Source organism: Ornithodoros turicata, chromosome 1 (genome assembly GCF_037126465.1).
Source record: "Ornithodoros turicata isolate Travis chromosome 1, ASM3712646v1, whole genome shotgun sequence".
NCBI classification, from domain to species: domain Eukaryota; kingdom Metazoa; phylum Arthropoda; class Arachnida; order Ixodida; family Argasidae; genus Ornithodoros; species Ornithodoros turicata.
The window spans coordinates 154,991,143-155,053,610 of record NC_088201.1 but is presented as its reverse complement, the minus strand read 5'-3'; the positions used below and the strand labels follow the sequence as shown (position 1 = coordinate 155,053,610).

The 62,468-nt window shown below is 46.7% G+C and overlaps 1 protein-coding gene and 14 non-coding genes across 15 annotated transcripts; 2 read left to right on the top strand and 13 right to left on the bottom strand.

Annotated features, from left to right (window-relative positions):
• Nucleotides 1-13,518: 13,518 nt before the first annotated feature.
• Nucleotides 13,519-13,591, bottom strand: Trnav-aac (transfer RNA valine (anticodon AAC)). The gene has a single exon. It is a non-coding gene; the product is annotated as a tRNA-Val (tRNA).
• Nucleotides 13,592-14,297: 706 nt separating this feature from the next.
• On the top strand, nt 14,298-14,370 carry Trnav-aac (transfer RNA valine (anticodon AAC)). Its single transcript has one exon. It is a non-coding gene; the product is annotated as a tRNA-Val (tRNA).
• A 5,519-nt stretch (nt 14,371-19,889) lies between these two features.
• Trnav-cac (transfer RNA valine (anticodon CAC)) lies at nt 19,890-19,962 on the bottom strand. Its single transcript has one exon. It is a non-coding gene; the product is annotated as a tRNA-Val (tRNA).
• A 226-nt stretch (nt 19,963-20,188) lies between these two features.
• Trnav-cac (transfer RNA valine (anticodon CAC)) lies at nt 20,189-20,281 on the bottom strand. Its single transcript has one exon. It is a non-coding gene; the product is annotated as a tRNA-Val (tRNA).
• Nucleotides 20,282-20,508: 227 nt separating this feature from the next.
• On the bottom strand, nt 20,509-20,581 carry Trnav-cac (transfer RNA valine (anticodon CAC)). Its single transcript has one exon. It is a non-coding gene; the product is annotated as a tRNA-Val (tRNA).
• Nucleotides 20,582-20,807: 226 nt separating this feature from the next.
• Trnav-cac (transfer RNA valine (anticodon CAC)) lies at nt 20,808-20,880 on the bottom strand. The gene has a single exon. It is a non-coding gene; the product is annotated as a tRNA-Val (tRNA).
• Nucleotides 20,881-21,108: 228 nt separating this feature from the next.
• On the bottom strand, nt 21,109-21,181 carry Trnav-cac (transfer RNA valine (anticodon CAC)). The gene has a single exon. It is a non-coding gene; the product is annotated as a tRNA-Val (tRNA).
• A 227-nt stretch (nt 21,182-21,408) lies between these two features.
• Trnav-cac (transfer RNA valine (anticodon CAC)) lies at nt 21,409-21,481 on the bottom strand. The gene has a single exon. It is a non-coding gene; the product is annotated as a tRNA-Val (tRNA).
• A 670-nt stretch (nt 21,482-22,151) lies between these two features.
• On the top strand, nt 22,152-22,924 carry LOC135387941 (uncharacterized). The gene is made up of 2 exons (XM_064617177.1): nt 22,152-22,212; nt 22,329-22,924. Exons 1-2 carry the CDS (start codon nt 22,152-22,154, stop codon nt 22,922-22,924), a joined length of 657 nt encoding a protein of 218 aa, XP_064473247.1.
• Nucleotides 22,925-25,516: 2,592 nt separating this feature from the next.
• On the bottom strand, nt 25,517-25,589 carry Trnav-cac (transfer RNA valine (anticodon CAC)). Its single transcript has one exon. It is a non-coding gene; the product is annotated as a tRNA-Val (tRNA).
• Nucleotides 25,590-25,817: 228 nt separating this feature from the next.
• On the bottom strand, nt 25,818-25,890 carry Trnav-cac (transfer RNA valine (anticodon CAC)). Its single transcript has one exon. It is a non-coding gene; the product is annotated as a tRNA-Val (tRNA).
• Nucleotides 25,891-26,117: 227 nt separating this feature from the next.
• Trnav-cac (transfer RNA valine (anticodon CAC)) lies at nt 26,118-26,190 on the bottom strand. The gene has a single exon. It is a non-coding gene; the product is annotated as a tRNA-Val (tRNA).
• A 530-nt stretch (nt 26,191-26,720) lies between these two features.
• On the bottom strand, nt 26,721-26,793 carry Trnav-cac (transfer RNA valine (anticodon CAC)). Its single transcript has one exon. It is a non-coding gene; the product is annotated as a tRNA-Val (tRNA).
• Nucleotides 26,794-36,973: 10,180 nt separating this feature from the next.
• On the bottom strand, nt 36,974-37,046 carry Trnav-cac (transfer RNA valine (anticodon CAC)). Its single transcript has one exon. It is a non-coding gene; the product is annotated as a tRNA-Val (tRNA).
• A 234-nt stretch (nt 37,047-37,280) lies between these two features.
• Trnam-cau (transfer RNA methionine (anticodon CAU)) lies at nt 37,281-37,353 on the bottom strand. The gene has a single exon. It is a non-coding gene; the product is annotated as a tRNA-Met (tRNA).
• Nucleotides 37,354-62,468: the final 25,115 nt, after the last annotated feature.

Sequence of the window (62,468 nt, the reverse complement as noted above, 5' to 3'; positions counted from 1 at the left end):
TGAGTCACTCCGAGGTCAACAACATCAGGAGTCATCCCAAACCTTGGCTTCCTACTTCCAACACGTGTCACCCTCTGCCTGAGGTATGTGTGTAGTCTCTCCCTGGGGCTACTCTGCGGGTCATGTGACATTGTCATAATAACGAGAAGATAATACCTTTGTTTGACCCTACTCATGACAAAAATATCAGTCATAGTCCGATAAGCGGATTGTCATACTAACGAGATGGATTTACATGGCGGCGGAATGGTTGCCAAGAAAAACGGTCATATAAGTAAGTATGTCATATTATCGGGGGTCATATTAACGAGGGTGCACTGTAATACATAAATAATTAAGAGTTACTCAGATGAAACTTACTAGGATGACTTTGCATAAAAGACCATAAGATAGTCTACATGAACTGGAGTACAATAAAAGTATGAAAGTGCAGCAGTACATTTCTTCCCCTTATAAAATTCTGCCCACAGTTAGCACGGCCACTCTGCACACAAGAGGGGATGGAAAGGTGTTCATTTTTCTTAATTAATCCTTAGGAAGTGATGAAAAACTAAATCCAAGGGTAAGAGGTACAATAGAACAAGTAGCTGCTGCATAAATGTAGCTCATGTACTCTAGTGCTGATTTATCTGTAATGCTGCGCCATAAGAACTCCAATCATTTATCTGTAAGTGTAATTCCCAGTACCTTCTAAAACCGCAGCTCGAACAGCTGTGCTTGCAAAATATTTACGCTAATAAGCTGTCATAAATTTTGTCCGTTTCAGGCACCACTTGCTATCTATTATTCACCTATTCAAAAGGACTCTGGGGCAGAAAGATATTGTCAGTTCTACACACGAAATTTAAGGGTAACTCAAGCACTCTGTATGGGCTTTCTGAAGAGCAAAACGCTAGGAAAGCGTACGAGACAAATACTCAACAGCAAGTAACAACATGCGGACTTCTGGTATCGCCACAGGACCCGTGGATGGCTTGTAGACCCGAAGGCATTGTATTGGACAATGACGCACAAGCCAAGCTCGTGGAAATCAAACGTCCAACACAGGATAGAGCGATGCCTGTGTCACAGGTTGTTAACCCAGTGCAAATTTTTGACAAGCAACGGTGAAAATGTTCAGCTGAAACCATAGATACTATGGACAAGTGTAACTGTGTATGGCAATCATTGATGTCCCATCATGTGATCTAGTTATTTATGCTAGCTTTGATAGGTCCTGCTTTGTTATTAGTGTGCCCTTCGATTCACACTTTGTCTGGAAAATGCTTTCTCGTCTAAAAACAATTTACTTCACACCTGGCCTTCCTGCACTGAGAAACTAAAATTTTTTAACTCTTGCAACTGCGTGGGGCAGGAGCTTACGAAACACCAGGACTGTGTGATGCAGTTCCTCAGTAAATGGAACCACAGATAAATGCATTAGATTTTCCTGGCCTCAGTGTACCTACATTGCTGCTCTTTGTATAACTCCCAGCATAGATATAGCACATATGTTTTTCTTTAACCTTTGTGCCAAATAATTGAAACAAGGAAATTGACAAAAAAAATTAAGAGCACTTATCGTAAATTTTAATAGTATCAATATATCCAGAATATGCACAGTTTTTGACAATCTTCAGTTTTACAGATGGGTAGAAATCCAGCGAACCGGTAGAGATGTAGGAAGGGAGTTGCCTCAGGACAGAAGCCGCCGATATTTCGAACAGAGACTGTTCTTCTTCTGGGCACCGTCCTCATCACGGTGCCCAGAAGAAGAACAGTCTCTGTTCGAAATATCGGCGGCTTCTGTCCTGAGGCAACTCCCTTCCTTCAGTTTTACAGGTATTGCACAGGATTGTGTACTTTGTCCAAACACATTGTCGTAATAAATACACGAAATTCAGAACATAAAAGGACTCTGGCTATCACAGGTGGTATGGCTCACAACGTGCACATTCGTACTATCACAGTAAAGTAAATGTCACTCGCTCAGAATCTGTTAACTAGTCAACTTCACCTTACATTCTGGAATATAAAAAGTAAAATAAATGCAGCAATATTGCAAAATGCAAAATGCATACAGAAAGATGAAACTGCTGTGGCTATCACAGATAATTAGGGCCTGAAGTTTTCAGGAAGTACGTTTTTCAATATTAGAGGGTTAAATACTGGGTGACAAGATATGTGCTCTGAATTCATACAAAATAGCCTGGAACTTTCTGCTCACACGATTCTCAGAGAAGTTGGGTTCAATTACTCATACGGCCATACAAAAAACTGGCACAAATGATGGTTTAGCTCTGTTTGCTGCTTTCACTTTCCATCAGGTTTGTACAACAGCCAGAGAACAGAGAACGGTATACTGTACTACAGAGAAAGGTATCACGAAAGGCAATTTTTCATCGGACTTAACCCTGCAGTGGTTACGCTAAATTCGGGGAAGATTCTGGTTTTATCCCGAAAACTTGAGGCCTTCCAGCTAATATGTGCATAATACATGTAGGAACTTGTTAAAGAACGTTTATATTAGTCACAGTTTGGAACACTAGTCGGCTTCACATAAGCTGTTACAATCACACTTTAATCACAGAAATAAAACAGAGTAAAAAATAAATAACACCACAGCTAAATCTCTATATCAAATGACTGACACATCAGGTTGGTCCTGTCCTTCTGTGATGAACAATTAGGGTTCTTCGTTTTCATGTTTTATGATTTTATAAATTCAGGGGGGGGGGGGTTAGGTGCTATTTACATGAGAACATGGGGAGAAATCGGGCACTACAATCTGGTTTTGATATGTCATCGGGGAATGTTTGGGTAAAACGAAACAAGCCGCTGCTGTGACACGGGGACGAGAAGCAAGAATAAGTATATTTCTGCTCAGAAGTGGGTCAGCGAATGACCGCGCTATTCAAACACTTGTCCAAGCTCCACAAAAGCTCGCATTTTCTCTCCTGCAAGAGGGGATCACAAAAGAAGGACAAATAGGTTGGACAAATAGCTCTCTTTGCTGATATTATGATTCGCTTTTCCGACGATTTACTTAGAACGACAAGATGAAAGACCACAAGGATTCTGGGCAGATATCGGGTTTTACCCAAATTATTGAAAACTTATTCATGGGGAACTATTGTGAAAATGAAAAATCGGGTTTAACCGAAAAACGACGAAGTCTAACATACTTAAGAATTAGAGGAACTTGTCATCACACAAGATGGGCTCAGAGAGGTTGGTTATGGCAGCTGCAATGATCATAATACCATCGGCTTCAGGTACCATGTTCCATGAAATTTTCTGGCTCAACACCCGAAACATTTTGATTCGCTGTATGGCTCTTTCGACATGAACACGGGCCTTGACAATTTCCTTCATTTGAAGCGCTTCCTCTCTTGTAAACTGTTTTTTTCTGACGCAGAAATGATGGCCTGATAACCTTTACAAAATGTGGTTCACAAATGGAGTCAATAAGAAATCCACGGTCAACCATAACATGATCATCTGGCGTCAGTTCTTTGATGAGACCACTCTGCTCAAAAATCACCCGATCTGAAGCACGACCTCCGTATCATTGACTGACGTAGCTTATAAGACCTCCAGGTGAAATGGCTGTCATATATTTTACTGTGTTTGCTTTTTTGTAATGAGAGTAGGTACAGATCCTGCACCTCAGGCACTTTGGTGAGGCCACTTCAATTTCGGTACAGTCCAGTACTACTCGCACTTAAGGAAACTGCTGGAAGCACTTTGGCACACACACACACACACGCATACATTGGATGGTGATAGGGCAAATTGCCAGGTACCTCCTCTTTTGCTGGTCACTCTATGCATGGCTTCAGGATTGCTGCAAGTGCACGTATAGTGCGCTTTACAGTGTTGCTGCAAGTTATTGGCAAGCACTGGTACAGTTTACACAATAAGGTCAAGGGCATGCAGTGCTTCATGTACACGAAAGTCATTATTATCCTGTCCTTTGCTCCAAACATGTGCCTCGTTGTTGTTGGAACTTTGCTTTCAAGGGTGTCTATCAATGTTTTGAGCAATTCTGGGTTGTCAATACCCCAGTTAGTGCTGTCAAGATATTTTTCTCACATGCAAAATCGCTAAAGTTTCGTAGAAGGTCTCCAGATTTGACTTGTACTTCTGCGTCCTTTTTGTGCACTTCACTTGCGCTGTACAGCTGAAGCAGAGCCTCAGCAACATCCTTTTCACGTTCTGTGACTTCGGCTTGAATTGGGTGCAGCACAGCTTCAGGTTCCGACATACTCGTACAGATGTCAAGGGGGCTTTCGTCCTTTTGGTTGAAGCTGTCATCACAAGAAATGGGTGGCTGCTAAAGAGAAAGAGATGGTAACTCTGTACTTGCAAAGCTCAACAACAATAGTACACATTTGCACATCAAGGAAGTCTGGATGTACAGTGTATCTGCATGTAAGGACACGTTCCTCGTGAGATAGTCTACCAGTTGGTAAAGATCATAATTGCATATTCATGGAAATTTGTAATGTGTTAAGCAACAGGTTATGTTCTGCAGATATTGAAGTGCATTGTGACTTTTCTAAAGCATTTCCTTTGTGGAGTAATTAGGAGTCCCCTGTAGGAATGCATGGTATACAGGAATTCTGATTATAGTGTAGTGCACAAAACACTAGGAAGATAAAAGTGGAGGATGGAGTAAATCTGTGACTAGAACACCGAAGACAGAAGTTAACAGGAGAAGTAAAATTTGCCGTTACAAGCCCCACATACCCACAAAGTCCTGTGTTGAGTAGGAGTGTCGGTTACAATTACTGGTGATGAACTTTGTTCAGTTACTGTGTATTAAAATGCCCCCATCAATTATTTTACCTCTGTCACACAAGATGTAGGTGATGATGAAATAATTCATGGTTGCACACCTTGGTTGATAGCCATGTTTCGGTCAAAAATACAAACTCAGGATCACATGAATGCACAAACAAACATCTCATCACTCTCGTAAACTCTGGCTTCCATCACTTGACATGGAAACATGGGAGCGCTGACTTAATTACCCGGTATTTGCAAAGTTGAAATAGATACATGGTCAGTTTCATTTCATAAGTTGTCCTTTATGCCTCTTTTACAATGCATGCTCAAGAATTGCGCGAACGACAATAAATTTAACTCACGCGTGCCGTTTCCTGGTGCCTTCGTTGTCTTCGCTCTCCTGGGAGAGCTTTCGTTTTCTGTTTTCTTTTTCGGTGTTGAATGTGGACGAATGCGGTAGATTCTGCGACGGGACAGCTTGGGGCTTGAGACGGCGTTTCTTGCATGGAGCGTCTGTCAGCACAGAAGCAAGTTGAAGGATGTGCGGTACATAACGAACTTCTTTCGGTAACTTAACGCAGAACGGTAACTGTATCTTACATAGAGAATGTAGTCGTACCTCGTGATGTGCTTTGAGCAAACACACATCGCGTTATCCACCGGTTTTCCGATCTTGAGAAGCCGAACCCATCCCGCGCGTTTGTTTACCGTAAGACCGGGCTTGGGGTATGCATCGGGAAAGGCCGTGGAAATATAAAAAGGGCTGTTTGCAAAATCGCTCGTTTTGTTACCGACGAAGTTCACGACGCACTACACTCTTAGAAATAGGGCTTCTATAGTGCCTTTGGGGTTTCTATGTAGAGACACGCGAAAGCGCGGGTAATGACGTCGCATCACGTGGTTTCTCTCGTAGAAGCCACAGAAGTGGCGTCTGTTTTATGCTTCACAGTTTCCTCCTTTCCGGATCGTTTCCCCCTCCCCGCGTGCTCCTACTTCCCCTTTCCCCCGGCGCAGTCGAAGGCAGGCTTGGAGTCAAGATAATTTGTTTCAAACGGAATTGAAGACTTTATTTTGGCAAAGTTGTGAAATTGTGGCAGTGATACAGTGAATACTGACAAGACGTGCAAACAATGCAAAATACCCTGTTCACAGAGAAGTGACACAGAGAAAATAAAAAATGAATAAGAAGTACTACACATAGTCAAAATATCATTGATTGCATGAAACGGCGCGGCTTGACGCCGCTGCTGCGAAACTATTTGCAAGCTTAAAACTCGCAACTCGAGTTCCGCTGGGATGCAGACCTGTTTGTTGCTTAGGGCATATGATCACCGCATTACAGTGGCTCTCCATCTCTTTGTGGGGGCTGTTGATATGGCAGTTGTCACCCGTTGTGCAGCGTTTCCTCCATGCTTCCCATCCTGGCATCGAATCGGAATTCTGCTTCAAGGCATAACTGTGACAAAGCAAACGACGACAAAGAAGCATTACAAAGTGGATAGGAACAACATTAAGTGTAATAAAGGTCACTATCGACAAGAGTGAAAGGGTATAAACTATAGCTTAGACCCAAACGATGATAGGTGAGGCGGCGAGGAGAGAAAAATGGTACATTGGTACCAACACGCCAGTCAGGCCAAGCTCTCACATTACAAACGAATAACTACAATCAACTCATGTCGCATGCAATGCGAATAACGCTGCCACTTGTATTACAATGCACATGGTCGACAGGTGAGTGGACGCATGATCCGGGTAACATTTGTGCCGTCTATCGGCAAATATCTGTCAGTCTTCGGTATGAACCGCACGCACATTTCCTGCGGGCGGCACGTTGAACACCGGTGAAATCTTCGTTGGTGACGTCCATACCCACTGCGGCCAGCTGAGACAGAGAATGGTTAGTCAAACTACGGTCGAAACAAGCCCCGAAAGACAAAAGCATCTTGCGCCATACACGAGCGTTAGCGCTCGTGAAGACCACGTTTAGAGGCAATTCTAACAGAGTTACGAACCGGTTACAGCTTTTAACACATTAGCGTCTCTCGAATAACTTCTCTCCTCAAGCATCACCACATAACTTTCGTTGACGTTCTGTCACGACCGCCATGACACTTCCATTCGCACTTGCACCTTCTAAATGCTGGTTAGAGGCGTGAGGAAGTAACAGGTAGTCACTACAATAGTACTGCTGCTAGCATAGTTATCGCAATGAAATTTATTAAACGGAGGTGGCTTACCTGGCAAAGAATCGCAGAAATGCATAGCAAAGCGAGGAAACGCAGGCGTCACGGCATCGAAGACGAGGTGTGAGCAGTGCCGCGCAAACAGCATGTCTGGCTTCGTCGCATAGATCACGTGACTCCTCGACGCCAGTCAGGTGATCACTTCGAGCGCATAGAGACCACGACCGCGATACAACAAAAATTTAGACAACACGAAATCACGACGTCCGATCCGTGGGCGCATGATAAAAGTGTGTGGCGGCCACCTACCGTAGAAGAAGACGACTACGACTACCGCAACAGCGGGTACGCGCTACGTGCAGAATAAACAGTTGATCTCTGGGCTTCCTACTGAGTGGCTGTCTGCTAGTTAGCTCCAACAGTTGGTGACCCGAACATTCGAACACCTCGGACTATTTCGGCCTTCTTACCACCCTGAATTCTCCATCTTCTGCAAATAGTTTCATAGAAGCAACGCCATTCCCACTCAATGTCACTCCCAGGAGGAAGCTGCCTTCTCCACCCGGCAACAGAGGTCACTCACCGCACGGCACACCACCACCATGCGCCAATTCCACCTTCGACAGCCATCGTCGTCAGCTCCACATCATCAGCTCAGCTTGGAAGGTTCGCACGCACGACACCTCATTACCACTGCATTGCCATCACCTGCCGGCCGTGACACCAGAGCCTCGTGCTCGCCGAGCGGTCGCGCTTGTAACGGCAGCCGACGTCGCCCTACTTCCAGCTGACGTCTCGGCAGCTCACCAGCGCGGCGAACAACGCCACCCACGCGCAGCCAACACGGCTTCCAATTTCACTTCACGGCCCCGCATACCCCGCAAACCCCGCAAACCCCGCAAACGTCGCAAACCTGCTGGCGCACATCGCCAAGGGCCTCTCATGCCACTCATCGAGCGACTTTTCACGACTCCTTCAGCCCCGCACCTGCCTTCCTGGACCACATCATGCTGTGTCATCACCACCTTTCTGCGACACCACCTTTCGGAGCCTCCCACACGATTGCTGCTTTGCAGCCTTCCGCCAGAGGTGTGCGTTTGTCCTCACTAGCCTCGCCCTCACCTCAGTTTTCTGGGAGAAAAATTTTCCTCACCTCACCTCACCTCAAATTTTTTTGGAAAATTTTCCTCACCTCACCTCACCTCAAATATGTTTTTCGAAATTTTCCTCACCGCACCTCACCTAAAAAATGTTTTGAAAAATTTTCCTCACCTCACCTCAAAAATTTGTTTCGAAATTTTCCTCACCTCACCCCAGCTAAATTTTTTTTTGAAATTTCCCTCACATCACCTCATCTCAATTTTTTAAAGCTATTTGTGTATTCGATGTGAAGATTGTGTATTCAATGCGCGTTGGCTTTGGGTGACTGCCAATGTAAATGCATACAGGGTGTCCCAGAAAATGTGTCATTTAATTATAATAAAAAAACTACAGCACCTAGAGTCATGCGGTCAACGGTATTTGTTCTTACTGGGTTTTTGCCACCTCCTCATGTGAATGTCGTGTAACGTAACTTTAATTATGTAAATTTTTGCGAGCATAAGTCGGAAATTTGCCTAGTAGAGGTCACTTTTTTACCCCACCAATGTGAAGAGCGTGTCTAATTTACTCAAATTAATGATAATTGACAGGGATATTCAGGAGCTATCCCATAGGAAAAAATTGCCGAACATCATGCTCTACGGAGGTCGCACAGAATAGCGCACGATGAATTTTTCAGCGCAATCTGTGTCAGTCCGACGAAAGGAGGTTGGAAACCCAGCCCACCCCGGCATCGCAGAAAGCGATAACGCAGGCATGGCTTATCACGTTCGACTTTCGCTGGGATAATGCTTTCCCTCTCCCAATTTTAGGAACTGTTACTTTTTCTACTATCACTCTGTGGGCTGGCTTTGGAACCTCCTTTCGTCGGACTGCGAGCGACTGCGCTCAGAAAGACATCGCGCGTTATGGTCCGGTGCTCCTAAAAGCATGATATTCGGCTATTTTTTCCGATGGGATAGCTCGTGAATAGCACTGTCAATTATCATGAATTTGAGTGAATTCGGCACGCTCTTCATATTGGTGGGGTAAAAAAGTGACCTTCCCTTGGTAAATTTCGGAGCTCAGTTCGCAAATATTTGCATAATTAAACTTGGGGTACATGACATTAACTTTACAAGGTGGCAAAAACCTAATAAGAACGAATGCCGTTGACCGCATGATTCTAGGTGGCGTAGTTTTTTTATTATAATTCAATGACACGTTTTCTGGGACACCCTGTATCTCTCAAGCGTGAGTGCATGCAGGGTGCGGCGCGAAACGTGTCATTTCACCATTATAAGAAAACGGCTTAACGGAAAAATATGGGGTAAACAAATTTCTTCTGGACATTTAGTTTGTCACCAAATACAAATAGTTTCATCATTTTGCCATTGAAATACATTTTCGAAATTGAACTCATGAAATTGCTTAGTCAATGTAACGTTTTTTTTTTTCTTCTTGTTGGAGGATTTGGCCTAGTCAATCATAGAAAACGCTTCGTGGAACGATTGTTATACCCGTAAAAGTTGCGCGGAAAATGAGGTTCAATTGCGGGTATGCGAATAACGCGCAAAGTCCTGCGTCAGATCAGCGGCGAGAGAGGAGGGCAGTCCCCGCCCAGATGAGACACAGAAGGTGCGGAATGAAGGAAAGATATCCCGTGTACGCGCGGGAAAAGTTTTCATAAAGTGCGCGTTCAGAAATTTTTCCTCGCCCCACCTCAACAAATTTTCCCATGGTTTTCCTCACCTCACCTCAAAAAATGTTAAAAGGATTTTTCTCACCTCACCTCAAAAACATTTTTGAGAATTTTCCTCATCTAACCTCACCTCAAATTTTTTTTGAAGATTTTCCTCACCTCACCTCAATTTTTTTTGAAAATTTTTCTCACCTCATCTCAAACATCACCAGAAAAATTGGCCCTCACCTTACCTCGCCTCAAATATCGTGAGGTGATGGTGAGGAAACCCTCACCCTCGCACGCCTTCGTGAGGGTGCCCACCTCTGCCTTCCGCACAACCGCCCTGCACAGCTCCTGCTACTGCTGCAACCTGCTCTTTTGCCCGCATTACCACAGCTGCCGCTGTGTCTGTGCGGGGGAGTATCTGTGGCGGCCACCTACCGGAGAAGAAGACGACGACGACTACCGCAACAGCGGGCACGCGCTACCTGCAGAATAAACAGTTGATCTCTGGGCTTCCTCCTGTGTGGCTGTCTGCTAGTTAGCTCCCACAAGTGTCTTCTACACGGCGTGCGCTCCAAAAAAAGCGAGACAATTTTTTATGGTATTTTCTTTTCTCCCGGGTCACGTGGGCATCTGTCGTCTAAAACTTCGGCCTTGACCGTGAGCCTAGAAGAGACGAGAGCTCTTGACGGCACGATAGAAGACCTATTTCAAAGAGTGTACAGACAACAGTTCTCTTCGTGAGTACCCACTTTTCACTGGGCTGCAACAAGCGTTTAAAGATTTGTACATCGTGGAGTAAAATGTGCCGCACATTGGAAATTTCTAGGCGTAGATGAACTTCGTCAATTCAGTGAACTGTTGTGATCCGACGTTCTCTCCTAACCTCCCCGTCCGACTTTCCGAGAAACAGGTTACCCGAGGCGTGGATATCATCGCGTTGTTTATTTGTTGTGCAGCAATAGTTACCTCTCGACGACCATCGATTAGGATTTTCGTTTTCCATGGCACAGCATGCGAAGAATTCGACAAACAAAGAATATGATAGCTAACGAGCCAGCGAAACAGAGGAGAGCTATCGCCAACGCGAATGCGGATATACGCGCGCTCCATCCACAGCGTGGCGCTCGCGTCACTCCAAAGCTGTAGCGCAGCTCGCCTATAACACTGAGCACATCACGATACTTGGAAGCTGCGAAATTCAGAAACTTGAGGGTCTCGTACGTTAGCTCCTCATTTACGTGGAGTGTTGCACGCAAATCACTCCAGAAAAGCACCGCATATTCCTGCAGTCACAGAACACATGACGAATGTTCTCTGCTTGACCACACACTTAGCACTTGTCATCCAGGGGAACAAAAAAACCTTTGCCCTTCAGCCATTGCTTCTTTGGGAGTACTTCAAAGTGGAAACGTACAAAGAAGTCCTTTGTTCCTGTTGGCACTGGCAGTTTGCGGATCCTTTGGAGCACGTCCTTCCGTTGGATCCCGAGGTACATCTGACGATAGAGTGGCGGTGGGAAGATGCAGGCGACGGTGTCCCAATAGAGAGTCTTGCTCTTTACGGTTGCAAGATATTCCGAGGAAATACTGTCAAGGAAGAACTTAATGCTCTGTGCAATTTCTTGGTAGAATTTCAGAGCAGAGGAGTTCTCTACGCCAGGTTGAGCCGTTACGATCCACTGCAAGAGGTGCCAGGTTCCGAACGTTTGCAGTGCTGCCCTTGTTCTGGCGCCCGTTGCTCCCGAAAATAAATGAAACGCTACACCTTGATCTTGATTTCAAGATTCGCTACGTTCAGACCACCAGCGTGCAGGGACCAAAAAAAGGCTGGATCTGCGCAAACGCTCAAATGGAGACTGTCACAAAAACGTAGCGCAGAGTCTGTGGTAGCGTTGCACAGTGGTGGCATCAATGGGAATCGATTGGGCGGTATACAACAACGCTGGGTACAGCACCGCGTTGCAAACGACAATTCGGTGCAAAATCAATATCTCCCTGCCCTTATGAGGCTGAAGTAGTTGAAGTTTTCCTTGAAGCATATTTCGTTGCCATATATCTGCGTCTACTGTTTCGGATCCAAGTTGGCTCCCAAATATTTACCGAGTTTCGTCGGGCATTCAATACCCTTGTTTTTCCATTCTCCCAACCAGCATCCTTTCGACTTCTTCGTGTTTATCTCAGCTCCTGATGCTTCGCAGAAGGTTTGAAAGGTCGCGATAGCTATCCCCACCTGTCTTTCGCAACTACAGATAACACCCCAATTGTTGGCGAAAGCTAAAATATTTATCTCTTCTCGACCGAGCTTTAGCCCGTTCATGTTGTCATCCATATCGATTAAGGCTAGTTTAGAGTCCGGCGGAGCGGGGCGAAACGACGCCCAGCGCAGGGCCGCGCATCGCGAACCGTCGCCGGTGAGTTCATAATTCGACGACACTCGGCGAAGCGCGGCGCGGCGTCAACGCACGACACGGTGGCCAGCGAGCTGTGCACGGCGTGGGCTCCGGTGGACTCGCATTTCCCAACATGGCGTCGCTCATTGAGCTTTTGATCGAAATTGGAAAGGAACATTATGCCATTATAATAAACGAGGGATGGACTATAGAGACAAGCAAAAGAAGAAGAGCAACTAGAAAGACGTGCTACTTTCTTATTTAATGCAGTGTTCACGTTTGGGGGTACCAAACGAATTACAGTAATACAAACGTAACAGCGCCAACGATGGGAAAAAGGATTGTCTTCAGTCGGATTCCAGCACGCGGGTACAGATATGACTGTTTTCCCACTACGAAATGTGGAAATCTCCGCTGCTGTTTTCCTTGCGCTGTGCCGAATCACGTCAGACTATGATAGCGGCAGGATGAGAAAGCGTGGCGTAGCGAACGCTGGCTGTCGGCGCGCAGCGCCGGCGTCCATGGGCGGAAACTGCGTCGGACTCTAAACCAGCCTTTGGTCGACACAGCGGCGCCGCCAAAAGAGAGAACAGTGTTGGGGACATTGGGCAACCCTGTCGGACAGATCTTGGAATGCCGTATCTCGGACCCAAAAACCAATTTACGACCAGCTGCGACGAGATATCCCTGTTGTAGGTCTAAATCCAGTTTTCTAAGTATTTTCCAACGTTGACCCTCGTTAACAGTTTCAGCAAAAACTTATGACATACCCGGTCGAACGCCTGTCGTACGCTCACTTGGAAGACAGCCAGTGGGCGGTGCGCTGCTCTGGCCATTTCACATGCAGTACGCATAATATGAAAATTGGTCGAGATAGAACTTGCTTTGATGCCGTAGCGTTGATGCTCCCCGATCACATCACACAACAGGCTGTCCAGACGCCTTGTGTTCACTTTAGCTAGTATCTTCTACTTCGAACAAAGCAAGGTGATAGGGCGAAGATCTGACACAGCTGGAAATTATTCTCATACTGTTCTTTATATATATATATATATGTATACCGTGTGGCTTTTCCTTATGGACGGCGGCATCAGCTCTCTTTTTTGGATGTTGGCGAAGACAAGTTGCAGGACGGGGCACAGCTCGTATTGAAAAGATAACCACTACACCACGGAAACAAGCGCACGCTTCCAACCGGTTCTCATCTGTGCGACTCCTTTACCTTCTCTATCTCCGCAGTGGAAATAAAACTACAGCAGTGGCGACGTCACATTACTCGCCTTGTTCTGTTCCCGTTCTCGTGCTACAGCAGAAACACTTATGTGTGTAAGTTTGGCTATAATATGACTTTATCGTGCTAAAAGGAAAAAAATAAAATAAACATGACCAGTGTGTCAAAAACATGTTTCCGCTCGGGATCGAACCGAGGACCTTGTGCGTGTTAGGCACATGTGATAACCACTACACCACGGAAACGAGAGCACCCTTACTACCGGTTCTTACTCTTGTGACACTGTGATTTTCTCTATCGGAGTAACATAAAAGTATTGGGCAAGTCTGTGTCTTTCTGCGTGTCATTCTGCACATTAAAAATAACATGCAAGCAAGTAGTCAGCCTATAAAGATTCGGAGGTGTTTTGTGAGGAGAAAAGTGGTAAATGTCTCGTCCTGCATGGAGGACAGTGGTGTCATTTTCTGTGAGAAAATACAAGATGTTCCCTGTGGTCCGTGAGTGCACCGCACGGTCAACAGAGTGTATTGATTATTTCTTTCTGCCCAGTGTATGCTTTTAGCAGAATAAACAATGTTTATTTGAACAGTATATGTGCTTCTCTACGCATTATTTTTGGTCATGCATTCTGAGGTCCCAGCTGCTAAGTGGTCGGATCCGGGACAACTTAACAGAGGGGGCCCCTGGATCAATTCCACTTGTTCTACTTTCAACTGGTCCCATTCACTAAATGGTCCCACATTAAACGTGGGACCTGTCGAATCAACCACATTGAAATGTTCTCAGTCCAGATTTTTGCCGGGCACACACAAGTGTTTCTTCTAGAGCACTAGGACGAGGAGAGAACAGGGAGAGCAGTGTGACGGCGCACTGCCCCACTTTTATTTCTTATGTGTATGTAGAGAGTGTAACGGAATTGCATCGGCAAGAACCGGTTGGACGTTCGTGCTCGTTTCCGTGGTGTAGTGGTTATCACATGTGCCTAACACGCACAAGGTCCTCGGTTCGATCCCGAGCGGAAACATGTTTTTGGAACTCTGGTTATGTTTATTCTTTTTTATCCTTTTAACAAGATAAAGTGCTCTTTTTACAGTCAAGAACACACTAAAGTGTTTCTTCTATAGCACGAGGACGGGAACAGAACCAGGAGAGTAGCGTGACGTCGTGCACTGTGCTAGTCTTATTTATTGTATGGACTACGCACTGTATAGAGGGTGTGTCACGAAAAATGAGCCAAAGTTTTAAAAAATAATGGTTCATCGCACCCCAAAAAGGACGGAGTGCATAGTGTTACCAGTGATCTGAGGATACACACATTATTTTTTGTTTTCAATAATTAAGTGAAATTCATAAGTCAGTTTTCGAATGATGATGATTACACCCAAAATGTCAATGAGGAAGTTGTAGCAGACGATACAACAACACGAAACCCGTTGATTGCCAACTATGTACCTCTAATGGATCGTATTCTGCTCGGTTCCAAAGACTATTTCAATATATTTATTTCAATATATTTATTAGTCAACTCTATTATAAAATACGTACATATTTACATACAGGTGGAGAACCCAGTAGGAAACAAAATCCCTGTTAAAGGGTTCTCCATAGTGATTAACAAATACACCAAAGACAGTTCACCAAGCATTAACATACATTAATTCGGCATTACACTTCTAGAAGGCTTCTGAAAACTGGTTAGAAGACACTAACAGTAGCAGTAAGACAGCTAAATGTACCCAAAAAAGAGATCCGTATAACAATCATTACATAGGTAAAGAGGATAGTAAGAAGTTTTTAGTTTGGAGTTTAAACGCTCTGGGGCTAGCAATCCTCCATATTTCAGGTGGTAAATGATTCCACTCGCATACACTGCGGAAAATAAATGAGTGCTTACCGTAATTAGTTTTTGTTAATGGTAAATTGAGCAGACCCTCCGCTCCAGCCCTGCTTTGACGTTTTGCCTTCAAATGGTTATAACTAATCGTATCTGATTCTAAACAACCGATAATATATGACCGTGCGATGAGTAGGACGTTATGGGAAATTACTTGTTGAATACTTAATTAGTCATCACAGGAGAAATATGGTGAGCTAAATATAATTTTTACAGCACGATTCTGCAACACCTGCAGTGCCCGTAAGTGAGAGTTATAAGTAAGGCCCCAGACTGGGGCACAGTAAGCGATATGGGAATGGACAAAAGAAAAATATAAGCTTAGGAGCACTGAACGAGGAAAGCATTGTCGTGCCCTGACAAGTGCACTAATGTCATAAGAAATTTTGTTAGAGATATGTCTAATATGCGACTGAAAGCGGAGGTGCTTATCGAGCACAACACCAAGAAATTTTGCTTCATTACTAAAACTAAGTAGCGTACTGGTGATAGATAGTCGGGACGGGAGAGTTACGCGACGCTGCGGGAAATGAAATAGCATACAAACAGTTTTATCAGAGTTTAACTTCAAATGATTGCTGCCACACCATTGTTCTAAACTATCTAAATCAAGCTGTAGTCTATCCATCGGTTCTTCTGTATTCTGGCCTGTGATAAGTAAGGTAGTGTCATCAGCGTACAAGAACACATCGGAATGTACGATATGATTAGGAAGGTCATTTCTGTATGTTAAGAAAAGGAGAGGCCCTAAAATAGATCCTGAGGAACACCGACGTTGAGTGTCGTAGCAGGCGATAGTGCGCCATCATATCTGACAGCTTGTGCGCGGTCAGCAAGATAACTACGTAGAAGGTCATGGGCGGGTCCACATATTCTATAGCTGGTAAGTTTCGACAAAAGGGTTCTGTGATTCACGCAATCGAAAGCTTTGGAAAAGTCAACAAATACAGATAAAGCAACACCGCCAGAGTCAATTCATTGCTTGACACGTTCGACGAAATTTATGAGAGCAGTCACAGTCGACAAACGGAACCCGAATTGTTTAGCGTATAGAATGTCGAAAGATTGAAGATAACTCATTAAGCGGTCATGAATTAGTCTTTCAAGAACTTTACTAACAGCAGGTAGGACCGCAGGCCTGTAGTTTTTAATATAACAGGCATTCCCCTTTTTATAGATAGGCACAACAATTGCCCCTTTCAGTGCCGCGGGGAATCTGCCCTGTTGAAAAGCTAGATTAACAATATGTGCCAGAACAGGGGAGATTAAAGTTTTGACAAGTTTAAGGTTCCACACAGATATGTTATCACAGCCAGCAGATGTATTGCGCAGCGAAGATATGGTACGCAAAACTTCAGAGCAACAAGTAGGGCGCAAATAAAAAGATTGGGATGAACGCTGCAAGACTGAAGCGGACGGCGCACTCTGTGTTCTGCAAGCAACTATCGAAAAATAATTGTTGAAAGCAGTTGCGATATAAGTCGAGCCGCAATATGTTATGCCATCATGAGTAATCGTGTTGGAAACTACATGACGACCAGATCTATTAAGAAACCTATTAATGATCTTCCACTTATCATTACTGTTGGAACATTTCACAATCATGGAGCAATAGTACCTTCTTTTTGTATAGTTGATGATCCTAGACAAGCACTTTGAGTACATCAGGTATCTGTTCCGTAAAGCCACGTTAAAAGGGCTTCTTTTTACCTTCTTCCCAAGATTATGTTTTTTCTTTACCGATTTTAAAACTTCAGTGGTCATCCAGGGACAGACGCAACTAACATACCTGTTTCTAGTAACTGAGGTAGTCGAACTACAGTCGACCCCCGTTTATCCGGACGGTGCCGTTCCCGGCGAGATCGTCCGGATACCGGGGCATCCGGATAAATGAAACGACCGAATAGAAACGTCCTACAGAGCAAGGTTTAATTAAAACACAGAAATCTCGTCAATGACAGCTGTTACATAGTAGTGTAGGCACTCGATTCCTGCAAACTTTTGCTAATTGCATAGAGTTGAGCCACGCTGTTGCGCTGCTCGAAGAATGTCAGTGCGGACGCAAAGTGTCAATGTAGGAGTCTTTTTTCTCACTGGCGTCATCGGCATCGTTTTGCTGCACATCATCGGAGGCAATAGCAGCAATCACACCGTCATCAGTCATAGCTGCACACGCGTCATCATCCTTATCAACGTCAACGTAGTGAGAAACTACAGCATCATCTACGGCAGTCACAATGAGCCTCTGCATCAGGGATCGCAGCAGGCCCTCGGGTCGGAGTTTTCCCCTCTAGAACCGGACATTTGCTCGAGATATTTCAAAATGACTCGACTGGTCAACGTGACCCAATGCACACAAATAGAAAAGGGGGTCATCGTGCACGGTTGTCTCCCCTACGGAGGAATGTAGGTTCCAGACGTGTGAGGGAATAACCCCAACACAGAGAAAAGGGTGACGAAGCGGGGTCAGCGTCTCCTCTTACTCACGGTTGTCCGGATAACTGAAGCTGGATTACAAGAATTTTCGACTTTCGTTCCCTGGAATTCTTGTCCGAGTCCGGAAGCTGAAGTCCGGATAAACGAGAACAAAATACATGGAGGAAAATCCGTTCCCGTGCCTTTTGTCCGAATACCGCGGGATCCGGATAAATGAAGTCCGGATAAACGGGGGTCGACTGTATTTCTAATACCATCAGTAATATGTGCAGTAAATCTATCATAAGCATCATCAACACAAACTGCATCGTAAACATTACTCCAGTCAACTCTACTTATATAATTCACATAGATCTGTGCGTTAAAGCGCATAGACTGGACATTTTTCGCCTGACTGTATAAACGTGTATCTAATACAACAGATACAGCAAAGTGATCTGTGATAGCAGTCTGTATCACATTGGCGTGGGAGAGTGTACAGTGCTTCATCCATACATGATCAATCAGGGTAGAAGTACTACCTGTTACTCTAGTAGGTGTGTCAATAGGACAGACGTAGCCATAACTTATCAAACAATTCGAAAACGACGAAGAAGCTGTACAGTTTCTGTCCAAGTTTCGGGTTTGGAAAGAATCGACGCGGGATCTGCCGCAGACGTGCAAGGAGCCCAGGATCACAGCGCCCTCGAACGTCATGTTACCGAAGGAACTAGTCACAGTTTTCATTGACAGTTTGGTTTGACATTGACTCCTCGCGCGTCTGGGAGAGGTCCTGCGTAGGCTTTTTGCAAACCCGAAAGCTAGTCTGCCATACCCTTTGCTGTGGGATGAACCTTTTTTTTTTTCTAAGCTTTCGTGAAACACCCTGTATGTATGGGGTGTTTTCACATGACGTGAAACGAACGCGTTTGGCCGCCATGGCCGTGGTCACTTTTTCGGCGTAGTTGCCGAGATTGTCTAGCATTTGCTCGAAAACCAAGCCTTGAATGGTGAAATCCGGTCGCGTCCGTACCCTTCTCTAATCCCGAAGACACTTCGTCATTGTTGTTAGCAGATTTTCTTTTATGAAAACTATGGTTGTCGTCTTGGAAAAAATTGTCATCTTTCAATGCCGCCTGCACGAAAAGTGACCAACAGTGGGAGGAACTTTCGAGCTTGCCGCATCACGGCCACGTCACAATATGACGTAGGTGAAAACTTCCTATACTTCAAATGAACATGAGTGCAGTGCGCTTGGGTGTAGAATGGCATGTTATTATTTCTCTTCTGAGGCTCAACAGTAAAGTTCTTGGTTTTGACTTGCTGTGCTTCTTCCAGGAAAACACTGCTACAAACTGCGTGCAAATAACGAATGAACAACCTGGTAGTACCTGTCGAAAAACAGCGACACAGGAACCCATGCTCCCAGATATGTACCCTACATTTGTCCAATGGGATGTCCCAGAGTCTAGTTCAGGTGGTAACATTGAACATCCTATATCCGTACGAAGTTTGTCACTAGGAGGTTTCTAGACAGCCTGAAGGCGCCACAGTATTTGGGATCGTTGGTCCATGCGACATCCTATGGTTGTATTTGGCTGACTCAGGGGGATCTTGCGCGTGTTAGAAACATGTGATAACCAGTACACAATGGAAAGGAACACACATTGCAACTGATTCTCACCGGAGCGACTCCGTCACTTTCTCTAAAGCACGTCTCCACAGGCACTGAAAACTAGGACAGTACAAGACGTCACACTATTCTCCTTGTTCTGTTCCCGCGCTCATTTCATTGAAGAAACGTTTGTGTGTGTGCTTCACCACAGGAATGAACTTTATCATGTTAAACGGATAAAAAAAAACCAGCACAACCAGAGGTTCAAAAACATGAACATAGCTGGAGGAGGCAAGCTAGCTGGTGTTTCCGCTCGGGATCGAATCGATTACCTTGTGCGTGTGAAGCACACGTGATAACCACTGATTTTGTTTTATACAGGTTTAAAATATTCATTATGACGCGATAACCACTGCACCACGGAAATGAATACACTATAATGGTCTTCGTTAAGGAAGACACCTCCGACGCTTCAGAAGAAACGCTTTCTGGAATGGGAAGAGAGAAAAATGCAGCCTTGCAAAGAAATTTAGATGATGTCTTTGTTTGTGGAAGTCGCATGTTATGTTCAGAAAGGCTTGGAGCCAGTAAATGGGTGTCGTCGGAAGGGGGCAAAATGTGTTTCCGCTCGGGACCGAACCGAGGACCTTGTGCGTGTGAAGCACACGTGATAACCACTACACCACGGAAACGGATACGCTACCCACCTCTTCTGCAAGGAACAGACTTCGGCACTTCAGAAGAAACGCTTTCTGGAAGGGGAATACGGCGAGGGGAGGTAGGTTGGCTTAAAAGAAAAAAAAATGCAGGTTTGCAAACGGAGAACTTTAGATAGAGGTCTTTGTTTGTGGAAGGCGCATGTTACGTTCAGAAAAGCTTGGAGCCAGTAAATGGGTGTCGTCGGAAGGGGGCAAAATGTGTTTCCGCTCGGGATCGAACCGAGGACCTTGTGCGTGTGAAGCACACGTGATAACCACTACACTTTTTTTTTTACCACTACACCACGGAAACGGACACGCTACCCAGCTCTTCTGCAAGGAACAGACCTTCTGCACTTCAGAAGAAACGCTTTCTGGAAGGGGAATACGGCGAGGGGAGGTAGGTTGGTTTAAAAGAAAAAAAAATACAGGTTTGCAAACGGAGAAATTTAGATAGAGTTGTTTGTTTGTGGAAGGCGCATGTTACGTTCAGAAAGGCTTGGAGCCATTAAATGGGTGTCGTCGGAAGGGGGCAAAATGTGTTTCTGCTCGGGATCGAACCGAGGACCTTGTGCGTGTGAAGCACACGTGATAACCACTACACCACGGAAACGGATATGCCACCCACCTCTTCTGCAAGGAACAGACCTTCGGCACTTCAGAAGAAACGCTTTCTGGAAGGGGAATACGGCGAGGGGAGGTAGGTTGGCTTAAAAGAAAAAAAATGCAGGTTTGCAAACGGATAAATTTAGATAGAGGTCTTTGTTTGTGGAAGGCGCATGTTACGTTCAGAAAGGCTTGGAGCCAGTAAATGGGTGTCGTCGGAAGGGGGCGAAATGTGTTTCCGCTCGGGATCGAACCGAGGACCTTGTGCGTGTGAAGCACACGTGATAACCACTACACCACGGAAACGGATACGCTACCAAGCTCTTCTGCAAGGAACAGACCTTCGGCACTTCAGAAGAAACGCTTTCTGGAAGGGGAATACGGCGAGGGGAGGTAGGTTGGCTTAAAAGAAAAAAAAAATGCAGGTTTGCAAACGGAGAAATTTAGATAGAGGTCTTTGTTTGTGGAAGGCGCATGTTACGTTCAGAAAGGCTTGGAGCCAGTAAATGGGTGTCGTCGGAAGGGGGCAAAATGTGTTTCCGCTCGGGATCGAACCGAGGACCTTGTGCGTGTGAAGCACACGTGATAACCACTACACCACGGAAACGGATATGCTACCAAGCTCTTCTGCAAGGAACAGACCTTCGGCACTTCAGAAGAAACGCTTTCTGGAAGGGGAATACGGCGAGGGGAGGTAGGTTGGCTTAAAAGAAAAAAAAATGCAGGTTTGCAAACGGAGAAATTTAGATAGAGGTCTTTGTTTGTGGAAGGCGCATGCTACGTTCAGAAAGGCTTGGAGCCAGTAAATGGGTGTCGTCGGACGGGGGCAAAATGTGTTTCCGCTCGGGATCGAACCGAGGACCTTGTGCGTGTGAAGCACACGTGATAACCACTACACCACGGAAACGGATACGCAACCCTGCTCTTCTGCAAGGAACAGACCTTCGCCACTTCAGAAGAAACCCTTTCTCGAAGGGTAATACGGCAAAGGAAGGTGGGAGGTAGGTTGGCTTAAAAGAAAGAAAAAAAATGCAGGTTTGCAAACGGAGAAATTTACATGGAGGCCTTTGTTTGTGGAAGGCGCATGTTACGTTCAGAAAGGCTTGGAGCCAGTAAGGGTGGGTTCACACGAGGGACGCATCCCCGGGATAAGTCCGCGGAGGGTGGTGACGTCACGAGGACGAAAGAGTCCCCGTCCCCGCCGAGCATTCACACGGGACGATGGATGGGCGGGGACAAGTCCGTCTGCAGCCGCGCTTTTATTGCTGTGCGTGAGCGTACAAAGTTGTGATTTCTTGCTCTGTGCTGAAATGGATAATCAACGGAAAAGGCGTCTTTGCGCTTTGGCAGCAGCTTTAGCTGTAGCTGATGATGATGAGTTTTTACAGCGGAAAAAACGCGCATTTTGGACAAAAAGCTGGGTGGCAAGAAAAAATCGCAGCGCTAGTTCACTGTTGTACAAGGAGCTTGTGGTAGAGGACCCCAACGAGTACCGACGGATGATGCGGCTAAGTCAGGAGCAATTTGAAGATATCCTATCTAGAGTAAAACATCGCCTCGAGCGACAGAAAACGAATATGCGGAGGCCGATTCCATCAGCTGATCGCCTAACGATAACGCTGCGATACCTTGCGACGGGTAAGTACCTATCGATTTGTATACGCTTCAGTACTCTCCCATGAGCTTTATAACTTCTATGCCTAAAACTTTATTATAACCCCCAAGCAATAAACTTAATCCTTTTTTGCTTGCAGGGGAAAGCCAGCACTCGCTTAGCCGCCAGTTCCGTGTGGGACATAGCACAGTGAATGGCATTCTTTTTGACACTTGTCAGGCAATTTATGATGAAATGCAGAAAGAATTTCTGCAAATTCCACGAACGGAGGAGGAGTGGCTGTGTGTAATAGACAGATTCAACACTATTTGGCAATTTCCGGGCTGCATAGGAGCCCTTGACGGAAAGCATGTGGCGATAACGAAGCCAGCGAAATCTGGTTCCTTGTACTTCAACTATAAGAAATTCTTCAGCATCGTTCTTTTTGCACTTGCTGATGCACAGTACAAGTTTCTGTACATCGACGTTGGTGCAGAGGGTTCGTCAAGTGACGGAGGTATATGGATGACGACGCCACTGGCATCTGCCATTAGACAAGAAAAAGCACACCTTCCGGCAGGTGTGCCACTTCCAGGACAGCGTGAGCTACATATGCCTGCTGTCATCATAGCTGATGACGCCTTCCCTTTGGGTGAACACCTTATGAAACCCTACGGAGGGTCAAACCTGAGCGATGATAAATGCATCTTCAACTACAGGTATACCATCCCAGTGCAGATGGCTGAATTTGTGTGATACTTCCACATGTTCAGTGACATTGTTTTCATTTGTGCACGCGGTGCTTTTGTGTATGGTGTTTACTATTTCATAATCATCTCTAGGTTGTCCAGGGCTCGGAGGGTAGTTGAGAGCGCTTTTGGAATCTTATCCAATCGCTTTAGGTTCCTCCATAAAACGTTACAAGCAGAGCCAGATCGAGCAAAGGCATACGTCAAAGCAGCGTGTGTGCTTCACAACTATCTGTGTAATGCACAAAGTCAAGTCTCGGCATCTGCATCAAGTGAAGCAGAGACACACCTTCCTGACCTGCTCCCCAGCAGAAGCCGTCCTTCGGCCAGAGCTACCTATTACCGTGATCAACTTTGCCGGTATTTCTGTGGAACGGGTGCCATCCCCCACCAGGATGAAAGTGCCTTCATTAACGTATAGATAGAGAAGGCATGTGCGTAAAAACGAGAATAAAAAGCCTGCTTAAAATGAAACTGTACAAATAAAATTATTGAGACATGTCAGACAAGTGTTACAAGAACTGGTACACACAATTTTATTCAATAAATTCTGAGATGATATTCAATATTGCAATTTGACATTTCAGCCTACGGGCATTATCCATGCTACGCAAGTAATCATCGATGACTTTGCCAAAGCTTGTGCAGCTGTCTTCTTGCACCGGCTGCATCATTGACTCGGCTATTTTATGTAACGCTGCCGTTCTCTAAGCAAAAGAGTCGTCAGTCCTCTTTCTCTTTCGGACTTGTCGCACATTTGGAGTACTTGGTGCTTGCATAGATGAAGATGCTCCTCCCTCAGCTGAAGATGATGAACCCTCTGGCAGGGCACAAGAGCTTTCTCCTTCATTAGTTGAGGGGCTGCTTTCAGTTGCATGATTCTCCGTAGCTGGGGCTAAGATAGCATCATCCTGGTTTGTGAAAAGTATATTATTATTATTAAGGACATGGGGGGGGGGGGTGATGTCAAGAAATTTGATAGGCAGACAGTTCCGTAAAACCGCAAACAATGATGAAGAAGCATAAACAGCTTTTAAGATCTGTAAAGCGTTATAATTTCGTAAGGCTGATTATTTTTGTTCACAGCAAGTTGTCGTACAAATTTTAGAATGCCAGCTAAAATTTCAAAGAGCTGCAGTTTCCAAAATTCTTCTGTGTATTCCAATGTGACTCAGTTTTGTTGCTCGAGCACTGCATCCATTTGAACGACGGGCTCGGACCTTCCTACATAACAATATGAAGATACCACTACGAATTACCTGTGTTAGTACATCCTCAAACGTGTCACTGATGTCTCTCGGTGTTGTGCTGCAGCCTGCCGTGAGGAATGACATGGCGCTGAAAAATTTCCATGTTCCCACGTAGTGTTCAGTAGCTTCTTCAGCGCCTTGTCCACTTTTTGTTACTGTTTTTGTCGCCTTCTCTTTCCTGTACGTTCTCCTCTTATGCATGAAGAGCTTTTTCAGGTCATCTGTAGTGAAGGAAGAGAGTTCGAAATATGGCAGTCGCGTGCCTAATCATGTTCACGTCGCCATCGTTTGCGTGCCAAGCTCTTACGTTTAAGTGAATTTAATACACATTTCTCGAAGTGTGACTACGCGGAAAGCAACTTTAGATCCGCATAAGATATAGTACACAATTGCACAGGCTCTGGGATGTTGAACTTCACATCATGCAACAAGCTGTGCTTTTCTCGACAACAAGGCTCAGATGATCAATTCAAATTGCTCGTACTGCATTTCATGGTCAATATTTGAGACTAAAGTCTTATTTACTTACCAACAGAGAAGGGTCCAAGACTGGGGTATCTCACTTTCATCTCGTCCGTGATTCGCTCCCATAGCTTCTTCTTCATTTGCACGTTGTGATACATTTCATCCGCAATGTTCCACAATGCAGGAAATTCCTCCACCAACGAAATAAAAAATAAAACGCTGTCATCACTATACAGCACAGATTTCGCGGCCGATTCCGCCATAACGTAGGAGCAAGTCTTCAGTTTTGAGGAAATTCCACTCTGTTGAACTGGAACGTGTTCTGTGCTGTCGCGACTTGTGCTTTCTCTCGAGAGGAGGAAAATGACAAACGCCAGCTCTTTGGTTTGAACAGACACTGCAATTTATTTACAGAACAAAGCCAGAAATGTATGTAGAAAACGTTGACTGACGTGCAGTAAAATCCCATTCCCACGCAGTGCCCGCGTGTGTATAATATTTCTGCAGCTCCACTTGTCCCCCCAGCCGAACCATCGTTTTCCCCGTTTTTTCTTGCTTCCTAATTGCCCCTACACACCAAGTTCCCGTTTTTTATAACGTGATTCTTCGTATCACCTCTGCTCCAGTGGTTACAGCAGGGCGAAAGAAGACGAAACAAATAAAAAAACGCTGGTCCGTCCTCAAGTCCCCCGCCGACACGGGGACCGTTTGTGGGTCGGAGGCGAATGGTCCACGGTGGGATTTCGGTCTCCCGCGGACCGGAGAAGGCGCACATTTTGATGACGTAGGCTGTGACGTTTACACCGTCCGCGGACTTCTCCCGGGGATGCGTCCCTCGTGTGAACCCACCCTTTAAATGGGTGTCGTCGGAAGGGGGCAAAATGTGTTTCCGCTCGGGATCGAACCGAGGACCTTGTGCGTGTGAAGCACACGTGATAACCACTACACCACGGAAACGGACACGCTACCCAGCTCTTCTGCAAGGAACAGACCTTCGGCACTTCAGAAGAAACGCTTTCTGGAAGGGGAATACGGCGAGGGGAGGTAGGTTGACTTAAAAGAAAAAAAAAATGCACGTTTGCAAACGGAGAAATTTAGATAGAGGTCTTTGTTTGTGGAAGGCGCATGTTACGTTCAGAAAGGCTTGGAGCCAGTAAATGGGTGTCGTCGGAAGGGGGCAAAATGTGTTTCTGCTCGAGATCGAACCGAGGACCTTGTGCGTGTGAAGCACACGTGATAACCACTACACCACGGAAACGGATACGCTACCCAGCTCTTCTGCAAGGAACAGACCTTCGGCGCTTCAGAAGAAACGCTTTCTGGAAGGGGAATACGGCGAGGGGAGGTAGGTTGGCTTACAAGAAAAAAAAATGCAGGTTTGCAAACGGAGAAATTTAGATGGAGGTCTTTGTTTGTGGAAGGCGCATGTTACGTTCAGAAAGGCTTGGAGCCAGTAAATGGGTGTCGTCGGAAGGGGGCAAAATGTGTTTCCGCTCGGGATCGAACCGAGGACCTTGTGCGTGTGAAGCACACGTGATAACCACTACACCACGAAAACGGATACGCTACGCAGCTCTTCTGCAAGGAACAGACCTTCGGCACTTCAGAAGAAACGCTTTCTGGAAGGGGAATACGGCAAGGGAAGGTGGGAGCTAGGTTGGCTTAAAAAAAAAATGCAGATTTGCAAACGGAGAAATTTAGATGGAGGTCTTTGTTTGTGGAAGGCGCATGTTACGTTCAGAAAGGCTTGGATCCAGTAAATGGGTGTCGTCGGAAGGGGGCAAAACGTGTTTCCGCTCGGGATCGAACCGAGGACCTTCTGCGTGTGAAGCACACGTGATAACCACTACTCCACCGAAACGCATGCGCTAGCCTGCTCTTCTGCAAGGAACAGACCTTCGGCACTTGAGAAGAAACGCTTTCTGGAAGGGGAATACGGCGAGGGGAGGTAGGTTGGCTTAAAAGAAAAATAAATGCAGGTTTGCAAACGGAGAAATTTACATAGAGGTCTTTGTTTGTGGAAGGCGCATGCTACGTTCAGAATGGCTTGGAGCCAGTAAATGGGTGTCGTCGGAAGGGGGCAAAATGTGTTTCTGCTCGGGATCGAACGGAGGACCTTGTGCGTGTGAAGCACATGTGATAACCACTACACCACGGAAACGGATACGCTAGCCAGCTCTTCTGCAAGGAACAGACCTTCGGCACTTCAGAAGAAACGCTTTCTGGAAGGGGAATACGGCAAGGGAAGGTGGGAGGTAGGTTGGCTTAAAAGAAAAAAAAATGCAGGTTTGCAAACGGAGAAATTTAGATGGAGGTCTTTGTTTGTGGAAGGCGCATGTTACGTTCAGAAAGGCTTGGAGCCAGTAAATGGGTGTCGTCGGAAGGGGGCAAAATGTGTTTCCGCTCGGGATCGAACCGAGGACCTTGTGCGTGTGAAGGACACGTGATAACCACTACTTTTTTTTCCTTTTTTTTAATTATTATTATCATTATTATTATTTCACATAAAAAACACTGTACACTTAAAAACCTTCCCTGAATGTCAGCCCCCTACCGCCTGGCTGCTGCTTTGCGGCCGTACACTTGTCTGCAAAGATTAGCCTCCCCTTTCTCCACTTTGTTTTTTACAATCTTCCAGCAGCCTTCCAGTTCGTCCTCTTGCAGCACGCTCAATGTCCACAGCAGCTTTTCTTTAAACTGTTTCCACGGAGGCACTAGCATTTCTCGGCACTTGATCTCGTCCATTCTGAAACTCCACAGCGCGTATAGTCCCAGCACTATCAAGCTTGCCACTGCGTCGCTTTCTGAAGCCTCACCAACGTCCAGAAATTTTATAGTAAGCCACTGCAGCGCATAGGTCGGCATTTTTCGAAATATTCATTCAACATCACATCATGTCCGGCCTAGCCCACAGCCCATAACATCACATCACCATCACAGCCCATCACATCATAACCCATCATTCGACATCACCATCACAGCCCATCACATCATAACCCATCACTCAACATCAACATCACAGCTCATCACATCATTACCCATCATTCAACATCAACATCACAGCTCATCACATCATTACCCATCATTCAACATCAACATCACAACTCATCACATCATTACCCATAATTCAACATCAACATCACAACTCATCACATCATTACCCATCATTCAACATCAACATCACAACTCATCACATCATTACCCATCATTCAACATCACAGCCCATCACATCATAGCCCATCGTTCAACATCAGAGCCCATCACATCATTACCCATCATTCGACATCACAGCCCATCACATCATTACTTATCACTTGACATCATAGCCCATCATATCATAGGTCAGAATTCAACTTCAGAACTCGTTCTGAGTTCAAGTTCGTTGTGTATGATGGACTTTGAATCTGAACTGCAGGGACCGGTTATGAGACTGAGGGCCTTGTATACTGCGCATGCTTGCGCTTCGGCGACGACTTGGCTTCGGGGCTTCGGTGACCGTGCGTCCCGGCTCCTGGGCAGATGTCACCTTTTGGGTGGCGTCCGTTTACAGTGACGTTCGTAAATTAAACAGGTGTTGTGTTTGTGCTGTCGCAATGGTGGGCGGGGCTTGGCGGGGCGCCCGCCCACTTCCCGGAGCGAGCCTTGACGGGACGGGGTGGCGATAGGGTTGTACTGAAAGCGTGAATGCAAATACCAGGTGCGTAGGGTGAGGATTGGCGAGAGTGGCGTGGCACCTGGTATGCCGCTGTCCTCCTAGTTTGCGGGTTGTTGCACAACGCGCCGATCGACTGCTGATATTGTTACATTAGAAAAGGCATGGCAGGTCTTGGCCTTGGCATCCGGTGGCTTTATGGTATCAAGTTTATTGGCGCTGCACGGCTGTTCATAAAGCTGGCATATTTCCGTCTTCTGCTACGTATGTGGAAGGCGGGCGGTTGTGTGGAGAGAGGCGGGAGGGGTGATGAAACTGCTCGTCGGTGTTCGGTAGTCGGTTACGCTGCATCGGGGAATGACCGGGATCCCATGATGGGAAGGAGGCATGTGCCAATAGAGGGTGCAGGGGAGTATCGTGACTTCGCCCCTGTTTTTCTGCGTGCGTTGAGATTTCCTTTTTTTCCCCCAGTCGAGAGGTTTCGTCGTGCTGCTGTTTCAACTGGGGGTGCATTGCAAATATCTAGCAGTAAAACGGCGGATTTTCAGGCAAATGCATCTTTGTTTTCTCGCTTTCTCTCTCTCGATATAGTGTCGTATATCTACGATAGAAGCACGTTTGGTCATGGTTCGGGGCCGATTAGTGGATTCTATAGTGCGTATAAATGAATGTTTCGTAGATTACGGCATATACGGAAAATACTCGCACAGCGTGTATTTTGGGATATTGCCATCTGCTCCAATTGCCTTCGTGTGTGCGCGCGCGCGTGTGTGTGTGTGTGCGTGCGTGTGCGTATGTCTTGATGTATTTCTAGATGCACTGGTGTAAGCAGCATGGCCTGAGTCTGGTGGGTCGTACTCTGCTTCTTCGCTTTCTGTATACAGTTAGGAAAATTTCCGCGTTCGCATTTCAATCTGCACTGCCGGCCTCAGTTGCTCTGTTGGTAACGTGTTCACTTGCTGAGCTCACGATCGTGGGTTCAATCCTGGCCGAGAATGGTAGCAATGTGGGAGAGATAAACATTGCTTCAGCACCGGTGTGTTGAAGATTGCTTTGGCACGTCTAAAGTAACCCGGGTGGTCGAAATTATCAGTAGCCCTACCATGCTGTACGTGCAGCATCTCTTCACACAAATGGGCTAACTTACGATGCGAGTAAATTTACTCCCAATTATATTATTATGCAATATGCACTGTGGTACGGTGCAAAAAGCAGACGATGTCTGTGGTGCATGCCTTCTTTGTTGTATACCTTCACACCAAAAACGACGAAAACCAATACTTACATTAACAATTTTTAATGCATATTTTGAGGTGCATAGTTGCATGCATACTTCTGCGGAGTTTTCAGTGCATATTTATGAGCACTCCTTTTTTGATTATCGATGGGTCGCTGTTCATGTATCACTGAATCTCCCAGCTGAATGTGTGAACAGGGTGGCATCCTTTTGCAACAGGTAATGGAATAGGCCTTGTCTTGTGGATTTTCGCTGCGCTGTGTGCACTGGCGAACTACCTCAAGGACACACGTGCTGAAATAACCTTCTAAATCATTCATTGCTTTCACACGTCAAGCGTCCTGGAACAACTGGTCGCACCAGTGCACATACGTGCGCATGTTTTTACTTTCTACTTTAGACATAAGTCGTAATGATTATTTTCAGATATCATAATAAGAACCTCTGAGCACCCGCACAGTCCGCAACGTTCGCCTCCAGAAAAAGAGGTGGTAGGCGATAGCACGCTTGCCTCCCCTGGCACTTTCCCCCTCCCCCTGGAAAAAAATAATGGGAACGCCCATGGGCAGCCGTGATTGCTGAAACGGCCGACACTCCGCTTCCCATCCACGCAGCACTGCACTGGGTTCTGCATTCAACCGCTCACAGTCGGCTTCAACCGGCGCGAACCCTCTTTGGCGGCATGTTTCGTGCATCCGCTAGTTCGGCGGTACGCGGGCCTGCTTTCCCTCTGAGCTCTGCTACCAAAGGGCTTTCTCGGCTTGAAGCACGGTTGGTTTGGTTTGATATCGTCTATACGACGTGGGCCGAACAACGTGAATATCGTGTGAGCCACGCTCTATGCTAAACCTGGAAGAAACGCGCGCACCCATGCGCAGTTCCTTTGGGATCGTCGTAGTGATCTGTGATCCTATTCCAGAACCGGAGTGTATCAAAAACTCGACGGCGCTCGAAAGGTCAGGCCAGACAACGGTTTCGGCAGTTCGAAGTGTCTATATACCGATTTCATTGCCACGAAGTGCATAAATGTCCAGGCGTGAGAGCACACTGTACGTGAGGCCGAATCGTTCCACAGGTATTTTCTTTTATGTCAGTCGTCTCTCTTGCAGTGACTTCATTGACGTGTCGAATTCAGTCACCGACCATACCTGCAGACCATCACAGTCGTCACTTTGCTTCCTATTCTGTACTAATCCTGTTAGGCTGTTCCTGACAGAAAACTATTTTGACCATCGTACTCAGAAACAAAACACAAGTTCGGATAACGAAATCAAAAACGAAACGAAAAACAAAATTGTGTGCAATGAAACATTGGGGCTGCGTCCCGAAGCTGTTTAGCATAATATACGGGGTTGTCGGCTGTACGTGTGCCGAGTACGCGCCAAAATTGTGCAACCCAGTTTCATGTCACATTCCCCTGGACAATTTTTCATTGATGCTTGCATTCTGCCTTTGCAAAAAATTGCGAAAAAATCATAAGACGGAAGTGTGGTATGCTCTGGTCGCCCAAAACGATGTCGGACAATTGATGCTGTCATTTTGTTCACGTGACAGTGATTTTCCCAGAGTTCATACTGCACAATACCCGTCCCATTTTTCCATGTGCCCGCTCATTCGCCCAGACACCAGGAATGTTTCATTGTCAGCAGTAATAAAAAGAAAAGGAAGGAGTGTCAAGAGACTGGTTTTCATAACCGATTTATAAGCCCGAACGCGCCGCTTCTTTATGCTCTGGAACCAACCTCCACAACACACCTGCTCTGAATCGTTGCAAACCAAACAACGCGAGAACGCCAAGGTCAACCCTCATTTTCTGTCCCTTACGGATGACATCCAAGTGCAGCACCACAAAGTCCCCAACTCTAAATACAACGCTGAACGGCAAGCCCTTCCCCTCCCACATATGACACATCAGATATAACAGCCCGCCGCTCTTAATGCTGGAGCCATCCCCACAACACCACACCTGCTCTGAGGCGACGCAAAACTAAGAGCGCGAGCGCGCCAAGGTCAGCCCACCTTCCCTGCTCTTTGTTATTCATCCAAGTGCAGCTCCGCCCAAACGACCGAGACCCCGACTCCAAAGCCTGAACATAACGGTGAACTGCAAACTCCCCCTCCCTCCCACCCACCAGCAGCAAGGTCACACATACAACTGAAACCTTCCCGCCACTTCCGTTAAGCTAAGATTGTCACAGGACACGAGAACAGGTACGCTGAAAATGGGGTACCATATTCATGTCTAGTCATGCATACTTGCAATGCTTGCTTCGATGGGCAGTTGTATGCACCCATCCAAGCGCCCACGACTGATGTCAACCCTACACCCTAAACCGCAGATTTCAACTTGAAAAACCCATCGCAGGGTCTTCAATATCTCATCTTCGCACATAAGTCAACATCAAACTCAGCATCAAATCATTGCCAGTCACTCAACATTACTGTCACCATCACATCATTGCTCATAATTCAACATAAAATTCAAATTCACATCACATCATTACCCATCATTCAACATCAAACTCAACATCACATCACATCATTGCCCATCATTCAACATCAAACTCAACATCACATCACATCATTGCCCATCATTCAACATCAAAGTCAACATCACATCACATCATTGAATCATTCAACATCAAACTCAACATCAAAACACATCATTGCCCATCATTCAACATCAAACTCAACATCACATAACATCATTGCCAATCATTCAACTTCACTCAACATCACATAACATCATTGCCCATCACTCAACATCACATCATTCTGAGTGATGTGATGGTGAATGATGTCGGTGATGGACATCATGAGTGAATTCGCCGACCTATGCTGCAGCGTGACGTCCTTCTCGATCAGTTCTCTAAAACCACACCAGAATTGCAGAGCTCTTCTGCACAGCAGAAACACGTGAGGGAGCGTTTCCTCTTCTCCCGGACAAGCCGCGCAACATATCGACCAAGGTACGACAAATCCCTTCCGTCTGAGCCATGATTTTACAGGAAGCACTTGCCAATGAAGGCTGAAGAAGAAGTCCTTCTCTCCCGTGGGGACCTTGAGTTTCCTTACTCTTTCAAGGACACCCTCGTTGTTATTGGGGGGCCTGCACATTCTATAAAGCGGTGTAAGTAGACTTGCTGCGATCGTACACCAGTAGAGCTTCTTCTTCCCCACAGCCGTCAGGTAATCCCACGAGAACCGTTGTTCAAAAAAAGTTACTGCTTCTGCTATCTCCCTGTAGAATGCCAACGCGGGCGTTCGGCGTCTTGCGCCTACTGATGATGCCGTCCACCTCGCAATGTAAGCGCAACCTAGCACTTGAAGCGCCGCCCTTAGGAAAGGATCTTTCTGATCCCGGAAGTACAAGAAGCGTTGCACTTTTAGTTTGATGCTCAGGTTCACCAATCCTAAACCACCTTTTTTAAGCTAAAGAAGAGATTTGTCCGCCGCATCTTCTCCATCGTCGATTTCCAGATGAAGGTCGCGCACATTCTGTGGAACTTGTTGCACGTATCTACGTCGGTTCTGGAACACTGTGCAACGTAGAGCACTGCGGGGTATAGCACCGAGTTGCAGATATAGGCTCTGTTGGTGAAAGACAAATATCTTCCTTGCCAGCCTGTGAGGTTTCCACGGACTGACGTCAGTTTCCTTGCCCATGTCATTCCTCTGTCCGCATTGAAGGTAACGCCCAGATACTTTCCAAGTGTTCTTGTCCAGGAAATTCGCATGAATTTTTCAGGTGCGTACGTCCATCCGCCCAGCCAGGTCCCCAACGACTTCGCCAAATTCAAGCAGGCTCCCGATACTTTGCTGTAGTCTTGTATTGACCTGATCGCTTCGCAGACTTGTAGTTTAGATGTGCATATAACGGCGATGTCGTCTGCATAAGCCAGCAAGTTAACGTGTTCGGCCCCCATCTGTATCCCCTTGATGTACTGGTTTCCTGCAATCCTCCTGCACAAAGGTTCCAGATAGAGAGCGAAAAGCACTGGAGATAAAGGGCAGCCTTGGCGGACCGAAGAGAGGATGGGTATTCCCTTGCCAACACTGCCATTCACCCGGAGCCGAGTAGATACTTGATTGTAGCAAATGGTGACCCATCTGATAAGGAATCCCCCAATTTGGCATTTTCGCAGCACCGCGAACAGAAAAGAATGACTGACACGGTCGAACGCTTGGCTCAAATCAGTTTGAAGTACTGCAAAAGGCTGAGATGATAAGTCCGCTGCTTCACACACAGTGCGCATGATGTGCAAATTTCTTGCAATTGACCTCCCGTGCAGGCCGTATGGTTGATGAGTTCCTATAACTTCCCGTAGTCCGTTTTCTTCTCTTGCGGAGAGAATTTTCGCTAAGATTTTGTAGTCAGTACACAGAAGACTGATAGGCCGGTAGTCAGAGAGAGATGGAGTGTCATTACATGATGTCTTTTTTGGTATTAAGACTGTGATGGATTGTCTCATGCTTGGCGGAAGCAGGCCTCTTCTGGCCACGTCTTCGAAAACTTTCTTCAGAATACCGCACAACAGATCGCTGAACATTTTATAGAAACTGGCCGCTATACCATCAATACCAGGAGATTTATTCCTTCCAAGCTTTTTTATAGCTCTGCTTATTTCATCTTCTGATATTTCTGTGTTGATAATCTCCTGACATTGTCCGCTCACCGTGGGTAATCCTTCCAGCCATGACCCATATCCGCCTTGTAGGCTTGGCTTCTCTCTGAAGAGGCTGGTGTACTTCTCTTGAAAAGCATCTATGATATCTTCCTCCTTGGTCAAGGTACGGCGCTCATTTTTTATCGCATTGATGGTGTTCCTGTCTGCCCTTTCCCGCTCCTTGAATCGGAACACCTTGTAGGGCGTCTCCTCCCTTGCTAGCGTTTGCACTCTGCTTCGAATCAGCGCTCCACGGTGTTCTTCTTCGTACAGCTTTTGAAGTTCATTTTTAACTGCCTTGATGTCTTCTTTAAAACAGCCTGGATGACTACATTCTGCTTCTGCCAATATTAACAGTGTTCCCATGAGCCGTTTCTTTTCCCGTTTTTTTTCGAATGCTCTGATCTGCGAATACTCGATGGCTGTTCTTTTCACCTTCTGTTTGAATCCTTCCCATGTGACAGCATTTACGTCTTCGTACGTGCTATATTCTTCTATCAGTCTCCTCATTTTTTCCCGGAAGCCATCTTCCTCCAGGATACTTTCATTCATTTTCCATATACTGTGTCGTTCGTTTACTTTGTTGGTTGGCCGTTTCTTCATAGCAACTGACACCGAGACTAGAGCGTGATCCGAGAAGAATTGAGGCTTCACCTCATAGTTACTAACATACGGCATTAGTGTTCCGGATACATACATCCTGTCCAACCTAGCGTGGGAAGTCCCTTGGAAGTGAGTGCACTTCATGCTCTCTGCCGACTTTCCATCCCATACGTCCAGTAGGTCACTATCCTGTATTAATTTCAGGAGATCCTTCCTACTTGTGTCGGCCTTCACTTGCTTGTACGAGCAGTCTTCTTTCCTCAGTACGCAGTTAAAATCACCACACATCAGGACCTCCCATGTAACGTTCACAAACTGCTTGAGCGACGCGAAGAAGTCTTTTCTGTCCGTTGTTTCATTGGGAGCATACACACATACGATTCTGATCATTCTCTGGCCATGCAGGATATCCACTACACACCGCCGTCCACTTTCGTCAAGCACACTATCAATCACAGCCAATCCTGCGTCTTTCCTCACCAGAATCAAAGTGCCCGCACTCCCACCTATTGTTGTTGAAGAGTAGCACCAAAATTTCTCCCTGAAGAAATTCACGAGTTCTTTTTCTTGTTCTATCGTAGCAATCTTTGTTTCTTGAATGCAGGCAATATCAACCCTCTCGGCAGATAACATATCGCTGGTCCAACGCTTCCGTTTTCTTGATGACAAACTCACTACATTTAATGTTCCAACCTTTATTGTCTTCGTACTTGCCATCTTGCGACTAGTTGATAAAGCTGACGTAGCCCCTGACTAAAAGAAACCGGGATCGTCCTACTGTGATGACCCAACTTCCTCCAAGGGCAACTGTACTTCAAGGGTACGTCCCTGACATGCTTTCTTTTTTATGTTCTCCAAAATGTCTTCCTGGTACGGTTCCGCTGATTCGATGTTTTTTCCAGTGTCCTCCCCTTTCCTTTTCCCGTGCGCCTCATGTACAAGGGACCAGTCCTTCACAGTCTCTTTGCATCCTGGCGGCGTTGTTCTATTGTCTCCCGGGCCTCCTTCCATTATATTTCCTTTCCCTGCGACCAAATTAACTTCAGCTGCTTGTTGTTCCTTTTCCTCTCCTTGCTGCATGGCATGTTCTGTGTCCTGAATATCCATTACGATTCTTTCATTATGTTTTTCCGGCCATCCTCTTGTCATTGAAGCATAAGTCCGAACGCAGTCCTCCTGTACATGTCCAAATCCCTTACAGCTGCGGCAGTAGTCCGTCCTGCATTGGCTTCGTATGTGTCCCACCTGCTTACATCGCAAACATAATGGAGGCTTCCCTGGGACCGACATCAGCACTGTCACGCCCATTATTTTGAGCTGGTACGGAATGCTTTCAGTGGAAACGCCGTCCTTAAGCTGTACGGTGACGGAACGTGTAGTTGTTTCCACTCCTTCCAGTCCAGGTAGCCGCCATTTCTCTCTAACAATGTCAGTGGTTTTTCCGTACGTGGACAGTGCCCGACGTACTGCTTCGTCCGAGATATTCATTGGTATCCAATGTAGCTTTAGCGTAACCTCGCTTGAGTTGGGGTCGATGATAATACACCTTCTTCCCTTCACTTTCAACTCCCCAAATTGCCTTAGTTTCTCTTTTTCCGCCTCCGAATGAAAGGTGACGATCCACACGTGGTTGAAAAGATACGAGCCAAAACTTGCTATCTCCTTCATGTTCACAGCTTCTCCCAAAGGGGCCACAAAATCCTGCCCTTTGTACGGCCTGGCCGACGGGTCTCCATGAAGAAACACAGTGTTCTTCGAAATTTCACCTTTTGGTAACGTTGGCATGATTATTCTATACGATTCCTGTACCATGTTGTTAGCCTCATTCCTCAACGACGGCGATTCATCCCTGCTAGGGTTAGCCGTTACAGCCGCTCCAACGGAGCTCATGATGCACACGACCGGTTAGCACAAGCGCCGGAAGTACACGTGATAATCACTACACCACGGAAACGGATACGCCACCCGGCTCTTCCGCAAGGAACAGACCTTCGGCACTTCAGAAGAAACGCTTTCTGGAAGGGGAATACGGCGAGGGGAGGTAGGTTGGCTTAAAAGAAAAAAAAAATGCAGGTTTGCAAACGGAGAAATTTAGATAGAGGTCTTTGTTTGTGGAAGGCGCATGTTACGTTCAGAAAGGCTTGGAGCCAGTAAATGGGTGTCATCGGAAGGAGGCAAAATGTGTTTCCGCTCGGGATCGAACCGAGGACCTTGTGCGTGTGAAGCACACGTGATAACCACTACACCACGGAAACGGATACGCTATCCTGTTCTTCTGCGAGGAACAGCCCTTGGGCACTTCAGAAGAAACGCTTTCTGGAAGGAGAATACGGCGAGGGGAGATGGGAGGTAGGTTGGCTTAAAAGGAAAAAAAATGCAGGTTTGCAAACGGAGAAATTTAGATGGAGGTCTTTGTTTGTGGAAGGCGCATGCTACGTTCAGAAAGGCTTGGAGCCAGCAAATGGGTGTCATCGGAAGGGGGCAAAATGTGTTTTCGCTCGGGATCGAACCGAGGACCTTGTGCGTATGAAGCACACGTGATAACCAATACACCACGAAAACGGGTACACTGTCCATCTCTTCTGCAAGGAACAGACCTTCGGCACTTCAGAAGAAACGCTTTCTGGAAGGGGAATACGGCGAGGGGAGGTGGGAGGTAGGTTGGCTTAAAAGAAAAAAAATATGCAGGTTTGCAAACGGAGAAATTTAGATGGAGGTCTTTGTTTGTGGAAGGCGCATGTTACGTTCAGAAAGGCTTGGAGCCAGTAAAGGGGTGTCATCGGAAGGGGGCAAGATGTGTGTCCGTTCGGGATCGAAACGAGGACCTTGTGCGTGTGAAGCACACGTGATAACTGCTTTTTTTGTTTTCAAAACTTATATGACATTTATTAATGCTATTTACAACAGCCATGCATGCCGGCCAGCGGGTTGGGCGCCGAGTTGCTCTCATTTGCAGTCTCGAAAACTCTCACATGAGTCTCGTGTCGTCCAGTCTGTTTCTTTTTTTGTGTGTTCTCTCTCAAGGAAATGATATCAGCAGTGAATTTACACCATCTCGCTTTTACCTTCATTCTCTGTTTAGAGCAAAGTGTTTAGGATAAAAGGATTATGCAAATGAGCTGATGTAAACTTTGCGCAGGCTGCGTATCCGTGAGTATGGGGTGAAGTCAAGGAGACGAAGCCACAACCGGAACGTCCTGTGTTGTAGTAGCACGTTTTTGTCCGTCCCCCTGTTTTCACCCTTAACTCGGGGATACGCTGCCTACATAAAGCAAAACGTAATTCTGGTCAGTATCATGTCCCCTGTCTTGTGTGTGTCGACCACACAGCATGAACACTACATTTTTCTGTTCGATTATACCAGTGACGGAACCAGGCCCTCACTTTAGGGGGGGGGGGCGGTTCTTTTTCCAAGGACGTAGTGGGGAATCTAGGGTTCCGCGTTTTCGATGCTTCTTTTGGGCGGATTCGGCGTATGTTTTTCGATGTTTATTGATTTTCGCGAAATCGGAGTTTTTCGGTGTTTTCCCTTGCGCGTACATGGTTTACCCGACAGTTATCGGCGCATTGCGATTACAATGTAATTTCAGTGCTGTGCGCGTCTAACGGAGCCTTAACAACAACCAATGCGAATTACCAGTTTTACCTGTCCCACCTTTACGACGTACCAGTGCAAGAAAGGAGCGGAAGGCGTTTGCTCACCTTGTTCATTACGAGGATGCTTCAGATTCACGTGGCGCCGCGATTGCACGTGCTCCGATATGCGCGCCACACCTCTTCCACAGCCCACATTAACTGTCACGCGACAATACTTGCATAGACAACATCTTCCTTGCCTGAGAGTTCAAAATCTTGATGGTCGCAAACGTAATCCGAGGCCCTCTTCCTTTTTCTTCCCATATCGGGTGGCGCGGAAAGACAGGACCGCCGTACGTTGAAAGTGGAGGTGTATGTACTGTCGTAACCTCTCCACTAAACAACTAAAGGCCGAGATTCTACTTGACGTCACGTCCCTAAAAGGCAGGGATGGGCACTATTTAAATACATTGTAATTAAACTATTATTTAAAATATAAATACATGTATTTTTATTTTGCATTTAAATACAGACTCGAAAAATATATTTGTAATTATATTTAAATACCAATTTTTGGGTATTTATTCTCGTGAATACTTTATAAATACTTTTAAATACCGAATATACTGACTCATGTCTTAAAGTTGCTGTGCATTTGACCTTTCGGGAAGAAGGGCGAGTTTGGGGCGCAGTGTTTGTGCTAGCATGCATGCGACAAACCATTTTAGACGGCGAGTTTTTCGCTGTTGTCGCGGATAATGGTCGCGGCTGATTACCTTGTTGTACGAAGCATCTTCGTCATATTTAATAGAGGCCTTTCTTAATCGGCACCTGTGGAGATGATGTTCTCCTTTGCGAATCTGATTGTACAGCAGAACAGAAGACGCCTAAATGATGCAGCCTTCGAGAAACCTCTTACATTATAGTTGCCATGATAATCTAATAAATAAATGCTATTGCACTTTGCTGATTTGTAGTTATGATCATTGTTATTTCTGTTATTCCAGATGACATCCTCCTGCAGTATTTATGGTAGTAGTTACGGTATTTAAATACTGTGTTTCTACATCATATTTTGCATATATATTTGCATATATATTCAAATACTCGTAGTGAAAAGTACTTATGAAGAGTATTTAAATACCCATTTCAACAAAGTATTTTGTATTTATATTTAAATACTCAAACAATGTATTTATACCCATCCTTACTAAAAGGTTCACAAGCGCGGTGGGGCACCTACAATGGCAGAAGAATCAGATTCCGACCAGTGCACCCGATCCGGGACAAAATGATTGACCCTGGAACACTCAATGTGGTCACAGAGACCCATCTCACAGAGGTGTGGTCCCCGTTTGCACGAGGAGATGATTTTTTAAAGGTGTGCGGAACAGAGCCTTTTGTATGCTCTGTAGGTCACCAGCCGTCATCATTCTTTCGCAGGAGTGTATTTTATTCAGTGCAGAATACGCCGCAGCGAAAAAAAGAGGGGTCATTTCAGTGGTACCTTAATGTCTTAGCGGGGTCCTTACGAAGCAAGCCAAATTCGTGTTCTCCAGTGCGTAAGCAGTATTGTAAGTATTGCACTGCTGACAGGTGCCCGTCGTTCCACTCTTGGGTAATAAAGGCTCCCCTAGCTACCCGCTAACGGGTAATTGACATTCTTTCCATATTTATCCTTGCCCGTTGGTGGGTAGCCATAGGGGTGCCATTAATTCTTTCCAAATTCGCTGACATACTTTCCACAATTATGGTTCAGTCGGTAATGTTATGGCTTGCTGAAGCTTTTGGACACCGTAGGACTTCGGTCCTGACTGCGAGGGCACTAAATATTCCATTTCACCTACATTACCGCCAGCAATTGTGCAGGGAACTCCCCACTCATCATCTTTTTAATATGTTTTTTTTTTGTTGTTGTTGGCTTACTGAGCTCAAGATCGCGGGTTCGATCGTGGCCGAGGGCGGTGGAAATCTGGGGGAGGCAACTATTACTTCCAGCACCGTGTGTTGGAGATATCCGACGCCTGTCAAGAGAACTTCAGGTCAAAGAAATTATCCACAGTCCTACCCTGCTGGACGTGCAGTATGTTGCTACACAAATAGGCTGACACGCCTTACGTGTAATTCCAATTACCTACGCTTGCCATAGTGACTCCCACGCCCTCTTTCCGTACGTCAAGGAATACCTCTCGTCAGCATGCTCCATTAGTTCACCGGATGCGACTGAACACGGCTTCCACAGCTCAGCGAGATTACCGCGTGTGTCAACTTCACTCCGCAAGATGCCGTCACTGCGATGATCTGGAAAATCTAGAATGCATACTTTTCGCTCGCGCCCTACTGCTGTCTAGCTAGAAACCCTTCACGGCCCAACTTCTTCTTTATTTCTTTATATATTTCAGTGAACATGGGGGACATCGAGGCAAGAGACTAAAAACCCTGCTTACACTTACAGTGTTAACCAGCAAGACTCTCGCCCTCTAACTGTGGCAAAATTGCTTGGGCCGTGGTGAAATCCAGCCCACCAATTCCTGCCGTAAAAGCACAATACTAAACTTCTTGGACAACGTAGGATTAAAGTCGTTATTGTGAAGCTCATCAACTAAATTATCGCGTCAGCTCGTTGGTGGTAGCCAAGGTCGTGCTGAGTACTGGAAGCTGGTAGGCTCGAACCCTACCGCCGTCTGTGCTGTCTTGGGTTTTCACTGGGTTTTCCGAAGACTTTCCAGGCGAATGGCGCCAGTTCCCACTGAAGTCGGCCCAGGACGCATACCAACCCCCGTGTCCCCCACTCCTTCCTCCTGTCCTCTCTCCATCTGTCCACGACTGTACGCCGCTCATAGCCACAGTTGCTTCGCGGTGCTAACACGCAGTAAAAAAAAGCTAAATTACTACGAGCTCTGGAGACGAAACACCCCAATCAACATCACCAAAATGAAGTTGTTGTTGTTATTGTTGTTGCTTCAATAGTATGCGATGTTTTCCGCATTGGCCCTTTCCAGAGTCCTTACCCGCCAGGCTTCGGCTGAACGCGGCGCGGGCTTCCATTTTCCTCTTTAAGATGGGCCACCTTTCATCACCCACCTGCCCCACCTGTCATGCTGAAGGAGACATTCCGCACCTGCTCTCCGCTGCACATGTTACCGTCAACACTGTCTTCTCCTGTGGTCGTGCATCGCTCGTCTCAGGATCTCAGGCTTTTCCCTATAGCTACGCTGCTAGGTCACACACAGCTTACTAAGGTGACCAAGGCACTTCTTCGGTTCCTGCGGGTTTGTGGTCTTCTGCATGGTGAACTGGGACCAATTCCGTTTTTATTTTTTAGCTAGGAATAGCAAGCCGTCGTAGCGCAGGATAGCCTTTCCCTCCGGGATTTTTTTTCATAATAAATATATATTGCCCGTTTTGTAGTCATAATCTCGAAACATCTTGTGTTAGTTTCTCTCTCCTGAGTTGATTAACAGAGAGAATTTGCAACTAATTCGCTGCCTTTGCAGTCCCATTGGAATTGGAATTGGAAATGGAATTGGAAATTGGAATTGGACTCCCATTGTATGTTGTCCTTGCCGGTGGTGACAGCGATTGTGCCGGTTTGCTCGATGATTCTTACCTGATGTTGAGGCTGCAGGAAACTGATTGTTCCTTTCATGTCGCCTTCCCAGGAACCCACAACGAATGTAAGCCCGGGCGACATTCTGCTTGTGGTGTTCGGCGGTTTTATGTTGCAAGCCAGCCCATAACAATGAGAGATACACAACAGTAACGGATGTGTGACAACATGGTTCAGAGGGACTGAGCTAGATCCACAAAATCGAGCTTTATGTTCGCCCTGTGTTTTATTAGTTAGTTTTACATTTAAACTAATTACATTGCAAATATTGTTTATTGTTATCATATGATGATGACAATGATGATGATGATGAAAACGAAAATAAAATATATGTTATATACTTTGAGGCGAAAAGTTTGTGGACACTATAGGGGGCGCCAGTAGAAGGCAGCGAAGGCGACGAAGGAGCCGCCACGGGAGGGCGCGATTGGCAAAGGGTGGAAAGGGAGTAACACAGGACCTGATAAAAAGGAACGGCGGGGAGGTGGGAGGAGAGACTTTTGCGAGCGGCACGGTCGAGGGAGCTGCCTTAGCTTGTCAAGGTATGCAATAAACCTTTCGATGTTTGACTGACTTTTCTTTCGTTCTTCCATGGGCAGGATGGGCGAGGACGGTCGGGGAGATGGGAAGTTTCAGAACAAAAAACAACACCAACAAAAGTCAGTATGCTGCATGATTCTGCTGTGAAGAATGGCTTCGGTGGCCTTGTAGCTTTTACACTACATGTTGTCTCAGTTGTCTCGCGACGTAAACCCACAATTATGATTATTTTTACACATTAGAATTAAGAAAATAAATAGCGGGGAAGTTTGAAGAAGTCGATGAAAGAGGAACACATCATCCATGCATGGCGACCGAGGACGTCAAAATGGTGGCTTGGCCGAGTTCGCACAGACTTCTACATGCGAACGCCCACGGTTAATGGTGAGATGGATGCGCAAGTGGTAAATATTTAGTTTTGTGGAACCTCTGGTGCGACGAAATGGGCACGTTCCCGACCTACTTGCACTGTAAGCATGTCTTACATGAATATGGCGGTCGGTGGTGAGTTGGGTGCGAGAAAACAATTGAGCATGGCGAAGGATGTTGCACAGCTGTTTGGTCATGTGACGTGTTCAAGTTGCGCTCCTTCTAGTGGAGTCTACTCCATAAACGGCGGGCTGCGTTCCAGGACTCACCTGGGTCGACCCGAGAGTTGAGGGTAGCTATAGACATCTCCTTGTTTGTAAACAAATGACGTCATAATGTTCGACAGCGCCACCAATTTGGTAGACTTGAAGTACGCTCGAAGCTAGGGGGCGAACAAGGTCGCGTACGAAAGCCGCAGTCTTAAGGGTATTACGATGGTCCCTGAATGGAACGAGACCTTCGGTCCTACTTTTCTTTCAATAGGAGGCAGCGAACAAGTTCCCATTCGTGGAATCCAGCCCTCCCCTTCCGATTTGTTTCGGTTTCGTACTGACTACCAACGTCATGATGACGTTTCTGGGGTAGAGGTCTATTGAGCATGGCGAAGGTGACGTGCTTTAAGTAGCGCTCCTTCTAATGGTCGAAGCCTACTCCATAAACGGCAGGCTGCGTTCCAGAACTCACCCGGGTTCGGCCCGAGAGTTGAGGGTACATATTCTTGGCGCTCCAGAATCAACCCGATTACGTCATTTATTTCATTTATTTTATTTCATTCTACACAAAATATATCACAACTGGAGACCATAGACATGGAGGAGCCAGGGGGAAAAACACCCGGTTGAAGGCTCCTCCCTGAAAAGTGCACTAAGCTTAATAAGAGCACAGATCATAATACATGAAAATAATACAGTCCAGGAAACAAAAACAAAAAATAAAATAAATAAATAAATAAAGAATGATGCACCGTACGTGACAGCAGACACAAGGATCAGCAACTGTTAATTAACAATACATTTCTAACTTGTTTTCTAAAAGATGAATAAGAACATACATTTTTTTATTTCAGGCGGCAACAGGTTCCAATTACAAACACCACGAAACAAAAACGACAGCCTGCCGTAATTTGTTCTGATCTTCGGTATATTTAACCTTCTACCTGCTCCTGCCCTAGTACGTGAGCTTCAATTCATATTGCAAAAATGTATCTTAGGCAAGGTTAGATCAAGTTTTAAAATGCGATAGGTCAAACCTAGAACGCCATATGTTATTATGTCCTGGACACTGAGAATGTGAGTATCACGATATGAAACATGGGATAAATAAGGCAAATCAAAGATAATCCTGATGACACGGTTTTGTAAGACTTCCAGGACACGTAAGTGGGTCTTATAAGTGATACCCCACACCGAAGAACAATATGAAAAACGGGAATGTATGAAAGCGTAATATAAATTAAGTAATACGGATGTAGGAAAAAGTGACGTGATTTCACAAGTACACTAATGCCATATGAGACCCTTCGAGCAATATGGTTGATATGTGACACGAGACGTAAGTTTTCATCAATTACAACACCTAAAAATTTAGTTTCTTGACAAAACTGCAGTGGAGAACCTAATAGCCATAGTGATGTGGGCGGAACTATATTTTGATTGGGAGAGTGAAATATCATAGTCACTGTTTTACTGGCATTTAACTGTAACCTATTGCAACGGCACCATGTCGAGTATCGTAGTCGCGCCCAACCAACCCGAGGATAGCCAACCTTCATGGCCACGTCGTACAACTCTATCACGTGACCAACTCCTAGTCGAGAGTTTGTTTTGGGACGCAGCTGTGTCACCAGCACAGGGTGCCCTCTCTCAGACGAGGACGGTGTTTTGACAATGAACTACTGTGAGCTCAGAAGGGTAGAAAATGCAACGAACCCATAAGAAAATGTTAAGGGAAGTGCCTCAGGAAGAGAGCTACCGATATTTCGGACAGAGACTGTTCTTCTTCGACTGGATTTATTCTGCAGCGAGCTCAGTACGAGCTCTGGCCTTCATCCAGACCTATGGTCATTATGTTGCTTCAATGGACTCTGAAATTTTCAGAACACACGACTGAAACAACAACAACAACTTTATTTTCGGCCTTGGAGCGTGGGGAGTTTCATCGCAACAGGCGATACTCTACCCCAGTGCTTGGTGGAATGGGGGGAATAAAATAACGTGCCCCTTTACAATAACGATCGAAGTCCGATGGTGTCCAGAAATGTCAGAAGACCTTTGAGCGCAGAGCGTTGCTGGGCTGGATTGGGCCAGGGACCAAGCAATTTCGATAGGGAGAAAGGGCGAGAGTCCAGCTGACGAAGAGACTCGGAGAGTGTGGTTCGGGAAGGTTCGTAGTGAGGGCAATGAAGAAGAATGTGCTCCAGATCCTCAAGAGCACCACAGTGGCAGCAGGTGGGAGAATCAATTTGTCTCAAGCGGTAACGCCACTGAGCTGTAAAGGCCACATCGAGGCGCATGCGGTGGATTAATGCAGCATCCTGACGAGATGTGTTTCGTGGCATGCGGAAAGCGAGCGTGGGATCAACTCTGTTCAACATAGAGGGGGGAAGAATGTCGGTTGTCCGTTGGCGGGAAGCCAGGGGTGTCACTAGACGTCGCAGAATTGAACGGCGGTCTCCTCTAAGCAGAACAATACGGGTCCGGTTCCGAGACGAGAGTGCTGCTTCTGCGGCGCTGTCGGCCTGCTCGTTCCCCACGACACCACAATGGGCTGGAACACACTGGAGAACTAGCCTGTGGCCTGCGGCGTAGATAGTGTGGTAAGCCATTAACACGTCTGTGACTAGGGGTGCGGATGGGCCTCGTATGCCGGAAGTTTCAATTGCTTGAAGTGCAGATTTGGAGTCTGTAAAGACTGCCCATTCCCGGGGTGGAAAATCAGCGATGTGTTGTAGAAAGAAAAGGATGGCATAGAGTTCCGCAGCTGTGGAGGAGGTTGGATGTGAAGGGCGTCTTCCGTGCACGACGCCTTCGGATGGAATGACGAAGGCTGAGGCGGACTTGTTGTTTCGGGATGCGCCATCAGTATATGCTGCCGTAAACGTAGAAAACTTCTCGTCTACCAGAGCATGAAAATGGGCTCGGAGGACTTGAGGGGGGACCTGATCTCTTCTTTGCAGAAGGTTTGGGAGGCGTACAAGAGTGGGCGGTACCGGTAGAGACCAGTGGGCTTCCGGCGGTATAGTGTCCTTAGTTATGAAGCCAGTGAGAGTCTGGCGTGTCCTCTGCGCTACTCGATAGAAGTCGCTTCCAGGGCGGTATCGAATTTTCCTGAGTAGCGGGTGGCGGGGAATGTGAGCACGCAAACGGAGGTACTGCCGAGCCGTTTCCCGTTCACGGAGAACTTCAATCGGGAGCTCACCAGCTTCAGCCAGTACTTGTCGTGTTTCAGCCATTCTTGGAACTCCGAGGCATCGACGAAGGCTTCGAGCAAACAGGGACCGAAGCGTATTTAATGAAGTTGTTGATATCCTGTGCAGAATAGGAAGGCTGTAAAGCACAGTTGCCCTTACCAATGCCGCGTGAACCGCGAGCAGGGAACGCTGATCACAGCCCCATCCTGGGCCAGAAAGATGTTGGATGGCGGGGAGCCATCGCTGCACTTTAGTTTCAAGGTGTTTAATGTGCCGAGCCCAGCGCAAGTCCGAGTCGATTACCACGCCAAGGAAGCGGTGAAAGCGTACTGGTTCTAGCTTCTTTAAACCAAGCCAAAGTGGGAAATTGGCCATAGCTTTACGCGTGAAAGGGAGCTCGACACACTTTTCGGGTGAAAGGTCCATCCCGAGGTGCATCAGGTACGTATGGATGTTGTTTAAAGCGAGCTGCAGGCGGCGCTGGAGAGCCGGGCGTGATTTTCCTACTGTCCAAAGGGCGACGTCATCTGCATACACGGAGAACGAGACTTTGCGAGGAATTACTGATTGTAGGCCGGCCATCACCACGTTAAAGAGTGTCGGGCTGAGAATGCTTCCTTGGGGGACTCCTTGGGGAACAGGATGCTGAGGGCTTTGGCCTTGGGACGTACGGACAGCGACAGTTCGGTCCGTAAGGAAGTCTTGGAGCCAGATGAAGAGCCGACCGGATACTCCAAACGAGCGCAAGGCATGCAGCACACAAATGTGCGAGACGGTATCATAGGCGCGCTTGATGTCAAGGAAGACCGATCGGACGATCCGTCGATGGGCTCGAGCATGTTGAACTGTAGAGACTAGGTCGAGAACTGGATCCATGGAGCTTCGGTGGCGACGAAATCCAGCCATTTCGTGAGGGAACGCACGTCGTTTTTCGAGCCACCAGTCGAGGCGATGCAAAACCATTCTCTCCATCAGTTTCTCCACACAGCTTGTCAGGCTCACCGGGCGAAAGGAGGATAGGGCATTTGGGGGCTTGCCTGGTTTCAGGATGGGAACAACCAAGGCCTCCTTCCATGTATGTGGTAAAGATCCTTGTTGCCAAGACGTATTATAGACATGAAGGAGAGCTTGGAGTGACCGCCCGTCAAGGTTTCGTAGGGCGGCATAGGTGATTTTATCGGGCCCAGGGGACGAGCTGGCGTTCACAAGCTTCAACGCTGCCTTTAGCTCGATTAGTGTGAAGTCGCGGTCCATAACTTCCGGGGGACGGGGCCAGTCGTGGTGAAGTTCAGCCGTCAAACTGTGGACAAAACTGTGGTGTAGGGGCGTGGTCGAGGCAGCCGCCGGAGTCGTTAGTACCACACAGAAGTCCGTCGCAAGCGTGTTCTCGTCTACACGCTGAGCGATAGCCAAGGCCGCGAGAGGATTCTTTTGAGGGGGCGCCTCCTTCAGAGATCGGATTGTCCGCCAGATCTTCGTGGCCGGATCGAACGGTGAAAGGTGGTGGCAAAACTTACGCCAACGCTTCCTGTCCTCGTTTTTAAGTTCTCGTGTTACTTTAGCTTTCATCCGGCGGTATTCCACAATGTCCGTAAGTTGCCCTGTCCGACGAGCCGTTCTTTCTGCTCGGCGACGTAATGCTCTAAGGTGATTAATAGCGGGGGAATGGCCGATATGGCCTGTTACCCTTTTAGACATGACCACCGCGTCCTGAATACCACGGGTAATTGCTTGAGAGAGAGCCTCTGGGGACATACCGGTGTGCACAGATGTTCTGAGGCCCGCACGAAAACGTCTCCAGTTTGTGAAAGAAATCAGTCCAGCAGTTGCTGAGAGGGGCAGTCTGTCGTGCGAAATATATAGAGGAAAATGATCGCTACCTCTAGTGTCGACGTCCGTAGCGCACGACAAGTGGCGAATTATGTCGGTTGAGGACCACGAGAGGTCCAATACATCAAGTGACATTGGGGATCGCATGTAAGTGGGCTCGCGGTCACACGACTGAAAAAGGGTTCTTCCTGTCGAGAAACTCGAGCACAAGACATATGTTCCGTATTAAAGTGCGCCGTTTTTCAACCACGCACGGTAGAAATCGCCAGAGGACCTCCCCTCCACGTTCCTCCTTCCTCTCGTGTTACTCATCTCACTGTTTCAGTACTATTCTGCTAGATGCCTGTTCGTGGTGCTTCCCTTCGCTGCGTCTGCGCGCGGCTTCTGCAGGAGAGTGTCGGCCAATCATTGGGCGAGTTAGGTAGTGGCTCCGAAAGGAAATGTTCTGTTACTAAAAAGGAGCGCACTCCATCCGCTCCTTTTTACTAATCGGGACATTCGCGGAGTGTGGCACTCCCGCGCTCCGATTCGCAAGCCGGAGTGTTTCTCGCGCTCTCTACCATAGCTCGGTATTTCGGGCCTCGAAACTCAAGATTACAATCATCTGATCAAGCGTGAGCTCGGGCCCTGCTATGAATTCACGTGGAGATCGACATGGCGTATCGGTCAGTTCCATCATGCCATATATTAGTGCACTCACCGGATAATAACATCATACTTGTAAACAGAGCAGGTGTGATGTTACCTGGTGAGTGGGCTAATATGCGGCATGATCGAGCTCACCGATACACCATGTGGACCTTCACGTGAGTTCGTACTCACGGCTGAACTCACGCCTTATCAGATAATTGTGACCGTGAGCTCCAAGGCCCGAAATGCCGAGCTATGCTCTCCACCATCCTCTCCGAGTGGACCCACCTGCACCTTAATTAATCTTTTTAAGGCTGCAGACAGCCGGATCGGAAGACGTCTGTACTGGAAAAGAACATCCAGTGACACGATGACACGCAGAGATCTAGAGGCGCGTTGCACACGAAACGTGTACATGTCACGTGTACACGCAACGCTTTCTTGGCTTAAAAACCCGTTTAGTAGAGGTTCCGGAGCGAGACGGACAGAGTAGACGGAGCGCGCTCTGAACAGTCGCTATTAACGCGCCCAATGGCATTCCATTCGGTGCGCGGTGACGTCGCGGGTTACGCAATGCTGCATAGCGGTGACAGGGTCCGGTTTCTCCCCACGAGGCCCAAGACGTTCGCTAGATAATTCAGCTTCGTTTCATTTCAGTACCTCGTTTATACTCTCTCGGAGAACAGCGTTAACTCGCTTAACAGAGCTCTGTTCAGCGAGTTAACGCTGCCGAACACACAACCGAACTTCTAGAAGTTCGGTTGTGTGTTGAAGAACATCCTGTTTTGCAAAGGAAAATAACGCAAAAAATCGTTTTGTAATCTGTTTAAGCCACGCGCAACACCGGTAATCAAACATTTCGGGGAAGGCGCAATTGTTTTTTTTTTATTCTGGGTGAGCGCCGCGAAGCTATTGTGGCTATGAGCGGCGTGCAGACGTGGACACATGGAGAGAGGACTGCAAGAAGAAGTGGGGGACGGGGGGTTAGTAGAGCACTGCAAAGGGCCCGGCTGGCCCGTAAGTCCGACACGACTCGCAGTACGAAATCTGGCCTCAAAAGCTGTTTTGACTGCCGGCTCGGGTGCAGTCCGAGAGTTCTCGGGCCTCAGTCGGGCCGACCTTTTGTGAGCCATTCTTCCGCGGTATTGAATCCTCAACATACGCTTTGAAAACAGAGCAGCCAGTACGTGCGTGCTCCCTCCGTCTTTCTGATAAAACGCAACAACATAGACGACGAGTTATTCTCGACTTCGCCATGTTGTGGATCTCCCCTTGCTGCGGCGTTCACCGTGGACAGGTGCGCCAGACTCGACGCTCCACGTTGCTACCACTACAAACCGCATCAAAAGCTGCGCTTGCGCGTTCCAAGTATGTGTCGTTTACGCTGTTTATTGAAAATTCTGGCATACGAAGCACATCCACAGTGACGGATCTGTTAATAGCTTGCCACCTTGTGTACGAATCAGGCCACAGGCTGGTTCTCCAGTTGGTTCCAGCCCATTGTGGTGACGTGGGAAATGAACACGCCGACAGCGCAGCTGAAGCAGCTCTCTCGTCTCAAAGACGGCCGCGTACTGCGCTGCTGAAGGGAGACCGTCGCTCCATTCTTCGACGCCATAGGACATCGAACCTTATTGTGAAGGGGTTCATTATTTCATTCCCCACATCACCATTAGCAGTGGGGCACAGTATCGCCTCTGGCGATGAAAGTCCCCATTCATCATCATAAAAATAAAGTTGTTGCTGTTTGAAACTGCGATCCGGGCCTCGACCGGGCTGTCAGAAGCCGGGTGGGGTGGGACCGACTAAGCATGCGTGGCTTCGGGTACGGACTGGGTCAGGCCGATAAATTCAGGTTCGTGCTGTGCTCTAGGTTAGTGTGCGTCCTGGGCCGACTTCTGGGAAACTGTGATCTTTCGTCTGGAAAGTCCGCTGGCAATCCCAGGAAAAACCTCTCAGAGCACAGCGTGTGGGATAGTGTTGTAACTCGCCCCCCCCCCGTCTTCAGCACGAACTGTAGGTACCATCGTACGAGCGGGTACTGTTACCCACTCGGCACCTCACGTCTTGCACCTCACATGCCGCTAGTGAGGCGCAAATGTATTTCACTGCGTTTTACAGGAACGAAGTTGCGAACGAATTATGGTAAGCTCCATCTCCAACAGAACTCCGACCCGTCTTCTCTTTGCGCTGACGTTTAATTCGGCCTCTCATATTAAGGCGGACTCATTTCTTAAGAAAGTCCAGGGGGAATTTTTGTTCGCAGGGTTCCCGTAAACTTCGCTAACTTTCGACACGAAACAGGTACAGGCGTGATCCCCTCGAGTTTGTCTACAGGGAATGACATCTTTCTGGAGACGTGACGCAATTCACTGATTTTGTTGCGAATTAAAGTGTGTCAAATTTTCAATACATGGGAGTCTAGCGGAGATGCAACTAAACTGCTTTTCTCGGCACGCCCGCTCGCGATATTTAGGCCCAAAATGATGTCATTCCCTACAGTAACAGTCTGGGAATTGATTGCAATCAACAAATTTGACAAGCTTACTGCAGTTTTTCAGATCCCTGCGAATGAAAAGAGTGGGTTTGTCGTTTGCTAGCATGTTCGGCAAGCGGAGGCCGATTACAGTAGTTCCTTAAAGTACGGCAGGACAGCAAAGCGAAGAAAACAATTTTGAGACGGTGTAGCCAACGCGAAGACCGCATGAGTCCTCCTAACCCTCTTTGAATGGTAAAAAGACTGACGATTAACCCGTTAGAAGCAGGGATAATTTAATTACAAGACTTTAGTGCAGTAGTCTGCGCTTCTTTCGGGTAACAAAATATAAGGTACAGCGAGACGTTCTACATGGTCAATTCATGAAAAAGAGGGGGAGGGGTAAGTGAAGAAAGAGAGATGAGAAACTGGGTAAAGTTTATACAAAAACCTCAGATGGCAGACGGCTTAAAAGGGGCACACAATTTGGGGAAGCTGTTTAACCTCTCAAAGCCAAATGGAACGTCCAAAGGGACAACGCAAGAATTTACAAAAAGAGACAACAGACAAGAAACTAGAACACACGCAAAGCACGCTTCGCGCTATGCGTTGCATGTACCGAATGCGAGGACGTGTGTACCTCTTAAATTTAAGAGGTACATTTAAAAAAAATGTATCTCTTGGCCAAGCGGTACTTAACCGCCACATATGCGTTACCTGGCTTAGAGTGTATTACCACCGTTTACCGTTTTAAGTATCAGAAAATGCATTGTGTTTTTGTAGTACTCAAGTGTCATTATTGCAGAAGACAAATATCGGCATCCGTTGTAATTAAATAAAACAGAACGGAAAAGCTTTGCCGCATATACTTTTCGTTAAGTGCGGAGTCTGCCGAACACATGATACCAGAGCGTTGGTTCTTTCCGGGAACTTTTCTTCCGGGGACATTCTTTCTGGATGGCGTAAACTTAAGCGAACACTAAGCGACAACTGCTTGCGGAAACCGAAATATATTTACGTAACGATTGCGGGCTCGAGAATAAGGGCTTAGAAAAGAAAAAAACATTGAGCTCTCCGAAAAGCAACACCTTATTTCGCCATTCACTGAAATATGTTACGCGTTTCGAAGAAGTGAAAAATGCCTTCGTCAGGCAAAGTAGATAAGATATATCGGAGCCATGTCGATGCTCTCACGGTAATACTTTCTTTTGTTTTTCTTGCCGGCATGCATGCCTATCTCCATGGCTACAAATGCGACTATACGGAGAATAAAAAGGATCCCTTTCAGAGCAAATGGCCTCCTTTTCTGACACCTATATCATTTACCGAGCTGGGAGAGCCGATGGCTTCTTCGAATTCTATCCGCGCACTACACATTGAATTTATGACGCACGCCGGCCAGACAGATGGGAAAGTGAGACCATCCTGAAGTCAGGGAGGAGGAGGAAGGGCTACGATGAAAGGAAGAGGAGAGAGAAGGACGGGAAAGTAGGGCGAAAAATGAGGCATCGACTAGACCGCCACATGTCCTTGACTGACCTCGTCTCATATGAGGGAACGCAGTCTGTTGATACAGTCGTGTATAATATATAGGGTGCTTCACCCAAAAGTGATAAGAAATTTCTAACTGGCGGCGTACTCACCGCAGGATTGTGGGACTTTCGGCGATTACCTTCTGGAAACTTTTGCTGCCATCTGGCAAGGCTTTGGACAATTTTTAATTGAGGGAAATTTATTTCGTTCAATTGAACTTTCAAAATTACCATGCAAGGACCAGTTTTTCAAACAGAAATATGAAGTCTTCCACGGATACCGCAGTCCCAACAAAATCTAGTCACAGTATCGCTACAGAAATAGTCGAAAAAAAGTAAGAATTTGGCTTTGGTCCCGCCTACTCGATTGTCGCAAAGAAGAGCGCACGGAAGTTGTGGGTAGAGGAGGAAATGTTCCCGCCTCTTGTTTTAATTCCTTTCCCCGCTTTGACCTTGATGCTGGTGACAACCGGCTTATCACAACGAAAAAAGACAACCGTCTTATCGCAGAGAAGGCAAGACAAATAAAAGCGGGGGCACTTCCTCGTCTAGACGCACATTTCACCCTCGCACGCGCAAAATCAAGCAGGCGGGGCTAGAGTCACTAAATAAGCTACGCTTCAGAGTATCGACACTGAGTTCCAAGAGCGAGCATGCGCCATCTTGTTTCCGCGCCACGCTACCCATGCGCACTTCACCCGCGCACGATGCCATCTATCGTGCGCGGGTGAAATGTTCCTTTCGTTTGCAAGCAGCCTTTGAAGTCCTTGAGCTCACCTTGACATCCTCGGGACGCTCTGGTGGACAATACATGGATTATCGCGCAACAATCATACACGCTTCTCCATCCCACAGTGAGCATTATGTTAGCCGTATTTGATCCTCAAATGGGGAAGATACCGGTGTGGTGCGGAAACAAGATGGCGCTCCTACTCTCCCTTGGACCTCAGTGTCGATACTCTGAAGCGAAGCTTATTTAGTGACTCTAGGCGGGGCTAAAGCGTAATTTTACTATTTTTTTTTTTTACTATTTCTGTTGCGATACTGTGTATTGTTTTTGTTGGGAATGCCGTTATCCGTGGAGAACTTCATATTTCTGTAAAAAAAAGGTGAGGTTCGCGTAGCAATTTTCAAATTTCAGTTGAAAAAATAGATTTCCTGCAATTGAAAATTGTCCAAACCCTTCCTCAATCGTGGTAAAAGTTTCCGAAGGTATTTGCCGAAATTCCCACAATCGTCCGTCGCCATTTAGAATTTTTTATCGCTTTAGCTAAAACACCCTGTATATTCCGTAACAGCGTCGCGAAGCAGCTGTGGCCATGAGCGACCTACAGACGTGAACAGACGGACAGAGGACAGCACGAAATAGCGGAGGAGAGGGGGTTAGTGCGCATCCTGTGCCGAGTTGACCTAGGATTCCGTTCGTTGCGGAAAAGCACGGATGTGGCATTTGGAAACGGAAATCCATAAACTTTTTTTTAATGATATTGAAAGAAGTGAAGTTTATTTCTGCTGTCGGACAAAAGTAGTACCACCTACTTCCCCAAGTCTCTTCGACCATTTTCTCGCTACAGTTTATTTTTCTGCACATTCAACGTATATGCGCGCGGCACTCTTCTATAACGAAGCAAAACAACCCGTAACTTCACGCGACGTCCTCATTCAAAATAGTAGTACTGTTCTCTCGGACAGCTACATACCCATTCTAAAAGTCCCTGCTGTCGAATAGGCTGATATACAGAACGTAGATTCAGCGAAGAACGAATTTTTTTGCGCACCCAACGCCAGCGCTGAAAGTATACCCGGGGGCTATTGTAGCAAGAGTTGTAATGTAGGGAAGTGACTCTTCGACATGAATTATGAGAACACGAGCGCGCAGCATTTTTCTGTTTCGTATATAATAGGGACGTGCATCACTTGGGAGCACAAGTTGCTGGGCAATGTGAAGCTCGTGATATGCTATTCGAGCAGACTGAAGGTAGACTTCCGATGTTGCCTTTCGCGTGATGATTTCCGACAGAGCGTGATTATTGCGTCGGCGTGGGATCTGTATTATGCGTAACTTGTTGTCCCGGAAACAACGCTAAACTCGCAGTATTTGCTGGTTCCATAAAGCATCAGACAGACAGACTATGTCGGCGGTCTCGTTTAACAACATGTTGATTGTAAACCGAGTGCGACAAGTTACGTATGTGACACAGGAAGCTTACTGTATCGCGTACACGACGTAAACGACAACAATTAGCGGAGGCAGGCTACCAAGATGGACGACACAAACACGCAAAAATACTCCAAAAGCCGGGAGACGACATAACTAGACAAAAAAGTAGAGGTTCCGACTCTAGTTTCCGAACGAAAAAGAGAGAAACTCCGACTTAACATAACAAGATAACAACGTTTACTCAGACGTTTCGTCCGTCATGCGACAGACATCATCAGTGCCAAACTGAATGAGAGATTACACAACCGGTCGGTATTTAAGGAGATGGGAATATTGTTCGGTAAGGGGGCCACGGTTTTTGTTACAAACCGAGGGGTCACCGCGTATGTGCCAAGACTCTAGAATCTCCTTATCTCCCCCATCATCTCCTCCATTTTTTTTAACATACATAAACATTTTATTTCCATCAGTAGATGGGAGGAGTCGAGGCTAAAAGCCGAAGGGCTTGAGGCTCTATCTCCTTAAATAGCGACCGGTTGTGTAATCTCTCATTCAGTTTGGCACTGATGATGTCTGTCGCATGACGGACGAAACGTCTGAGTAAACTTTGTTATTTTGTTATGTTAAGTCGGAGTTCTCTACTTTTTTTGACACAAACATGTAAGACCCCAAAGCCCACAAACAAGAAAATGAAACAACTCAAGCAAAAGATACTGACGGCCAGCATTCTATCCTGAACCATCCTGATTTTCGTTTAGGGATGCTACCGTTACATCAGGACAGCAGGACTTTTTCCTGTGTTTCTCAACTAGAAGGGGGACGGACAACGACGTCGCTCTGCCTCGTGTGTCTGAATGAATGAGTGATGAATGAGTAAATGAATAAATGAGTCAACAATGGACCTGTTACATATTCGCGTCGCCCCTGGCGACGGAATGTCGAACGTCGTGTTTTTCCCCCCAATAATGGTGACGCTTTACGAACTGGCAGGTACGTTGCGTGGGAAAGTAGCAAGAGAAGATTGGAAGAAGAATGCGGAAATATTGAAAGCGCATTGTACTCATTACCAGACCTCAAACGTCCGCGTAACCTTGAAACCGATTATCTCCCCACAATGAACATGACACTCTCCCGCAGGTGGGTCCATGGCAATGTTTTCCGCTAAAAAATGGCGGACTCAAGGGCTGGGCATGCGCATACGCGTTGTCGGAAATGGTCCATTGAATGAGTGAGTGAGTGAGTGAATGAATGAATGCACGTAGTGAACGAATGAATGAATGAATGAATGAATGAATCGCGGACAGCGTGATTGATTGTTCGTTCCCCTGGTACTTGAGGCACTCTAACTCAGGAGAAAGTCGTGTTGTGGTGGTGTAACGGTGCACCCCTGACCGGAAAACAGGTGGGCCATGTTCGAATCCTGGCGTCAGGACCTTTTTTTCTGAGTTCTTTCATCTCATTCTTAATATTTTGATTTGCTTGCAAAATTTAGGCGAAACGGCTCGGGGCGGCGGCTGGTGCAAAATATTCCCCACTTCGCCAAGCAACAGTGAACTACGTTACCGACTCATTTGCTGCTCGAGATGGCTACGTAACCGACACGTAGCCAACTTCAGGCTCAGTCTTGTCCGCATGCAATGTGGTTTTGTCGCAGTACTCGATGAGCAACGTGCACTTGGTGACCACTCCGACACAGTGTTAGCCCTAATTTTCAATTTTAATTTTCGAACAAAAAATTTGCTGTCCCCTATACTAATGTAACCACGAGTAAAGCGATAGTAATCGTTGAACTGCTGTGAAAATGCGGGAATAATTTTAAATTAGGCGTAATGGCTTGCAGACAAGTGTCAAATATTGGAGCAGAACTGCAACCCCTAGGTTACCCCCCCTCCCCCCCCGAGAACGGCAAAAAGTGATGATGGAGGGCAAGAGAGCATAACGCGATGTGGTGTTTGGCGTGAAGAAATAGTCGCCTGATGTGAGATTGAAGGAACCGCAAGCCCGCATGTCGGTCCCGCAACGAGTTTGATGGTCGCAAAACACGGAAACCGCTGCCACATAAACGAGCTTCCTGCGCGGAAGGGCGGATTTATTGGCACAAAAAAAAGAAAAAGGAAAGATAAAGGGGGATAGGTCAGCCATGCAGCACGCCGGCTTGCGGTGCTTGCTCCCTAAACAAAACAAGAAATGAAACATAAAACATAAATAAATAAAGAAAAAAGAAAAATAAATCCTGCTCACAGGGAGCCCAGGAGGCCCGTATCACGCAGAAAGCGGAGCACCGCTTTTGTGACACTGCACTGGCTAGCTCGATGCACGCGGGGCCAAGGAGTGTAGCGAGGGAAACATCCGTCCGTCCGTCCGTGCAATCGAGCTTTGCGTGGGACCAGTAGACACCATGCGACGTTTTTTTTTTGTCTTAGTCTTATAGCGGCTAAGGGCATCTGTTCTCGCACCAGAGGAATAATATTGCATAAGAACAAGTGATTATGTGCTTTACAGAATCGGTACGTTCTGGCATGTGAAGTTAACAATCAAACTCGAACGATGGTCGTACCGTTGCCGGTGGCAGGTACATCCAGTGAATGCTGCGTAAATCGTACTATTATCTCTTTTTTGGCCGTGCACAGCAAGAGTTCGTGATCTTAATCGTCTGAAGCACATTCATATGGAACCCGTGGGAATAACGAAAGGTCTAACAGGGTTTACTGGAACATGGAGACAACGACTACCAACACATAAGCAGATAGTTTTCAATCGGAGGGGACCGAGGCACAACGCCCCCCTTTCATACACAGGGGTCGTGCAGGGTGTGGCGATTCCGCGTTGTGGCGTTGCGAGATCAATTGTTTCAGGGCTTTCATGTCACTCGCAAGAACCAGGCGATTCTTAGGATGTCCCTCTAGACGTTCGTATTGAGCGTCAGGTGGGGTACAGACCCTAGAGGGGGCTCGGCCACGTCGGAATGTTCCGGGGAGGAGGGCTCATGCCCCCGTCCCCTACACAGTCGGCGCCTATGCAGCATCATGGGATGTCTCCCCCTCTGTTTTTGGAATGATTATGAAATTTTGCCACAGTTCGCCAGCCGTGACTATCAGGTATCCTGGGATACCTGCCCTGTTTGCAAGGGGATGACATAAGCCTGAGCTACAACCTGCACCTGCACAGGGTCAGTCACCTGTCACGGAGAGCTCCAGCGTGCCTCGTGCAGCGTGCAGTTTCGTTTCTGCTCATCGCAACGCAACACTCTATGAAAAAAAAAAAGGTGTGAAAAGGTGCTAGCTTCTGTAGTTGCCACCTAACATAGCATCTGATAAAGGGTGTAAAAGGGTGGTAAAAGCAATTATCATATATACAAAATTGCGACGTAAGGCCGTACGCCCCCCAACCAGAAGCGGCAACCCTACCATTCGTAGGTAGCAGGTAGAACTTTGCAACCTTTTAGGTGCAACATATGCGAAAAACTATTACCACCTAAAAGGTCTAACTGCTCCACCCTTTATTTCTGGGAATGTAGTTCTTTTGAGGAGTTGCCAGTTTGCTTCGTTTCTGACGCGCCGCGTAGACTATACAGATGCGTGCGCTTTCCAAAATGCGTCCAAAGTACGACCAGAACTACCGCAAGGCGTGGAAGTCAACATTCAAAGGATGGCTGCATCCAGTCACAAAAAGAGCGACGCAAAGGCAAACACCCTCAGAAAAAAGGGTGGAGTAGTTACACCTTTCAGGAGGTAATAGTTGTCGCATATGTCGTTCCTAAAAGGTTGCAAAGTTCTACCTGCTACCTACGAATGATAGGGTTATCGCTTCTGATTCGGTGAGCGAAGGGGGCGCACGCCTTTTCGTAGCAATTTGGATATATGATAATTGATTTAGCCACCCTTTTACAACCCTTTATCAGACGCTATGTTGGCCTACACTCTTAAAAATGAACTTCACCACATAGCACGCTCCTAGCCAACCACCACCCCGAATGACAACGTTCTCGACCTAGATTTGTTGAAAACGGGAGGAGGAGCCTATTTTGTGCCATTATGCACGGCACAAAATAGGCTCCTCCTCCCGTTTTCAACAAATCAGGGGCGAGAACGTTGTCATTCGGGATGGTGGTTGGCTAGGAGCGTGCTATGTGGTGAAGTTCATTTTTAAGAGGGTAGGGGGTAGCTTTAGAAGTTACCCCCTTTTCACACCCTTTTTTCTTAGAGTGATCAGTACGTCAACTGCAAGTGTGAGACTTCTTCGAGGCTGGCAGACATAAAGAAGCCGCGAAAACACGAGTAGGCACCAGAACCTCTGTCAAGCAATATACATACCACCATTACGTTCGGTGGCTCCGATGACAAAACGAGAAAAAGTTCAGCAGAAGATGTTCAAGGTTCCGAATTGCATTTACTTTCTCTCATTATATTCCACTCAGACTTAGGGGTCAGCCTCGTTTCCTCATGTCCTCTCTTGGTCGTCTACACAGTAAATCATTTTACAGTCTTTATTCGCTCAAAAAAGGTGTGTCCTTATAAAAACACCCTTTTCTATCCTGCAAAGGGTGCAAGAAGAGCATTACTAAAGGTGTAATATCGACATACACCACGTTTTATCCAATGTTGATCATTAAGGGTGTAAAGTGGGGTGTTGAAACAGGTGTTTACGTCCAATACACATTTTTTACACCCCATTTGAATTGGGAATATGGTGTTAAATATGGTGTTTTACTTCGCGAGGAGAAAATTATGCTGGTTTCACAGCTCCGCTCAGCAAGTAATCACATTATAGATGATAACCTGAGTTGAAAACACAGTATTTCACAGGGAGGGATGTTAGGAATTCGGTGGATATCTCTGACTCGTTGCAAGCGTTCCCGCCACCATTACAAACGTCTCCCGCCCCGCCACATTTAACGAACGTGCCCCAACAAATTGTATTTCAGTATATGATCCATCCGATACGCCAATATAGGTTACTCAGGATGCCCAGGCTGAATATGTGTGCCTTCGTTGGAGCGTACTACGTTGCTCCGCGCTCCGCCGGCGAGGAGTGACATGGCACGGCGTATTCTTCCGCAGTGCATTCCTTCCCGGTTTTTTGCCCGTTGTCTGTGCTGCAATCTGGCCTTTGAGAAGGATGACAACCTTGCTTTTGAGTATTGGTTTAATGTTTGCTTAAGGTAAGTCAACCTAGGTGTGAAGCATCGTATGACGCGTGTATTTTACTCGTGTTTAACCATCGAAGTACATTCTGTTGCAGACGGTGGACGCATTGCAAATGGCGGCAGGATGGGATCGGCTACATCGGTGAAGCGAAGATGTACGTTAAAGGCGAGGTTAATTGTATTCTTTCGTTATAAGTGACCGTGGGACTGTATCGATTGCAAGGACGTGAGTTACAAAGTGATGTACTATTCCAGCATTCACGTTGTAACAATGCCAGCGTGATATTCACTTCGGTTTCTTTACAGGTTGTTTCCTGTCTCAACGGTCACACATACGTGTGCAAAACTGCAACTGCTTCTCACATCGAAGCGTGTCTGGTGCTCCTTACTTGGACAATTGTTCGTCGCCCATTTCGTTTGAGGGACTATCGTGTTTGTCACTAAGGATGATGTTGATTGAGCTTTAACACTGCCAGCCTGTTCGAAGTTTCGAGGATTGTGTGTTCGACGTTTGGAGGACTGTCTGGTGCATTGGATGGGTTGTGTGTCCGTGCAACGTGTGCTCCATTTGTGTGTGTTGGGATTAGTGTAAATGATGATGTACTGGATGCAATTTAAAGGTATGTGCAAGCCAATAAAATTGTGTGTTTCATGTTCGACGTCCTTGGAGCATTTTGTTCTTTTCTTTTTCTTGCGAAGCCTGGTGGTCATTTTGCTGTAAGGGAACTCGACAGGCATAATGCGTCTCGCATATTAGTGAGCACAAGTAACCCTTCAATACGTCCGGCACACTGTTGCTCCTGGCGTTAGCAGGGATGCCGTACCAGTTGTCTCAGGGGGCACAGGGCACCTCCATCTTTCGCAGGCACCGCGTGCCTCTTGAAGTCATCTGGCACATTTTTTTAAAAAATGTGCCAGTTGATCAGGCGGCACCTATCCGTCACTAGGTTTATAGTGTACGCCTCCTGTTCTCAACAAATCAGGGGCGAGAACAATGTCACTAGGGAAGACAGTTGGCTAGGATCGTGCTATTCGGTGAAGTCCATTTTTAAGAATGTGCGGTTCCACTGGCGTGTCAACAAAATGCCGCCGTGTTGCAGATTCTGTTCAATGAGAGAGCAGCGCTCCCAATGTTGCCAGACGGCTGTCAGCAGAGTGGCGGTGAATAGGAATGCAATACGTACACTCTTAAAAATGAACTTCACCGCATAGCACGAATGATATCTGCCCCGATTTGTTGAAAACGGACGGCGTACGCCTTTTTGTGACACTTATGCTGTTCATAATTGTCACAAAAAGGCGTACACCTCCCGTTTTCGACAAATGAGGGCAGACAACCATATCATGATGATAGTTCGCTAGAGGCGTTCTATACGGCGAAGTTCATTTCTAAGAGTGTATACGCCGTTGTACCGGACTCCTGACAATGGCGCGACAACCCAAACTGCGCACGATATCGATGTGTCTTTGTGTGTATGGTGAACACTAGAGTCACTAAATAGGGAGCAGAGTAGTCACACTGAGCCACGCGGGCGAGCGAGACAGCCATCTTGGATCCTGCGCGGCTGCGTCGCCTTGCAATGGGACGCAAATCTGCCTCTTCTCCGGCGGTGAACAGCGCGCAGTCGAGCCAGCTCGCAAAGCAGAACACCGGTTTTGGACGGAGGGTACCCAACATGGATGGCGCGTTCTTGGAAGGAGAAGCCACGTGACACGATCGGTCCAATCGCGGACACCGAACGGTGGCTCCGGCGCGGAAACGTACGCGATTCTCTGTACCCCTATTTAGTGACTCTAGTGAATACAGCCGCGAAAACTGCGCCCATATGCGCGAAGATGCAGCTTGAGAGTGAAGAGACGTGTCTTTCTTTACGTATCTATTTATTACGTATTACATATCTATTATTACGTATGTTTGCGCAATATTGTGTTCCGCAAAAAGGTGCCCGACTTCTTGTGTCGTTCTCTTTCTAGTCTCTTATTGCAGCCAGGACAGGTGCCTTTGCCGGAGTCTTATAAACGAATGCCAACAGAGTGATGGGCCGATATGCATCAGAATGCTGTTTTCCGAACGGGTCCTTGCACAAGAGGACGAGACCAACATTCTCAATGCTAGGTCATGCAAAATATCCCTCAGGATAAACATAAAAATACCTGAGTCCTCCTACTTCCGATCCTTCCAGAGTGCAAGAATGTTAATTGTCACGAAAAGGCGTACGCCCTGCGCTTTCCATAAATAAAGAGTGACAGAGGTGTCACTCTGTACAACACTCTTAAAGATCAACTTCACCGCATAGCACGCTCTTAGCCAACCATCATCCCGAGTGACATCGTTCTTTCCCCTCATTTGCCGAAAACGGAGGGCGTACGCCATTTTTTGACAATTATGAACAGCAAA

Coding starts and splice junctions, on each gene's coding strand:
- LOC135387941 (XM_064617177.1), top strand. CDS start 22,152: ATGCGGAGGCCGATTCCATCAGCTGATCGCCTAACGATAACGCTGCGA. Junction 22,213..22,328: donor GCTGCGATACCTTGCGACGG/GTAAGTACCTAT, acceptor TTTTGCTTGCAG/GGGAAAGCCAGCACTCGCTT.